The sequence below is a fragment of the Argentina silus genome, assembly GCF_951799395.1.
Source record: "Argentina silus genome assembly, chromosome: 13".
In the NCBI taxonomy this organism is placed as follows: Eukaryota; Metazoa; Chordata; class Actinopteri; order Argentiniformes; family Argentinidae; genus Argentina; species Argentina silus.
The window spans coordinates 20,723,735-20,795,823 of NC_139667.1; the positions used below are offsets into that span (position 1 = coordinate 20,723,735).

Here is a 72,089-nt window from a genome sequence, read left to right on the forward strand (position 1 = left end):
TTTATTGTCATAAGGTTGGCCATGTCATTGCTGATTGTTTAGCTCTTAAGAATAAACAGCCAACGCCCTTTAAGCAACCCAAAGGGGTTGGATTGATTCGAGCAGTGTCTCCCCCTGTGACAGTCGTCCCTAGTAGGCCTACTGTGGGTGATTTTGACTCTCCCGATCCCTGCTACCACCCATTCCTTCTTAATGGTCTAGTGTCACTAACCGGCGGCGATCTGAAGGACCAGCGAGAAATTAAGATTCTTAGAGACACTGGTGCGGCGCAGTCATTTATCCTATCTGACGTGCTACCATGGTCAAATGATTCGTTCTGTGGTACTAGCGTCTTGGTTCAGGGCATAGAAATGGGGTTTGTGCCAGTCCCATTACATCAAATACATTTACAATGTGACTTGGTCAGTGGAGTTTTTAGAGTTGGTGTACGTCCTACCCTACCGGTGAAAGGCATTCATTTTATTCTGGGTAATGATATTGCTGGGGGTAAAGTGCTGCCTGTTTTAGAGCTGTTGGAATGCCCAGCAGAAGCTCAGACCGATGACTTAGCCGTGGGTTTCCTGGAGGTTTTCCCAACGTGCGCTGTCACGCGAGCTCAGTCCCGAAAGTTGAGTGACGCGGTTGACTTATCTGACTCCGTTCTTGGCACAGAATTGGCAACGGATGAATTTGTTAGTTCTACCCTTGAACCTCCTCCACACCCTGATAAAGACCCCGCCAGAGAGTGCGCTGGCCCCAGTTCTGACACATTGAAATTGCCTATCACTCGTGATAAGCTGGTAGCTGCACAGAAGATAGATGCTACTCTTAGGAAGTGCTATGTGAACGCTGTTTCTCCGGAGGGAGTTAACAAAACGAATGTAGCGCACTTCATAGTCAAGGACCTTCTCATGCGAAAGTGGACTTCCCGTCGTGATTCAGAACAGGACTGGAGTATCATTTATCAGATTGTTGTACCCATGGCATACCGACAGCATGTTTTATCTCTGGCTCATGATCACCTATGGTCTGGCCATTTAGGTATCACGAAGACCTACGATAGAATTCTTAGGCATTTCTTTTGGCCAGGTCTAAAACAAGATGTAGCTCAGTTCTGTCGTACCTGCCACACCTGTCAGATCACAGGGAAACCAAATCAAGTCATCCCTCCTGCTCCCCTCTGTCCAATACCTGTGCTGGGTGAGCCTTTTGAGCATGTGCTGGTAGATTGTGTTGGCCCGTTACCTAAGTCTAAGACTGGTAACCAGTTTTTATTGACAATTATGTGCGTGGCTACGCGCTATCCAGAAGCTATTCCTCTAAGGAAAATCACTGCTCAGTCAGTGGTCAAGGCCTTGATTAAGTTTTTTTCGACATTTGGACTCCCGAAAGTTGTACAAACGGATCAGGGTTCCAATTTTCTTTCAAATGTTTTTAAGCAAGTGTTAACGTCGTTATCGATTACACACCGAGTTTCTAGTACCTACCATCCTGAGTCGCAGGGTGCACTCGAACGATGGCATCAAACTTTTAAATCCATGCTGCGGAAATACTGTTTTGAAACTGGAAACGACTGGGATGAGGGTGTTCCTTTTGCTTTGTTTGCAGTTCGTGAGATTGTTCAGGAGTCTCTAGGATTTAGTCCAGCTGACCTTGTCTTCGGACATACGGTACGCGGACCTCTCGGAGTTCTAAAAGATCAGCTATGCTCGGGTAGTGCTTCATCACAAAGCGTGTTGGCTTATGTGAGCAGGTTTCGTGAGCGGTTACACAGTGCCTGCGCTCTAGCTAAAGACGCTCTCTCCTCCTCCCAGAAACGGATGAAGCGTCGCTTTGATGAGAAGGCAGTCCCACGTTCGTTGCAACCAGGTGACCAGGTTTTAGTTCTGTTACCTATTCCAGGTTCCTCTCTCTCTGCCCGTTTCTCAGGTCCATACTCTGTAGAACGGAAGTTGAGTAACACCGATTACGTAATCCAGACTCCCGATCGGAGACGCAAGTCTCGAGTTTGCCACATTAACATGCTAAAATTATATCATGCCAGAGGCCAAACTCAGAAGGAAACCCCAGATGAGACTGCAGGGCCCGCCGTCAAGTCTGCTGTTCCTGCTGTATTGGTTCCAGGTAATGTTCTTGTGGGTGACGAGGATGGCTTGGAGGTGCGTAATGCTCCCCAACAGACCCCTCGGTTACTAAACTCTGAAATGCTGTTAGCTCTTGACTTGCACTTGTCTTATCTGGATAGTGATCAGAAAGTCAGCATCATAACCTTGATACAAGCGTTCCCTTGTCTGTTCGGTGATGTTCCTACTCGGACCACCGTTCTTGAACATGATATAGATGTGGGAGATGCCCGTCCTATTAAGCAGCATCCATACCGTGCTAATTCGACAAAAAGATCAGTCATGAAACAGGAAGTTGCTTATTTAGTTGGTAATAATCTGGCTACCTCCAGCTCTAGTCCTTGGAGTTCACCCTGCCTCTTGGTTCCTAAACCAGATGGCACGTTTCGTTTTTGCACCGATTACCGGAAGGTGAACAATGTTACAGTTTCAGACTCATATCCATTACCACGTCTGGATGATTGTGTAGACACCATCGGGTCTGCCCGTTTTGTATCCAAGTTGGATTTATTAAAGGGCTACTGGCAAGTCCCTCTTACCGCTCGTGCTTCAATTATTTCTGCATTTGTTACCCCTGATCATTTTAAGCAATATTCTGTTATGGCGTTTGGAATGCGCAACGCACCTGCCACATTCCAGCGCTTGGTGAATATTGTTTTAGCAGATGTCCCACACTGTACTGCATACCTGGATGATGTGGTGGTGTATTCCCCAGATTGGGCTGCCCATGTCACCACGTTAAGAACTGTGTTTCAGCGTTTAGCGGAGGCTTCCCTAACGCTGAATTTAGCTAAATGTGAGTTCGGTAAGGCTACTGTAACTTACCTTGGTAAACAGGTTGGGGGAGGTGAAGTGCGACCCGTGGAAGCTAAAGTGGCCGCTATCACTACCTTCCCAGTGCCAACCACCCGCCGTGAGCTGCGTCGCTTTTTAGGTATGGCAGGTTATTATCGTGGATTTTGCCGGAACTTTTCCTCTGTTGTTGCCCCACTGACTAACCTGCTGAGCCCCCATGTCTCATTTGCGTGGTCTAAGGACTGCCAGCATGCTTTTGATTGTGCGAAAGCTTTGCTGTGCAGTACCCCTGTTCTTACGGCCCCGGATTTTGAGAAACCGTTCAAAATGGAGGTCGACGCAAGTGGAGTAGGTGCTGGAGCTGTTCTGATACAGGAAGATTCAAATGGTCTGGACCATCCAGTTTGTTACTTCTCGCGGAAGTTTAACAAGTGCCAGGCTCGTTACTCGACCATAGAGCAAGAAACATTAGCTTTATTATTTGCTCTTCAGTTCTTTGAGGTTTATCTCGGCTCCAGTGCTAACCCCATCATCGTTTTTACGGATCACAATCCATTAGTATTCCTCAGTAGGATGTACAATCAGAACCAACGGCTCATGCGTTGGGCGCTAACTGTACAAGCTTATAATTTAGAAATTCATCATAAGAAAGGCTCCGAAAATGTTTGTGCTGATGCCCTTTCGCGTGTGTACTGTTGAGCTCACCTCTGTGTTTGCACCGACTTTGTGTTATATATATATATATATATGTTTTTTTTTTTTTCATTATGCGAATTATTAGCCGAGTTGTCACAAGCCGATAGATGCTTGTTCTTTTATGTGTGGGGGTGTTACGTTCCCACTCCTACATGTGCGTTTCCTTGTTGTGTTTTGTGTTTCCTTCTGTTTTTTCCCTTGACCTGTCATTCTACATTCAGGTGTCCGTCAGCAATTGGCCATTCGTCCCCATCAGTCATCACCATTCCTGACCAATCAGAGGGCTGTCCGTGTCATTTAAAAGCTCCGCTGGACTTCCCCTCGGGAGTCGACCCAGTTGTACCGTAGCTTATGTTTGCTGTCGATTCGCTGTTGCTTAGTTGTTCCAAACCTCCGACGTACTTATTTACATTTAGTTTTATTTTGGTATACTTACGTCATTGTTTACGTATAGTTTTTTTCTCAATATTTGTCTGTCTATTAAATGTACGCTATAGGGGTAAGGTGAATAGGTAAGAGACCCATGGGTTTACTTTTCCAACACGTAGGCTCATCTCTGTTACAATTCACCAGGTTAGGAGTGGGTGCCGCCCCATGTATGTTCTAGCCTAGTGTAGCATAGCCCTTTAGCATAGCCCCGGTAGTATAGCTTACTATTGCACTAGTTTAGGATATCACCTTTGTTTATGATTTCTTTGCTTTGGCACCGCTCATAGTTCCCTTTTCTCCTTGGCGTGTGTCTTGTGTTGTGTTTTCCCAGAGGAAATAAATAATTGTATATAGTTTACATTGTGGTTTGTGCCTGTTTAATTCCTACAATAAGTCCGATGCCCTACCTTTTTGTTGCGACTCCTCTACCGCCCCTAGACGTAGACGAGTTGTCATCTGGAGTCGTAACAGGCATTATGATTGTTTTCTACTCTGTAAAAGCCAAAAATGTTCAGAAAAAGAAAAGAAGAAACTAAAGTTTTGATGATGATTTGATGATTCACATTCTCCTGTCGAATATGGATCTCACCAAGAGGAAGATGGTGCATGAGGGACCTCTCTCCTGGAAGGTCAACAAAGACAAGACAATCGGTACGTTGACATGAATGAAATGTGTTTTAGCGCAGAGAGAAAATACTGCATTTGAATTAATTCATTGTACTGTACACAGATTTTTACATTTTACAATGTTTTAAAGTTGTGAACGCCTCTCTGAAGGTATGAGCTTTAATTCTGACTTCTGAAAGAACATAGATTCCACCAACAACTTTGTGTCCCTTAGAAAAAGAAGTCACTTCCTCTCTGGGTCTGCAAGCCCCGCCCACAGGGTCCAATCCATTCCAAAATCAGAGGAGGAGGAAGAGTTGCCATTGCCAGATAGGGGAGAGGAGGAAGATTTGAAGGAGGTGGTGGTGGAGGAAAAGGAGGAGGAGGAGGTGGAAGAAGGAGCCTTCCTAGAGGGCGAGCTGGTAGACAGACTACCCTTCTTCCAGGAGAGGTCACACCAGGGCATCGCCGTCAACCACCAGGAACCTGACGCAGAGGAGGCCCTGAGGACCTGTGAGTTCACTGCCCTGGCCTACCCCAGTAGACTAACAAAGCACGGTGCTATACTGTACCATAACCATGTCTTACAGTCAAACTCTTCATGTACGGTCTACTACTCTACATCTATGCTTTTGTTCTGTCAAGAACCTGTGAATTATTTTTTCTATTCTTTTTTTTCTTTTTTTTCTTTGATTCTGGGTCCGCTATGGGAGGTGTCTATTTAATTGGTGGAAAGCCGCGGCACCTGTTTTTGGAGAGAATCCGAGTTAGACGGGGAAGTGGAACAGCCTTTTGACCACAAACAATCACCACAAGCTACTGCAAACTAACAAAAGTTATTGTCACAAATTGAAAGAAACAATTCGGGATCAATATATTTTGTTTATGGCATTGAAGAGCCACAGAGAATATTTTTGTTGAACGTTAATGCATAATAAATGCTATTTTGGTTTGAATTCTAACTTTTGATCTCCGCTTTTTTCTCTATCTTGGATTGTGTGTTATTAACCCCGCTCCAGCTTCGACAGTGGCTATTTGAAAGGAGTGTTTTTGTTATTTCGTTATGTTGTTAAAAGAAGCCACAATAGAAATTGTAACACTCCAATCTAGAAATCAAGTTATGTGCAATTCTCAGGAAGGAGAAGGACTGGGGAGGAGGGGGAGCCCAACAGGCCTGCCGAGACAGAGAAGAGCCATTCCAACAGCAGCACGCTGTCCAACTGGCGGGACAACATCATCTTCATCAACAAGGTCTTCCACCAGATACAGATGTGCAGAAGTACCATGGGCTCGGTGTTGTTATTGTTTAATATTGTCTAAAAGTATGAAGAGTAATGTTTTTACACGATAAGGACCCGGACCAGATTAAACAAACGAAACGAACCTACAAACCTAGTATTTTCACTGTAGCAAGATATGATAGAAATACATATACATACTGTAATAATGTTTGTTCGTACGGAGGCAGACGCAGTATGGTAGTGAGGGAATGTAGCTCCCGTTTATTAGCACAGTGGTCAATTTGGCTTTTCAGCCCGTTTCAAAGTTCAGCGACTTTCCAGTCGTCTCTCTCTCTCGGAACCTGCTCCTTCGTTCCCAGCCCACCTCCTGAAAAAGCAGAGGCACACACATCTTAAGCATCTAGTCAACGAGGCTTCATTTGCAACAGGTGTGCAACGGAGCCTCGCCGACATAACCCTGGCCACGGTCCTGTAGCTCCCTCTACAGGCCGAACGCTGCATGTCCCCCCACACATACATAGTGTAATGCTTATTTGATTTCCTCCACTTGCTTTTGAATGGAGTGTTGATCTGAATGACCCTATGAGATGAGATGAGTTGCATTGGACTGCCCTCTAGTGGACGGACAGTATCACTCCATCGAAGACACATTCTTAGAAATTTGACTCGAACACACTCATTCTCAGGATGAAAATAGAGATTGTGTGTGTGCAGTCAGGAGAAGGAGAGGGACAATCTCCTGGAATTATATTATATAATTATAATTCTATAATAATGATAATTATGATGTATTATCTTAATATATTATAATACATAACACATATTCTCGTAAATCTCCTGATGTCTTTATCTTCCCCCTGCAGTCCTTCCTGTTGCCGTCCTGCGAGGCGTCAACCTCGGGCCTCTGTAGCAGCCATCTCTATCCCTTTAACAACCATGTGCACCCTTCAGCTACACAGTCACATCTCCATACACGCTGATGATGTCATCTCACCTTTCCTCCTTTCATCAACAGGTGACGCCAGTGTGAAGGAAAAATCGAAAACTCCCTGGTAACACAAAGCCAGACTACAACATAAGGTGACAGATTGGAATTTTGAAGGCCACAAACCGACACTGATATTGGGGGATTGTAACCTGAACAAAATTCCTCCTTTCACCAACCCCAACATATAAATTGACAGTTACCCTGGGGCCTGCTTCTACCATTTCACCAATGTTTTGGAAAAGGGTGGACTGTGTGTGCTGCTGCCAAAAAATGGACACTAGAGGGAAGTCAAGAAGAATTTGTTGGAGTGCTATTGAACCATCAGGGTGTGAATGCTTTAGGAGAAGAAGTGCTACGTGGGCGAAAGTGCAAAGTAAGGTGTTGATTTTAAAATCATAGCAGGCCTGCCTATATAAATAGATAATAACAATTACAAGATAAAAAGAAAATGCTGGGGACATGTAATAAATTAGTAATAAGAATAATGATAAGACAATTATAGATGACAGGACGTATAACCCCCATAATAATGTGGCCATGTGTAAGTGCTTCAGTTTTCTTCAGTGGCCTTCCCAGTCACTGGATCTGAATCCAATAGAACACCTTTGGGAAGTGGTAGAACGGGAGATTCACAGCTTGAAAGTGCACCTGAAAAATCTATAGGTATTGCGTGATGCAATCATGTCATCATGGACCAGAATCTCAAAGGAATGTTTCAAACATCTTGTGGAATCAATGCCACGAAGAATTGAGGCTGTTTTAAGAGCAAAGGGAGGCCCTACCCAGTATTAATATAGTGTTCCTAATGAAGAGCCCAGTGAGTGTATATGTGGTTGTTAATGGCGGCAGCTAATGGGGATCGATCCTAAAGATAGTGAGAAAGAAAGGAAGACAGGAGTGCTGGATCAGAGACCTTGAGTGGATGAGTGCTGAGACCTGTCCTGCTCAACACCTTCAGACAGGCCATGAGTGAATGACAACTACTACATAGTAGTAAATGATGCATCTGCATGTAGAAGATTATTTTCAAATACATCAAAGTAATTCTTCACATTGAGAGAGAGTCTGTCGAGGGAGAACCCTTCAACTTTAACAATAGATATTAATATGATTTATTTAAACTGTTGGGCCCCTTCATTGATCGCAGATCTGAAATGATGATATGCTGCCCTCTTGTAGACAAACAAGATTACTTGAAGTACACATATTTTAGTGTATGTGAAACCAACCTATTCACTTCCTAAAAGGCTGCAGTCACAGTGCAGATCAGCATTACCACACACAGACAGACTTCTATGAGAAACTCCTACCCTAACCCTCACCCTATGACTGAAAGGAGAGATGGAATTGAGATGGTTAACAGGTGTGCTTCTCCTAGGACTATTGACTACCCCAAATGTGTAGGACGTGGCATAAAATGATATTTACCTGTGTATTGTTGCATCATACAACATCTGTAGCTATATGTCGCTATTTCTTTGTTAGGTCATCTCTGTGATGTATGGCATGTGGATGTGAAACCATATCATTGATTATTGTTTCTCTTTCTCAGTTTCACTCTTTCTAAATCAATAAACCTGAAGTCAGACTGACATTCTGTCTCCAGACTCTTGGGAGGTGTTTAGAGGTGTTCAGCTATGTATGAGGACAGAGCAGGTGTCTATAAGTATTAACAGATGTTTGTTTCTTTGTCGCCACAGCCTACCTGAGTATTGCTGCTGACCATGTCCATCCCTTTATGACCACAGTGTACCCATCTTCTGATGGCTACTTCCAGCAGGATGTGGTGGAACGGGGGATTCACATCATGGAGATGCAGCCTACAAATCTGCAGCAACTGCGTGATGCCATCATGTCAATATGGACCAAAGTCTCTGAGGAATGTTTTCCAGCACCTTGGTGAATCTATGCCACAAAGAATGAAGGCAGTTCTGAAGGCAAAAGGGGGTCCAACCCGGTACTAGCAAGGTGTACCTAATAAAGTGGCCGGTGAGTGTATGTGTGTGCTCTACAAACATTCTAAACCATAACTCGTCTTACTGAATGAATACTTTATTCAGGTTTGGCCATTCAAAATAAATCTGGCTTCAGCCCCGCAGCCACGCTGGTGACTTGGTTTTTTACCTTTTGAATTCTCCTGACTGTTAATACACAGTTCATTTCAGCAAATTACCATTGCCCAGCTGTGGATAGACATCTGAGGAAGGAACATAAAGGGAGAGGTCCTGCTCAATGAAAATCAATCAACCAACCTATCAATGAATCTACAATCTAAACTGTTGAATCTATCAAAACAGTTTTCCATTAGCTCACCTTTGCATTGTGTTCGCTGTCTACTCTGCCAAGTGTGGCTGTTGGGTATTGAACTCGGGTCTGTTTACCCTTGGAAAAGACGGGAAAACTGTAGATAGATACAGAGGTAAGAAAGTGAACCAGATGAACAAAAAAGAAACACTAGAATTGTAACTCAAAATGATCAAAAAATCTCAAGTAAGTTTGATGGCACTTCTCTCCTGTTCACTAATTACCTTTTCACTGTGACTAAAGCTTTGTTCCCTTGTTTTCTCCACTCCCGTTATTACTTTCACCTGATCCTCCCCTTCACAGTATATTAAACAAAATGTCTCATTTCTATTTTTGGCATCTGTCCATTATTCTTCATCAGTCTGGGGAATCTCTTACTTTTCATCATACAATATTTTGGTTGTTTTCTGGGTCTTTTAAAGCCATAGTCCACCCATTCAATCATTATTGTATGTTTTTCTTATTTTGGTTCAAGACTATGCATCTGTAACCTTTGATAAGCCTTCATCACTTTGTTACAGTACTTGGTTTTGTAATGGCAAAAAATATTTGTACTATTTTGTTTTAGTTTTATATTAAATGTATTGACCTTTCTGTGACCCAATGTACTTTGTTATTTTTAATTATGTGACTGAGGAAGAACCAAAACCGACTGCTCCTTCTCTTGTATCAAAGATGTTATGTGACCTTGGAACACTCCTAACTGCAGGCTGAGGTTTGAGATAGTGGCTCACAACGCCTACGCTTCTTTCCCAGCTTCTTGGTCAGCAAACAGGTGCAAGATATGTTTACCCCTAGACCTATGACGTATGAGCATTGGAGTTAAGGATGGTCTTCTCCTCAGCCACAGCATCAGTATCTGAATCCACACTGTTGGTGAAGGAATGCTGATCCAGCTGACCAACATTGTATAATACTTTCTATATGCATTAAAACTCTCAACTGAGACCAAACATCGTTTGTTGTTGTTCACTGAAAGATTTCCATAACAATCTGAGGTTACTTTTGATTGACGTTGGCATGAAATATAATGTGGGAAACATTGATTTCCGTTGATGGCAGTGAATGACAATGTCGGCCAGCGATGGCTGTAGCAAAGTAAAGAAGGCTTATTATAGGTTGCAGTCACTCCTGGCCCACACCACGACTAGACTATTTCCATTATTAGACCAAGATGAACGAAAGTTCATCCAAATGTTGTCATTCTCTTTAATAGCTGCCTTATACTCCACAGACAGTTTTTCCTCTCCATGTTTTTGTTTTCTTTCGCTAGTATCTTCTTCATCTGCCCATGTTTCATCAGTGTGGAGATCCGCTTTCTTCTCCTCATCCCCCTTTTGATATTTTTTCAGGTCACCTGTTTGGACACTTTCACTGTCATGATTATGATGCTGGCTGGAAATCGAGTGCAGATTCTTCAAGAAAATGGAAAAACAGACAAAGTGGTACTGTTGAACAAAAAAACAACTATTTTATCAGAAAAAAGTCTGATCATATTTATACTTTTTTTTTCAAAGATATCTTATCTTCATCTGACCTCTTCGCAACAATGTTACTGTGCTAACTGCTAAACTCTGACCTTCTAGAATATCACAGAGCTGGCTTGGATTAGAAGAAGTTTATTTTTCCAGAAGGTACTTTGTTTATGGTGTCAGGTGCATAAAGGCATTTTTTTTTTTATTCCTCTGGGAACCTTGTCATTTTTCGCCTCAAACAGCGGAGCTCCACCCAACCCACACCCTTGTGCCGCCAGTCAGCGAAAACATTTTTTTTAGATTAGATTCAACTTTATTGTCATTGTGCAGAGTACAAGTACAGAGACAACGAAATGCAGTTAGCGTCTAACCAGAAGTGCAAAATAGCAGAAAGTGCAATGAACAGTATATACAGGTAGTGCAATATATGAGCAGTAAGTAGTGCAGTATAACATAAGTAGTGCAGTGTAAGCAGTATATGAGTAAGCAGTAGCATTATAAGCAGAATAAATAAGTTACAGTATGAACAGTGTAGCAGCATATGAGCTGTATAGGTAATGCAGTATATATGTATTAACAGTAACATAAGGTAGATAGCAGAATAAATATAAATATGGAATGCCATATGAACAGTATAAACAGGTATGCACAGTATGTACAGATATGTGCAGTGTACTAACAGTAGTATTAAGAAAATATGAACAGTATGGACATATGTACAGAAGAGCAGTGGTATTGAGTAAGAGCAGGGGAGGGGAGTAATAGTGCAATTGTCCGGGGGGGGGGGGGTGCAGGGGTTGCAGGGGTTGGTAGGTTGTCACGTAGGTGCAGTGTTCGAGTTCAGTAGGTACACTACTTTACGTTCCACAAACAGTCTACGTTCCAAGGTAAAGTCCGATCGTTTCCATTGAAATGGTTTTGGGTTCTTTGTTTTGTTAGGAACAATGGGATATTTCATTTTTATTTCGTTTTTATTCCTCTGGGAACGTTGTATTTTTTCGCATCAAACAGTGGACCTCTACCGCGTATTCTCTTTGATCGTGTTAGAGCGGGCGCTGTTTTGAATAATTCCAAAGCCGCGCTCATACATCCGCTACGTTCCAAGGTAAAGTCCGATCGTTTCCATTGAAATGGTTTTGGGTTCCTTGTTTTGTGAGGAACTCATTTTTATTCATTTTTCCTCTGGGAACCCTGTCTTTTTTCGCCTCAAACAGTGGACCTCTCCCGCGTATTTTCTTTGATCGTGTTAACACATCTCCAAATGTTACGTACAGTGGGGGAAATAATTATTTGATCCCCTGCTGATTTTGTTAGTTTGCCCGATTACAAAGAAATGAGCGGTCTATAATTTTTATGGTACTTTTATTTTAACAAATAGACACAGAATATCAAAAAAAAAAGTCCAGAAAAACATATTATATAAAGTTATAAATTAATTTGCATTTGATCGAAGGAAATAAGTATTTGATCCCCAAGCAAAACATGACTTAGTACTTGGTGGAGAAACCCTTGTTGGCAAGCACAGAAGTCAGACGTTTCTTGTAGTTGGTCACCAGTTTTGCACACATCTCAGGAGGGATTTTGGTCCACTCCTCTTTACAGATCCTCTCCAAATCCTGAAGGTTTCAAGGCTTTTGCTTGGCAACTCGAAGCTTCAGCTCCCTCCGCAAATTTTCTATAGGATTAAGGTCTGGAGACTAGCTAGGCCACTCCATGACCTTAGTGTGCTTCTTCTTGAGCCATTCCTTTGTTGTCTTGGCCGTATGTTTTGGGTCATTGTCATGCTGGAAGACCCATCCACGACCCATCCTCAGTGCTCTGGCTGAGGGAAGGAGGTTCTTGTCCAAGATCTTACGGTACATGGCCCCGTCCATTGGCCCCTCAATGGACGCTGTGCAGCTGACTAAGGTTTGGACTGACATATTCAACCTGTCCCTAGCCCAAGCAGCTGTCCCCGCGTGCTTCAAAACCACCTCCATCGTGCCGGTGCCAAAACACTCCACTGCAACGAGCTTAAATGACTTCCGACCAGTGGCACTCACGCCCATCATCATGAAGTGCTTCGAGAGGCTGGTCTTAGCTCAACTCAAGACCTGCCTACCACCCACACTGGACCCCTTTCAATTCGCCTACCGGCAGAACAGGAGTACAGAGGATGCCATTTCAACGGCACTTCACTCCGCCCTGTCCCACCACGACAAGACTAACTCTCATGTGAGAATGCTGTTTATTGACTTCAGCTCAGCATTCAACACCATCATCCCCTCCAAACTGATCTCCAAACTCAGGCAACTGGGCATCAACCCCTCCCTCTGCAACTGGATTCTAGACTTCCTGACCAACAGGCCGCAGTCTGTTAGGCTTCACAACCACACCTCCTCAACCCTCACCCTGAACACCGGCGTTCCACAAGGCTGTGTGCTGAGCCCCCTCCTTTACTCCCTCTTCACCTACGACTGCACACCTGTACATGGCTCAAACACCATTGTTAAGTTTGCAGACGACACAACGGTGATCGGTCTCATCAGCAACAACGATGAGTCGGCCTACAGGGAGGAGGTCCAGCACCTAACAGTGTGGTGCAACGACAATAACCTGGCTCTCAACACCAAGAAGACCAAAGAACTCATTGTGGACTTCAGGAAGTCTAAAGCTGGCGCACACACCCCCATCCTCATCAACGGGACTGAGGTGGAGCGAGTCACCAGCTTCAAGTTTCTGGGTGTCCACATCTCTGAGGACCTCTCCTGGACCCTCAACACCTCCACCCTGATAAAGAAGGCTCACCAGCGTCTCTTCTTCCTGAGGAGACTAAAGAAGGTCCATCTATCTCCTCAGATCCTGGTGAACTTCTACCGCTGCACCATCGAGAGTATCCTTACCAACTGTGTCACAGTATGGTATGGCAACTGCTCGGCATCGGACCGGAAAGCACTGCAGAGGGTGGTGAAAACTGCCCAACGCATCACCGGTTCCTCACTCCCCTCCATCGAGGCTGTCCAGGGCAAACGATGCTTGCGTAAGGCACGCAGCATCGTCAAGGACATCTCTCACCCCAACCATAGACTTTTCACCCCACTCCCCTCCGGGAGGCGCTACAGGTCTCTCCGCACCCGAACCAGTAGGTTCAGAGGCAGCTTCTTCCCTGCGGCTGTCACCCTGCTGAACACGAACACTACACCTACCTGACAACCTACTACCCCCGCAACCCCCCCCCCCCCACCCGGACAATTGCACTATTACTCCCCTCCCCTGCTCTTACTCAATACCACTGCTCTTCTGTACATACCTGTCCATACTGTTCATACTGTTCATAATGCACATAATGCACATATCCTATATTTTCTTTAATACTACTGCACATACTGTACATACTTGTTTATACTGTTTATACGGCATTCCATATTTATATTTATTCTGCATCTACCTCATGTTACTGTTAATACATATATACTGCTAGACTGCATTACCCATACAGCTCATATGCTGCTACACTGCTCATACTGTAACTATTTATTCTGCTATAATGCTACTGCTACTCACATACTGCTATACTGCACTGCTATATTATACTGCTTATATTATACTATATTATACTGCACTACTACTGATCATATATTGCACTACCTGTAAATACTGTTCATTGCACTTTCTGCTATTTTGCACTTCTGGTTAGACGCTAACTGCATTTCGTTGTCTCTGTACTTGTACTCTGCACAATGACAATAAAGTTGAATCTAATCTAATCTAATCTAATCTAATGCAGTGAAGTCGTCCTGTACCCTTAGCAGAGAAACAACCCCAAAGCATAATGTTTCCACTTCTGTGTTTGACAGTGGGGATGGTGTTCTTGGGATTGTAGCATTCAGCATTTCTCTCCCTCCAAACACGAAGAGTCGAATTTATGCCAAAGAGTTCAATTTTGGTCTCATCTGACCACATCACCTTCTCCCAAGCCTTCTCTGAATCATTTAAGTGTTCATTGGCAAACTTCAGATGGGTCCACTGCTTCACATGTGCCTTCTTGAGCAGGGGGACCTTGCGGGCACTGCAGGATTTCAATCCGTTACGGTGTAGTGTGTTACCAATGGTTTTCTTGGTGACTGTGGTCCCAGCTGCCTTGAGATCATTACCAAGCTCCTCCCGCGTAGTTCTGGGCTGATCCTCACCCTTCTCATGATCATCCTTACCCCACGAGGCGAGATCTTGCATGGAGCTCCAGGCCGAGGGCGATTGATGGTTATTTTGTATTTCTTCCATTTTCTAATAATTGCACCAACAGTTGTCTCCTTCTCACCAAGCTTTTTGCTGATGGTCTTGTAGCCCATTCCAGCCTTGTGCAGGTCTACAACTCTTACCCTGATGTCCTTTGAATGTTCTTTGGTCTTGCCCATGGTGGTGGAGAGGTTGGAATGGAAGAGATTGATTCTATTGACAGGTGTCTTTTATACCCATAACAAGCAGAGATTAGGAGTACTTTCTTAAAGTGACAGGAGTAATCTGTGTGCCTCATGGGCATATAACCGGTCTGTATGAGCCAGAATTCTTGCTGGTTTGTAGGGGATCAAATTCAAATCAATTCATAACTTTATATAATGTGTTTTTTCTGGACTTCTTTGTTGATATTCTGTCTCTATTTGTTAAAATAAAAGTACCATAATCATACCATAAAGTACCATCAAATAATTATTTCCCCCACTGTATAGGCCTAATATCTAGACCGTTGATGGGCACACTTGTTACTTGTCGCTTTCAGAACCCTGGACTGGGCTCGGGCTGTATATTCATATAGTTCCGTTAATTAGCCTAGCCTACTTTCCGTGATTTAATGTGACTTTTGTAGTGTGTTATAGCCTCTGCACTGATGATATTTATTTCACATTTAAAGAAATACAATTGATAAAACCTGATTAAACTTTCCTACAAGTTAACAATGTGCCGAATGCTTGTATTTTGATAAAACATGCAAGTTATTGAAGACACGTGTCTGTCTCATTTTTTTTACTTTGTTGCAGTATAGGCCACCTCAATGTAGCGTTCTGTGTCGCGCTGAAGCGTATGAAGTGTATTCAGTTATGGGGTTTACTGTACATACTTTTTCTCTGCACTGTTCCTGCTGCAGAGGATGCGTAAACGATTTTCCCATGTTGTTTTTTGGTTGTGGTCTGTGTTTATACATTTAGGCTATTAGTTGTATCCTACTTTTCAGTTTTACAAGTCAAATCTTATGACAGATGAGATGGCACTTCAACCGATAAAATGCAGGTACATTTTGATTACTGCTGCACTACGATACCCATAGATAGACCCAATACATTGGTAACTGCACTACTTATACAGCTCATATACTGCTTATACTGTTCATACTGCATTCTATATTTATTCTGCTTATAATGTTACTGTTAATACATATATTGCTTATACTGCACTACTTATACTGCTCATATACTGCTTATACTGCTCATATACTGCTTATACTGCACTACTTATACTGCTCATATATTGCTTATACTGCTCTACCTGTATATATTGTTCACATTGCACTCCTTTTGCACTTCTGGTTAGACGCTAACTACATTTCGTTGTCTCTGTACTTGTACTCTGCACAATGACAATAAAGTTGAATCTAATCTAACACCTATTCATTGTCATGTTTTGATGGCATATTGTTCATTCTCATGTTATGATTTAGTTTGTGATTATACACACGTTTTTAGCGTGATGATAGAGACCCACTACCAGACGAGTACAAAACATACACAAGTCACATGCAAATCCCTGCACTGCAGACGACAGACAACAACTGTCTCTGTACAACTAGTCCTGGACCTCCACTAATAGACAGATACAAAGAGAGCAGCATACAGTAGCAGCAGAGCCCAGAGGCGAGGCGAGGCAAGGCAAGTTTATTTATATAGCACATTTCATACACAGAGGCAATTCAAAGTGCTTTACGTAAAATAGATAAAAAGGAAAGAGCATGAAAAAAAAATTAGAATAAAAACGCATAAAAGACATAAAAAAAGAATAAAAGTCACAGTGCATTTTAGGGTCACAGTGCAATTATTAGCGCCAATTTAGTTTAAATTTAAGGCAAAAGCGAAGCCCTTTTTTTTTTTAAGCCCATTTTTGAAAGTAGCCAGTGTTGGGGCTTATCCTAGATCTATGTGTAACATAATAACTGAGAGACCTGCAGCAGGGCAGGTCCTCATCACTGGCTGTCTGCTTTGAGCTGGTTGTCGTTGGACTCCTGGCAGCGGGACAGCAGCTTGAGTTTGATGGGCCGTATGGGCATCAGAGTGTTCTGTAGGTCCATCTCAATGGGGATCTGGTGAGAGTTGACACACAGTTAAAGTATTGTAGCGAACGGCGGGGCAGAGCAGCTTGCCTTAAGCGGGTATCGAACTCGCAACCTTCCGCTTACAAACCGGCCGCGCTAGCCACAACACCAAGAGAGTTAACTCCCTTGGCGGAGCTGCTAACGGGCCTTACACAGGGTCGTTACAGTATGAAGGAACGAGTAAAACAGATGTCAGCGTTACACTATGAATGTTACCTAATACAGTGTCACTGTTACGTTCGGGTAGCATTGCACTATAAATTCAAATAAACTCAAACTCCTGGACAACGTCTCTTGGGTCGACATACATTAAAATGGCCCTATGAAGTCTCGAGGGAGTTTTGCAGAAATACAAATAGCTTTTTTTAAATCTCACACTTCCATCATTTAGTTACTAAATTTTAGGAGGTAGCCTATACTGAGGATGATTGGCGCCTAGTACTGAAAAATGCAATCTGGGAAATACATACTCATGCAGTACGCAAGTACAGAATTGTAGTATGGGGGTTCAAACCCGGGTCTCCCATGTGGAAGACACAAACGCTACTATTAAGCCAAGAGGACATCCTCAAGGTCTGAGGGCGACACTTCAGTTTACATGTCTCAGGCAGGGCTACCTCATCACGCGAGTGTGATTCCAAAATCACCTCGGCTACATATAGAAACGCAACAAAGTCATAGGTACAAAATTATATTTACAATCATTGTATCATTATTTTGTCTCACCTCTGTCTCTTTGCAGACGGTGAAGTTGAACCTCTGTAGAATCTCCACCATCGCCAGTTTCATCAATACCAGAGCGAATCGCATCCCGATACAGTTCCGTGGGCCCAACCCGAACGGCATGTAGGTGTATGGGTCGATGCTCTCCTTGTTCTCCTTACTGAACCTACACACGGAGAGTTCAGAGGAGGAGGGGTTAAAGAACATATCAATTAAATCACAGTAATATGATGGTTATACATGGTTGAAGAAACCTGTTTGTGTTTGGTCGTCGCATTTAGGTTTGTTTTATGGTTGTTTGTGGAACACTGCTCTTATCGTTGCTGTTGTGATTGATATTGTGGTTGTGGTTAAGATGTGGCCCATTACCTCTCTGGTTTGAACTCCTCTGGGTCTTCCCACACATCGGGGTCACGGTGCAAGGTCCAGATGGGTAACATGACAACCATACCCTTGGGGATGGTGATGCCGCTGATCTCAACAGATTTCTTGGCGACTCTTTCAAGTCGATGGGGTACAACCTGAGAGACTCGTTGATCACGCTGTCTAGATAGTCCATCTGCATCAGAGCCTCGTACTGGATAGGAGCCTGAACAGGGATATTACACTCACATGAGCACTAGTGATTGGTCGTTCACGTAGCCGTAGCCCAGAACTAACTCTTTTTCGTCGCAAATCTGAAGAGCTGTTAGTTTTTTGTGTTCTTTTTTTGGGAAATGAACACAGTACTGTACTTATTCTAATCTGCATAGCCTAATTTCATGACACCCGCATACAGAACGCCATTACTTTCAATGTACGTGTGTAATAGAGACTTGCTTTTTTGTTGTACATGAATAAACAAAAAAATCGCTAAATAATGTTATCTTGATAGTTAGAAGAAAATACATTTAGATTCCACTGAACAATGTAAATGATAGATGTACACAAGGATCAATCAGAAGTCAAAATGCCACTAAACTGGGCTGCTTTTAGTGGATTGACTGCTTGGAATACTGAATGTGCTATAGTCTATTATTTCCTATCACAGTTGACAGACTACAAGAAAACTGTCAGGTGGTTCAAATGTGAATAACTTGGTATCCATTCCATTAACTGTGGCCGGGCAGCACCGAACAGCCCAGAGAACATTACCATGGTGCTTTTGAATATTAGGTCCCTATCTGGCAAAACCTTTATTGATCTTATCTCAGAGCGAAAGCTGCACTGTAATGTTTTTATCTGAAACCTGGCTAATCGCTGAGCAGATGAGAATTTCATGATGAATATGAATATGAATAGTACACCATCAACAGCTTCCTCCTGTGATAATGATTTAGCAACCAGCTTCAACACCAAACTAAGGGCAACTATCGACTCTGTAGCACCAGTCAAACTGAAAAAGGCTGTGGCCAAATTTAAAAGAATTTGCAGAAAGTCTGAGCGGACAAAAACTGCAGGTCCACCTTGATATTCTTCGAGAGCATCTTTCTGCTTTTAATAAGGCAATAAAAAAACGCAGAGACAGACGGGATCATTTCTCAAAATTGATAATGAATCATAACAACTCAAACAGTGCTCTTTTCAACGATTGACAGCCTTATAAATCCCGCCCACAAGACACCTGGTGATCTGCTCTCCACCTACAAATGTGAGGAATTTGCAACATACTTCTGAGATAAGAGAACCAATATTAGGTGAGGAGGATCACTCAGGCAAGACCTGAAGATGTGTTTGATGACTTGTTACCCCACCTTCCACCACATGGAAGCACTATGAACTCTTTTGCAGTGGTCATACAGAAATGCTCAGCAAAGTGGGGGTCTGTTCATCTGCACCTAAAACTACCATGGTGAAACCCCTCCTGAAGAAAAGTAACTTAGACTCTTCAGTCCTTTGCGATTTTAGGCCAATCTCCAACCTTCCCTTTTTAAGCAAAAAAATAATAATTCTTGAAAAAAAGGTGTTCAAACTGTTAAATAATCTCCTTCTTCCCAACTGTACCTTTGACATGTTCCAATCTGGCTTTTGTGCCGAGAGATAGCACTATGTTGTTAAGTTATTAACTAGGTTCTTAATGACCTTAGAATTAATTAATTAATGCTGATGCCAAAATGCTCTTTGTCCTTGTCCTGGTCAAACTGTCTGCACACTTAAAGACACTACTTACAGTAACACTAAGCACCAGGCAAAAAAACAAGGTGTTACCATTGACTCAGATCTTAATTTTGAAACCCATATCAAGAATGTGACTAAAACATATTTGTATCACTTAAAGAAGAGTAAGTAAGTTTGCCGGAAATCTGCCATCGTGGAGAAATTCTGTCTGAAGTTGTCCAAACAACAACATCCTCCCTAATAATAATATATCCCCCCGAAATGAACTTGCAGTGTTGGACATTAGCTGTTGTGTTTCTACATGCGCACACGATTGGGAGAGGCAGCCACCAGAGAAAGGTCAGTCTACTCCCCTAGAACACCCCTGGCACTCACAACATGTTTATATGCAAACCGAATGTCAGGTAGGACACTACATTTTAAAAAGCGTGTTTTCCGAACCAAAACAGCGTTCGTGAATGAAATATTTATTCATAAGGGATTTATTATAAGGGATCTTGTTCCCTGATCGCTACCGATTAAAGATAGTCATTACAACCGTTAGGAAGCTTTTAGAACGCTTGAATATTACATGGACCTTTACAGAACACAGCTGTAAAGGTGCAACCTTTCCTCTCCCAGGCTGACACTGAGAGACGAATGCATGCTTGTATTACTAGCAACCTTGATTACTGTAACACTCTCCTGTCTGGTCGACCAAAGAAAGCTCTTGGCAAATGATACAAAATGCAGCAGCACGAGTCAGATGGAGAGCACATATCACACAAGTCTCTGCACTGATTACCTGTTAGTTTTATAATTTATTTTAAGATAATTGTATTAGTTTAGAAATCACTCTATGGTCATGCACACCACTGCATGTCTGACATGCTTTTAAGGTATATACCCTGTAGATCCCTCAGGTCCTCAGGTACTGGCCTTTTAACTATTCTGAAGATTCCGACAACACCTATCTACTTCCTGTTTCAAATGAATAATACTGGGCAGAAGTCTGCACAGGGATGCTACAGACACATTAGCACACTGCAAAATACTGTCACCTATCTAACCATCTGTAGGAGTCTGCAGTGCACAGGGGTTACACACTCATCAGTACCCTCTAAAACACTGTCACTATCATATTTCCTGTTCCACATGAATAGTACTATATAGGAGTCTGCAGAGGGGTTACCTTGTTGGGAAACACAGTGTGTATCTCCTCCTGCAGCTTGGTCATGATGTGAGGGTTGGTTGCCAGATTGTAGGCCAGGAAGGACAGAGAGCTACTGGTGGTCTCATAGCCAGCAAAGATGAACATCATTGCCTGGGACAAGATCTCATGGTCACTCAATCCTATGATGATGGGAGAAATGGGGTGGTAGGTGTGAGAAAGGGACGAAGTAGAGTATTTCCACGGTGTGTTTGTAGGTATAGGTGTTTGAGGCAGGTACTGTATGTGTGTGTGTTAGATGCTAGTATACAGTGTGTGTGTGTGTGTGTGTGTGTGTGTGTGTGTGTGTGTGTGTGTGTGTGTGTGTGTGTGTGTGTGTGTGTGTGTGTTAAGGCAGGCACCTTTACTCTGCTCCTCTCCCTTTGAGTTGCTGTCTTTCTGCGAGTCTATCATCAGCTGCAGGAAATCTACCCGACTCTGGAAGCAGGCTTACGTCAGATCAAAATCACATGAGAACTACCAGATGCTACCAAATCTCTACAATTGTATTACACAATACTGGCTGAAGATCGTATATTTGATCAGTTATATTTACATACCTTCCTGGTGCTAGCCACGCGATTGGACTTGATCTTCTGAAAGACAGCGTAGAAGAAATCTGTGACCGAGGCAGGGAATAGGGATACCTCCATGTTTGCCATAACAGGACCCATGAAGGGGAAGAATGCTGGACGGACAGGAAATGCCACGGTTACAAACAGGAACAGGAAATACCATGATACGTGACTCCAATCCTATTCAATGCACAGCCCTGTCCAGAAACAACTCCTAGGCTCTATCCCTAGACACTTCTGTATCCAATCCACTCAGATCTCCAAATGTCCAGCATTTAGGAACTAGAGGTTGGTTCTTGACAGGGCCCATGTGTTTGTCAAATGAGTAGAGCGCAAACCATTGGCAGTGTGGTTTATGTCAGTCTAATCAATGAAATCGATAGCTTCATTTGTACCGACTGTTGCAGTTGTACCGACTGTGAGGAACAGTGGGCTGAAGATGTCAAACTTGAGCATTTTCTTGATGTTGGTCACAAAGGGGTCGGAGGGGTTGTGGAGGGAGTCGATGTCGACACTGAATGAAGTACTGATGACCACATCCATACTGTATGGTCCAAAGAACCTGGAACACAACCACACAATCTCTGACCACCAGAACCACAACCACAAAATTAAAGGGGGAGTTCACTGAAATTACAAATTCACCTTATCGTCTCGGAGATAAATACTCACTCCTTTAGTTCAATGGGCTCATCGTTATCAGCCGTCTTCTTCAGATTGCTGACCAAGTTACCAGAGTGCTGCTTCATGATCCTGAGCATCTGAGTTGGGAAGGATACATGGAAAAATATCATGATTGATACGTGGATTAACATGTGCAAAACATATATTAACATCATGTTTGAAACAGGAATTATTTTAATGTTTATATAGCCTGAGAATATACATCCATACAGGATACATTATGTATATAGTCAAAGAATAAGTGACTCCAAAGATGAACTATTATTCTATACTCTGTCATCTGACCACTGAACTTATCGAAGATAAGATCAAATATACTTTATTGTCCTGGATGAAAATTTGTCTTGGATTAATTCATTAAAGTTGCTGCTTCACACAACAACAAACAACAATGAATACACACTATACACATAGTACAAATCACACACACACTCTCACACTCTCACACACACACACACACACACACACATACACACGTCAGAGTTGTTAGTCATTCATTTATTTGTGTTGTATAAAGGAATGAATGAAAGAAGGAGAGGAGAGATGGGACTGTACCTCTTTGATCTGCCCACTGGTGAAGGAGGGAGACAGGACACTGCGGATCCGTCTCCATGCATCATCCTCAGCGATAAACACGGCGTCATACAGAGGCCCGTTGAGATAGATATTCTAGAAAAATAATAATAATTATATACTGCAAGATTAACCTAATATTAATAATGCTATCATAACAATGATATTATCTATTTAAGGAGCCCTTATGTTTTTTTCCCCATACAACCACTTCAATGTAGCGTATTACCCTCCTGTTAGTGAAAAGGGAGTAGCATTCCTTGATGAGGATGGTTTTGATCATGGCTGTGTCCATGATACACAGGATGGGCTGACGGCCATCATAGATCCTACAGACCAGCAAAAACAAAGATAGTTAGATATACACTCACAGAGCACTTTATGAGGAACACTATACTAATACTGGGTAGGGCCTCCATTTGCTCTCAAAACAGCCTCAATTCTTCGTGGCATTGATTCCACAAGATTTTGGAAACATTCCTTTGAGATTCTGGTCCATGATGACGTGATTGCATCACTCAATTCCTGCAGATTTTTCAGGTTCACTTTCAAGATGTGAATCTCCCGTTCTACCACATCCTAAAGGTGTTCTATTGGATTCAGATCCTGGGAAGGCCACTGAAGAACACTGAACTCATTGTCATGTTCATGAAACCAGTTTAAGACAACTTTTGCTTTGTGACATGGTGCATTATCATGCTGGAAGTAACCATTAGAAGATGGGTCAATTGTGGCCATGAAGGGATGCACATGGTCAGCAACAATACTCAAATAGGCTGTGGCATTCAAGCGAATATACCGTAGATAGAGACAGACAGACCCATCACAGATCCTGCACTCTTAGAAAAAAAGTGCTACCTAGAACCAAAAAGGGTTCTTCTTCCACTCTCCCTTTGAAGAAACCTTTTGGGTTCCATGTAGAACCCTTTTCCACAGAAGGTTATACAGTACCGTGCGAAAGTAATGGGACAGTGAAGCATTTTTTCTTCTTTTTGGAGTTGAAATGAGAACGTAGAGATTCTCATCTTTTATTTGATGTTATTTGTGTACATATTGGTTTATCATTCAGAAATTACAACACTTTTATGCATAATCCCCCTATTTCAGGCTACACAAAAGTGATGGGACAATTGGCTTGACAGGTGTGTTCGTCAGGTGTGTTCCGTCACATAATTTGTGCAGTCTGCTATTGGTGTCTTGTCAACATGAGGACCAAAGAGATGTTATTGAAAGTCAGGGAAGCCATTATGATGCTGAAATATCAGAAAAAAATGAAACATAGCCAAAACCTTAAACCTACCAACATCAACAGTTTGGAACTTCATTAAAAGGAAAGAAAGCACTGGTGAGCTAAGAAATCGCAAATGGCAAGGAAGACTTCCAGTGGATAACCAAAGAATGCTCACCATAATAAAAAAAAAACAAAAAAACAACAACTGCCCCATAGATTAGGAACACTCTCCAGGAGGTAGGCGTCAATGAGTCAGAGACTACCATCCGCAGAAGACTTCACCAGCAGAACTACAGAGGCTACACTGCAAGGTGCAAACCACTACTCAGCCACAAAAACAGGCTGGCCAGGTTACGGTTTGCTAAAAAGTACCAAAAAGAGCCTGCAGAGTTCTGGAAAAACATGTACCGGAGAAAGTGTGGAGAAAAAAAGGAACTGCCCAATATTCACAGCATACCACATCATCTGTGAAATATGGGGGAGGGGGTGTTATGCCTTGGGCATGTATGGCTTCCACTGGAACTGGCTCACGTCTCCTTTGATGAGGATGAATTCGGAAGTGTTCAGAAACATCTTGTCAGTCCAAGTACAAGTTAATTGCTCCAAACTCATTGGACGGCATTTCACCATACAGCAGGACAATGACCCAAAACATACTGCCATAGCAACTAGGAAATTATTCAGGGCCAAAAAGTGAATCCTATAGAATCCTATAGAACATGCATTTAATTTGCTGAAGAGGAGGACAAAACATCCTAAAAAAACAAACAACAATCGCTACAATATAGGTCTGGCAGAGCATTACCAGAGAAGATACCCAGCGTCTGGTTGGGTCAATGGGTCACAGACTTTTGCACTTTTGCATACAAAGGATTGGGGACCAAATACTAAACATGAGTGCTTAATTTGGACATTTGCATAATGCAAAAGAAGAAAAAATGCTTGGCCCATTACTTACGCAGGGCACTGCAAATGGAACCCATAAGAGTTATTCAACCAAAGAATCCTTTTAGAACCCTTTTTTTCTTTATTTTTTTAATTACATTTTTTCCCTTTCAATGACATGGAGGGAAGACACAATCACTTCCGATTTGAATTCTGACGTGTCGTGGCTCCTCTTTATTCATGCAGTTTGAGACGTGCTCAGAGGCAATATAGGAGCCTCAACCAATGAGAATCCAGGATGTTGTCAAACATTGGCAACGCACAAGTTGTGTTTGGGACTGTAACAAGTCCGTGACACAGAGGCGGAGTCGAGGTACTGTTTTCTGGGAGTATCCCGTTTATTTTCATAAAATGTTAGTAATAATTCCAATGTTCGTAATAATTTCAATGTTCGTAACACAACGCCACTCGGCGACTTTCCAGTCGCCCTCCTTCTCCCTCGAATGCCGAGGCACACACATCTTAAACCATCTAGTCAACGAGGCTTCATTTGCAACAGGTGTGCAACGGAGCCTCGCCGACGTCACCCTGGCCACGGTCCTGTAGCTCCCTCTACAGGCCGAACGCTGCATGTCCCCCCACATACCCCCACCACCCGACACAGGCCGGGGACACGACGGCTGACAACCTACTCCCCCCCCCCCTGCACGGGAGAGGAAGTCTGCCACGACTATCTGCGCCCCCGGTCTGTGCACGACCGAAAAGTTGAAGGGCTGCAACGCGAGATACCACCGGTGGAGCCACTGGAGGGGAGCATGGTCGGAGTAGAGGGTGAAAGCGCGACACAGCAGATAGTAGCGGAGGGCGCCGACCGCCCACTTGATGGCCAGGCACTCCTTCTCCACCGTGCTGTACCGGCCCTCCCTCTCCGATAGTTTGTGGCTCAGGTACAGCACCGGCCGGTCAGCCCCCTCCACCCGCTGGGTCAGCACTGCTCCCAGGCCTCTATCCGACGCGTCCGTCTGTAGGGAGAAAGGGAGGTTAAAATCAGGCGCATACAGGACCGTTTCTCCACAAAGAGCTCCCTTAAGGGCCTCGAACGACCCCTGGCACTGGCCCGACCATTGGACCGGATCCGGGGCACCCTTCCGGGTGAGGTCCGTCAAGGGACTGGCCAGCTCTGAAAACCCCGGCACGAACTGCCGGTAATAGCCAGCCGACCCCAGGAAGGCCCTCACCTCCTTCTTTGTCTTGGGCCGCGGAGTGGCTGTGATGGCCGCAGTCTTTTCAATCTGTGGCCGCACCTCCCCCCGACCCAAGTGGTACCCCAGATACCGGATCTCCCTCCGCCCGATCACGCACTTCTTCGGGTTGGCCGTCAGCCCCGCCTGCCTCAGGGACCTCAGGGTCCATGAGGCGCTGAAAAGTGGCTGGGGCTCCGAACAACCCGAAAGGGAGCACCGTGAACTGGAATAGCCCGAGCGGAGTGGAGAATGCAGTTTTCTCCCGGGATACCGGCGAGAGTGGAATCTGCCAGTATCCCTTCGTGAAATCCAACGTCGTGAAATACTTGGCCGTGCCAAGCCGGTCCAAGAGCTCATCAACCCGGGGCATCGGGTAGGCATCGAACTTGGAGACCGCATTAACCCGTCTATAATCCACACAGAACCGTATAGCCCCATCCGGCTTGTTGACAAGCACGATGGGGCTACACCAGTCACTGCGGGACTCCTCGACCACACCCAGCTCCAGCATGGCTTCCAATTCCCTGCACACAATGTCTCGTTTGTGTACCGGCAACCTATAGGGACGCGTGCGCACCGTTAAACCCGGCTGCATTTCTATGTGGTGGTCGATAAGCGTAGTCCGACCGGGCAGGGGAGAGAACACGTCCGCGAACTTAGCTTGCAAATCTGCAACGTCCGTGGCCTGGCTAGCAGAGAGATGGTTATCAATACCGACCGGAGTGCTAACTTTTGATTTTGGGACTTCCGGACCGAACTCATCTCTCTCTGGAATTATTGTAGCCAGAGCAACAGTGACCACGTCGTTCCATTTTTTTAGGAGATTTACGTGATACACCTGCAAGCTATCCCCCCGGTCCGAGCGTACTACCTCGTAATCCACGTCCCCCATGCGACGTGTGACCACAAACGGCCCTTGCCACTTCGCTAGTAATTTCGTGCTGGAGGTGGGTAACAGTACGAGCACCTTATCTCCCGGTGTAAATTCTCGCAGGTTAGTTCCCCTGTCGTACAGTCACTTTTGACGCTCCTGGGCTTGCAGCAAATGCTCGCGTGAGATAACCCCTAGGGCGTGGAGCTTTGTGCGCAAGTCCAGGACGTATTGAATCTCATTTTTACTGTCGCTAGACCCTTCCTCCCAATTTTCTTTAAGAAGGTCTAGGACACCCGAGGCTTACGCCCGTAGAGTAATTCAAATGGGGAAAACCCGGTGGAAGCTTGGGGGACTTCCCGTACCGCAAACAACAGGGGATCTAGCCATTTATGCCAATTCCGACTATCTTCGTGTACGAATTTCCGGATCATTGACTTCAAGGTCCGATTGAACCGCTCACAAAGGCCATCAGTGGCCGGGTGGTAAACACTGGTGCGAATCGCCTTGATGTTCAACAAGCCATACAGTTCCTTGAGGGTGCGTGACATAAAATTAGTGCCCTGATCGGTGAGAATCTCTTTCGGGATTCCCACGTGGGAGATTACTTGAAACAATGCCTGCGCTACACTCCTGGCAGAGATATTGCGCAGCGGTATTGCCACGGGGTATTGGGTTGCGTAATCTATCAAGACCAACACAAATCGATATCCCTGTGTACACCGATCAAATGGCCCGATAATATCCATCGCAATGCGGTCGAATGGGTTCTCGACCAATGGTAAGGGCCGCAAGGGGGCCCGTGGAATGGGATTTACCAACTGACAATCGCACACCACCTACGCACCTCTGCCCGAATTTCCGGCCAATAAAATCGAGCCATTATACGGTTTAGTGTCTTATCATAACCTAAATGGCCCGCCATGGGGTTGAAATGAGCCGCCTGGAAGACCATTTCCCGGCTGCTACGGGGAACCAACAACTGGGTTACTTCCTCCTGGCTATGTGAGCCACGACTTACTCGGTACAACCTGTCGCTGATAATCGCAAAATAGGGGTGGGCGCGTACTGCGTCTGGCCGTACCAAAGTACCATCAATCGCTATCACTTGGTCATAGGCCGATCGTAGGGTCTCGTCACGAGACTGCTCGAGGGGGAAGTCACCTAGCAACGGATAGTTCGGCGGGGGAATTTCGGGTTGAGACCCCCCCGCCGGCTCCGGCTCCTCGGCAGTGTCGCGAGGCGCCGCCTCAGCACAGAACACATTACCCGCCTCACACCTCCCTCTCTGTCGTGCACGCACCCCGGTAGCCCTGCTTACCGCTTGAGGAAACCCCTCCCAATCTACACCCAGAATAAGGGGATGCGTGAGGCGCGGGCTAACCGCCGCCTGTACACTATGCTTTTTCCCTTCAAAATGAATCTTGATCGTGACCACGGGATATTCGTGAATGTCCCCATGCACACACTTCACCAACACCCTCGATGCCTTTAACAATGCCCCTGGTCGAACCAGGCGCTCCTGGATCATGGACTGCATGCAGCCCGAATCCAAGAAGGCCTGGTGCATATCATGTTGTATCCTTACCGGAACACGATACGCCGCTCCTGGTCCGGGGGGAGGGCCCGGTATGTCGCCGATGCGGACGACCTGCCCCACCTCCCTCACTGGGCACTCCGCCTGTACATGGCCCGGCCGTCCGCATCGCCAACACACCCCCCCTGTCGCTCGGGGTGCTTCCTGTGGGGCCAGGGCTGGTTCTCGACATGCCTGCCCCTGCCATCTCGTCCTCGGGGCGGGCGCCGGTCTCTCCTCCTCCGTCACCATGGCTCCTTCCGGGCGCCGGACCCCCGCCCCCTGGCGCGGGGCCGGGGTTGGTCATCGGGGCTCCTGCGGCGGGAAGGAGAGATGGTCCTCCACCAAGGTAACGGCGGCCGCGAGATCCTGGGGCCGGTGGTACTGGACCCAGGCGGCGGTCCGGGCCGGGAGCCCCGTGGGGAATTGCTCCAACACCACCCGGTCCCCGACCTCCTCCGACGAGCTGTTCCCTGGGTCCAGCCACCGCCGCGCGCTGTCCCGCAGCTGCTGGGCGTAGGCAAAGGGCCGGCTCCCCTCCTCCATCATCAGGGCCCTGACAAGCTCCAGGAGGAGGGTACGGTCCTCAGCCCTTGCCGTCACCATCTCCCTCACCGCGGTCTGGTGCTCCTGCTGGAGGTGGGCCTGCTGCTCCAGTATAAGGGCCATCCTTCCGATAGCCGCGCTTAACGCCTCCATTCCCTTTTTTTCTCCGCCTTCGCTGTGCCCCACGTTGGGCGCCACTGTAACAAGTCTGTGACACAGAGGCGGAGTCGAGGTACTGTTTTCTGGGAGTATCCCGTTTATTTTCATAAAATGTTAGTAATAATTCCAATGTTCGTAATAATTTCAATGTTCGTAACACGCCACTCGGCGACTTTCCAGTCGCCCTCCTTCTCCCTCGAACGCCGAGGCACACACATCTTAAACCATCTAGTCAACGAGGCTTCATTTGCAACAGGTGTGCAACGGAGCCTCGTCGACGTCACCCTGGCCACGGTCCTGTAGCTCCCTCTACAGGCCGAACGCTGCATGTCCCCCCACAGGGACCATACTACAGAATACTTAAAAGCTTAAAACTTAAATCGCTCAATAACAGATTCAAATTATTAATGTGGAAGCATGAAATTGTTGCTTGGGCAGTGTACATTGCATCAAGACAGATTCAAGACTCCTCTCTTTTCGTTTTCGTTCAAAAGCTTTATTGCCCATTTTTCTGGGTAAAACAATTCATATTCAGCTCCCATGGCTTTCACCACAACAACACACATCATGGATGAGTCTACAATGTTGTTGTTTATGGGCTTAATCTCTACAAACCTTCTTATATCCCATTATCGTCCCGAGGAAAGGGATGGGTTTGAGACAAGGAATGCCTAGTTTTTTTAATATTCCATATGGCCAGTATCCATACCTGGTCAGAACAAATATAAATCAACAATCTGACTTGAAACAAAAGCAAAACGATCAAGTCATAGGTATCATTGAAACTGTTAGATAACTGTAATTATCAATACTATCATTTGTATGTATTATTACAACTAACTAACTAACAAATAATATTTTTTATTAAAACTTCTTACACTACGATCAGAGTGATGAGTAAGGCAAGGAGAGTCCATGTCTCGGTGGAGAAGTACGGAAGGTAACCCATCTTTACAGGTTCAATCGCTTCTTCTGAGTAACCCCGGACACGTCTGCTGAAGTGATTATTTTATCCCATCATGACACCTGTGTTTCAGATCATGAAACACAGGCGAAAGAGTATGTGAGAGGTGAAGTTGAAGCCATGGCTAGTGAATGATTGAAAGGGGATCCCTGCGCAGAGGGCAACACTCAGTGATGTTATTGTCGGCCTTTATCTTAACATCCTGCTAATAGTTGCTGCCTGTTTGATCCCTATCGGGTTTTAATAGTTTGCAGACCCATTGATTCAAGAAGGACTATGGGGCAAATATTTTTGGGCAAATATTTTCTTTCGAGTAATACTGAATTTTACATATTTGAACTCCTCTAAAAATGTGTTATGTTCTTTACATGTTTTATATCATTGGCTCCTAAAAACAGTATTTCAAAATACTAGTTCAAAACACATCACATATTACAGTAATGAAGCAACTGATTAACATGAATACAGTGCTCTTCATAAGTATTGGAAAGAGGAAGCATTTTCTGTTCTTTTAGCTCTACACTTGGATTTGAAATCAAACAAATATTATGGGGTCAAAGTAGAGATTCTCAACTTTAATTCAATGGGTTTTTAAAAAAACATTTGTAAACATACTCCCACTATTTCAGGGCTTCAAAAGTATCATATAATGTCCAAATAAAGTACTAATGTTTCGTATTAGGTCAACAATCTGCCTGAAGTCTGCGACCCCACCAGGCACTATCCACTATCCACTATCCACTATCCACTATCCACTCATCTTTAGAAAATCATTGACATTTCCACATGGTATTGTGTCATAGAGTAGCTTCCCTACAGCAATATTATCTTGACATTGGGATCCTTTGTCCAAACCATATTTCAGGGTGTATGTTTGGTTGCAGGGGCCCAGGCTGTGCTCTCTGACTGCTCCAACTGTAGTAGACCCTGCAGTGAGGAAGAGGTCAACATGCTGTAGTACCGTCAGCCAATCACACACAAGAACCAACAGATCGCCAAGACCTCCATTGCACCATGCACGCACGCACACACACACACACACACACACACACACCCACACACACACACACACACAAACACTGTCTCAACAGCCCCTTCCTTCACTCTCACTCTCTCTCTCTGTAGGTGGGTCAGGCTGCGTATTCAGCCTCTAAGGGGGGTATTGTTGGGATGACTCTACCCATCGCAAGAGACCTGGCACCCATGGACATCTGTGTGGTCACCATCGCACCCAGTCAGTAAACACACACACATACATACGCACTCTTTCACACACTCCTCCCCCCCCCCTTCCTCTCCATATCAGACAACCTCTCTCTCCCTCTCCTTAGGTTCTGTTCTCCACTCCTCTTCTGGCGGGTTAACCTGAGAAGGTGCGTTCATTTCTGGCCCGCCAAGTGCTCTTCCCCTCGCGCCTGGGAGACCCTGCAGAGTTTGCCCACCTGGTGACATCACTGGCTGAGAACCCCATGATCAATGGAGAGGTCATCAAACTGGATGGAGCTATCCGCATGCAGCCCTGAGAGAGAGTGAGTGTGTGTGTGTGTGTGTGTGTGTGTGTGTGTGTGTGTGTGTGTGTGTGTGTGTGTGTGTGTGTGTGTGTGTGTGTGTCTGTGTGTGATCCAAGGTATACCACTGTGACAGCTCCGATGTGTGTGTGCATGTGAGGTGTGTGTTCATGTCTGGTACTCCAAGCTCTGCTGTACTGTACGCTCCATGCAGTTTTGTTTTGTTTTGTAAACTGATCCAGTAATAAACTTCTAATGAGTCTGAGTCTCTCCTCCTCTGTGTCTGTGTAAAGTGAGGTCAGTAGGAGCTAATAGGACAAATGAAACAAGAATGAGCCTTATGAGGCAAGTGTACCTTCATTTGTCCTATTAGAAGTGAATAGAACGCCTGGACACAGGAAATGCTAAATGCTAAAGCTCTCATAACATCACACCTGCACCAGTGTGTAGCTTTATGTACATGTCATCCACAACATTTGAGTGAAGGGAAAGGGACACATTTCTTTTGGAATGGAAAGGAGTCGAGGTACAGTATCTTGGTATACACACGTTTGCTCCAGTTTTGTACCCATTGACTGTGACCCTGTTTGTGTAAGAGGCTAGGGCTGACCCATTCTGATTCAAGATGTTTGTGTAAAAAAGGTATTTATTGCATATATTGTCCACTAAAAAGCAGATGATGGTACAAGTGTAAGGGACCAAGTGCTCCAACCTCAGTCTAGCCTGAAGATCATTCCATATCTGAGGAGCACAGCAGCTAAAAAGTTCTTCTCAATTCTGTAATCACTTGTAGCACATTAAATAGTAACAAGCTGCAAGTTTGATCGCCACTAAGTCGCCATAAAAGCAATGATGTGAGGTAAAATGGGAGTTTTAAAAGAACTGCTTCATATACAGATGAAATCCAATGATAAGCCCTTCTCAACGTCAAAGAATCCCAACCCACAGACTGATACAAAAGACAATGGTGGGTACAGAAAACATGCCTACAAATGAACTGCAGAGCAGAGTGATAAATCGGGTCTAGTGGTTTAAGAATTGAGGCTGTCGTGTGATTTTAAATTGTGTCACCATAATCACGGACAGGGAGGAGCGTTGCCAAGACAATCTTCTTCCTATTATCAAAGGTGAAGCAAGACATTTCTTTACAAAACAAGTACAAGTCTAACTCACAAACTCTTGATCACTTTTTCAACATGTATTTTAAAAGTGTATAATCTATGTAAATGCCCAGGTACTTATAATGGGGAACTTGTTCAGTTTGGGTTCTTTTCAGGGTACAAATATGTTGATCATTGTAATGCATACCTCTTCAAATTAAGGTTTACCCAGATTGTTTCTAATCTAACCCATGTGCATACATGTGCCATGTTTTTTCTTCCTCAACTTGTAAATGTAAAAAACACAAACACCACCACTTTGTCTTTTTGTGGTGTTAGGAATACAGACCTCACAGATAAAAATGTTTTGATAAAGGTCATAAACCGAAACGTCGACACAATAAATAAGCAGAGGTAACAATCGTGTGTGCAGGAGTATTCATTTTTTACATACCTTTTCTTCCTAAACTCATCATCACTCAACATAGTTTACAGCTATGCAACTTGTAAAATACAGCATTTCAAACATGACACACAGTTTGCCTTTGAATATGACTTTAATGAAAGAGAATTGAAACGGCAAGTGTAGTTATAGTGGTAGTATGCAGGGTAGTTATTGTGGTAGTAAGTTTGGGATAGTTGTGGATTTCCAGAATTGTCTCTGTGTTGAAATATCTGTAAGAGAAAAACTGTCTTATCATTTGTATAGATAAAATCTAAATTATTTTGAGGTGATTTGAGAAGCCAAAAGGATCATGACGCCATTACTCTTTTCTTTTCAGTCTTCTCCTTCTCTCTCTCCATTTCTGTCTTCATCCTCTTCACGACATCTTCTGTAATCTTTGTCATCAACTCTTTCACTTCCCTCTCCCTCCTTTCCACCATATTATTTATCATCCCATCCATCTCTTCTCTCATGCGTTTAACGTCATCTTCTTTCTCCTTCAGGATTTTCTCCATCTCTTTCTCGGCCTCCTCTACTCTCTTCATCGCCTCCAACTCCTTTCTCATCCATTCAAAATCCTTTTCTTTCTCCTTCTCACTCCTGTCTCTCTCTCTCTCCTCCTCTGCCCATTTCATCACCTCAATCCTCTCTTTCACTTGTTTCACCTCCATTTCTTTCTCCTCCAGGATTCTCTCCATCTCTTCTACTGTCTTCATACCCGCCTCCGTCTCCTTTCTCATCCATTCAATATCGTTTTCTTTCTCCTTCTCAATCTTCTCCTTCTCCCTTATATTATTTATCATCCCATCCATCTCTTCTCTCATGCGTTTAACGTCATCTTCTTTCTCCTCCAGGATTCTCTCCATCTCTCTCTCCATCTCTTCGACTCTCTTCATCGCCTCCAACTCCTTTCTCATCCATTCAAAATCCTTTTCTTTCTCCTTCTCACTCCTGTCTCTCTCTCTCTCCTCCTCTGCCCATTTCATCACCTCCATCCTCTCTTTCACTTGTTTCACCTCCATTTCTTTCTCCTCCAGAATTCTCTCCATCTCTTCTACTGTCTTCATACCCGCCTCCATCTCCTTTCTCATCCATTCAATATCGTTTTCTTTCTCCTTCTCAATCTTCTCCTTCTCCCTCTCCATCTCTGTCTTCATCCACTTCACGACATCTTCTGTAATCTTTCTCATCTCCTCTTCCACTTCACTCTCCCTCCTTTCCAACATATTCTTTATCACATCCATCTCTTCTCTCACGTGTTTAACGTCACATTCTTTCTCCTCCAGGATTCTCTCCATCTCTCTCTCCATATCTTCGACTCTCTTCATCGCCTCCAACTCCTTTCTCATCCATTCAAAATCCTTTTCTTTCTCCTTCTCACTCCTGTTTCTCTGTCTCTCCTCCTCTGCCCATTTCATCACCTCCATCCTCTCTTTCACTTGTTTCACCTCCATTTCTTTCTCCTCCAGGATTCTCTCCATCTCTCTCTCCATCTCTGTCTTCATCCTCATCTCCTCTTTCACTTCCTTCTCCCTCCTTTCCACCATATTCTTTATCATCACATCCATCTCTTCTCTCACACGTTTAACGTCGCATTCTTTCTCCTCCAGGATTTTCTCCTTCTCTCTCTCCACCTCCTCTACTCTCTTCATCGCCTCCAACTCCTTTCTCATCCATTCAATATCCTTTTCTTTCTTCTTCTCATTCCTGTCTTTTTCTCTCTCCTCCTCTGCCCATTTCATCACCTCCATCCTCTCTGTCACTTGTTTCACCTCCATTTCTTTCTCCTCTAGGATTCTCTCCATCTCTCTGTCGACCTCTTCTACCCTTCTCTTCATCACCTCCATTGTTTCGGTCTCCTTCTCACTCATCTTTAATCTCTCTTTGCTCTTCTTTACCTCCTTCTCTCTCTCCTGCACCACCCTCTCTCTCTCCTCCACCTCGTTCTCTCTCCTCTTCATCTCATTTCTTGTTTTTTCCATCTCCCTCTGGAAAGTCTCCTCCATCTCCTTTGTCACTTTCTCCACCTCCTCCACCTCTTTCGCCTTTATTTCCAACTGGACAATCCTCTCCTCCAAATCCTTTTTGTTATTTTCCTGCGTCTTTTGAATGCGACTGAGTATTGCATTGCATTCATTCACTTTCTCAGTGTCTCTATCCAACACTTTCCTCTTCCTCTCCATATTATCTTTAAGATGGTTGACTATCTTCCTCTTCCTCTCCACCATTTCTCTGTCCTTGTCCACCATTTCTCTGTCCTTGTCCACCCTCTCTCTCTCCTCCATCAGCCTCTCCTTCTCTGCATCGGTGTGCTCCTTCACCTTATGCAGAAGGTTTTGGGCTCCCTCCACCTCTTCCGCTCTCACCTCTTCCTTTCTTTCTTTAGCCACTCTGGCCCTCTCTCTCGTGTGCCTGGCCCGTCTTGATGTCCTCTGTGGGAGTGGGGTGTAGGCTGCGAAAGCTGCCGGTCCTGCTGCCTCCATCATCAGGGCAGCCTGATCCTCTTTACACTCCTGTGGACATACAGTGAACACACTACAGGTGCAGTCTCGAGAATGTCTCTATGAATGTATTTGTCTTTTCTGAGTATAAAACCATTCAGTTGTCTCCAGTGATCTTTACATATTGTCTATGTTTAGCCATCCTGAATGGGGTGAGTGGGTAGTTATCAAATACAGTAGCATAGGGCTTTGAAACTTCCTGATGGAGATGACAGACACAATGACAGGGAAACGTCAAGAAATATGATTGTGTTAGATAACAGGCTTCCCTCGCAAAGAGATTGCGGTACCTCACAATGTTCTCAAGAATAGGCTGTTGCGTTCCCAATTTCCCAAAAGGGGCTTTAAAAAAGGCCTACATCTACCTTTTATTCAACATATCCGACACAATTTATATTGCAAATTATGTAGGCCTGTACAGTAAGTAATTGTAGGCCCTTTGCAAAGTCAATTTACGGCTTACTTAAGGAAAGGTCCTGTCGATTAAGACCTATTAGTGCCAACTATGTGTGGTTATATTTTAGATAGGGCCTACCTGAAAACATCAAATTAACCATTTTAATATTGTTCTGTCAATCATCGTTCTTCGATAGTCCCTCCTCTATAGGTTATTTGCGTTTGTCAAGCTAAAAAGAGAATCTGTCTCGTTTTAATGTTGATTGAGCCATTTCTCTCTGTAACAACGATTGAGCTCGTCCCGTTTCACTTTTTAGGCTGTTACGCTGCTCTTTCACTGACAAACAGCTGTTTTTGGAATTGCGCGCTCACCGAAATTACCGCGATTTGACTTGATGTTGGGATCAAACTGTCTGCCGAGTCGGATGAATTACTTCACAGCGATCTAACAACAAAGTGTAGCCAATTAAGAGTATTTCTTTGCAGTAGGTCTAGGTCCTGATTGTGGGGGAAATGTTGCTTTGAATTGTAGGCTACTTTGACTGGACGATAACATACGAATACAAACAAGTGTACAGTAACATGTTGTCACCACGGATGATAGAGCTTGATTTGATTAAATTTGATTAATTTTCAGCCCTGCTTCTTACAGCTTTGCGTTTACTTGAAGGCAGTTCACGGACTTGAGGTAGGCTGAAAATATACAGGAGCTTGTAGGCCTAGTGCTTATTCGATGAAGGTAGGGTGGATCTGCGCGAAGCCCACACATCGTGTCGCTCACCGGCCCCGCAGCCCACAGATCGACCGGCCCACCAGCAGCCATGGCACAGCCCTTTACACAACATTTAGGCAGCACCCCCTCTCGAAAGATACATCCTACGTCCTTGGACATTTGGCCCAAGTATTGGGGCAATTTAATATAAAGTATTCCCGTTTATTTAAACTAAAATAGAGCAAGGCAAACTTACCTGCGGCGGGTCCCACCAGTTTTTCTCCATTGTGTTGAAATGTAATTGAATCTATTTCCACTAATGAGCGTACCACATTACAAATGACAACCAGCAAAGGCTATTTGACAACAACTGGAGGTTCAAGTGACCAAAGTGACTTTTACATAAATTTACGTCATTGCTAGCAGCGTCATCAAGACAACAGCATTATGACGCAGGAGATATTTATTTGATTACAGATATGCTCATGTTGTTTCTTGGAAAATATACGTCGTTGGGATTAATCATCATCATATTATTAATTAATAGACAAAACACAGACATATATATAGGTATATAGATCAGTGGTAGGGGCTCGGGGTCGTTTCTGGACATGGCCCTCCATTGTAATTTACATTTACATTCATGGCATTTAGCAGACGCCTTTATCCAAAGCGACTTTCAACAATACATTTGTTTAAGTAATTGAATCATCTATCCAACAGTCATCATAAGACAAAGTAATCAATGCTCACACCAGGGGCCATAGGCAGTCGGCTATTGTAGTGTATTTTACTCTGACCAGAAGAAGGCCTGATGTGTCATGCACTTGGAATGTTGCAGCATGCAGTTGACCTCTGTAGGTTGAAGAGACGGTACGGGATGGTACCGGAGAGATAGTGTTGGGAGTAGCCTTATTTGGTTAAGGCTATAAACATCACCATCGTATAGGTTGAAAATGTTTAGAGTAACGTGGACCTGGGAATTCCATGCCCAAATCTGGAAGACAAAGCATGCTGTTTTGTATAAAAGACTGAACGGCTAGACTAGACAGGGGGGGACATCATTGACTGTATAGGAGCCCCCACATCTGGCCGTGGATTGTAACGATGAAGTTATGATTAATAAAAGACGATTAAACTGACTCATCCGGACCTCTGCAGCTTCCTTTCTTCATCTAAGTTTATTTACTACAGACGCATTGTCGTTATTCGTGACGCATCAATGACCAATTGATTATATGGCAATGCAATGAAAAAAGCGTGTGGAAAACAGTGTTAATGACAGATTTGAGAAGCACATTTCTTCAATGTTGGACGCATGGCATTCCTGTGCAGGTGACAATGGTAATTTTTCAAAACGACAAGGATATTTAAACACATGATTATTTGTTTGCTGTGCTCTATGGCCTCTGCTACAGACCTCATCGAAATGACACTTAGATATTTTAGGGTGTACATATCAAGTCTTCCCAAATGGTCTAGCGGATAGGCATCTGCCTTGTAACGCAGGGCAGCCCGGGTTCGATTCCCGTCATGGCAAATAATTTTTGTAGAAAAATAAAATGAGTCCCAACGTGTGCAACAGAACAGTTCGAAATCTCGTTACATTTGCATCGTCATGAACATGACTTATATCAGGCTAGCTCATTTTTTCTTTGTTCATTTTAAGTGTAGAAACAATATTTCGTTTGTGAACATTTTTTTCTGCCGTTTTGACAACAGGCTCATGACTAAAGAACACACGGCTGTCTGCTGATTGGCGCTTGACTGTAGATTTTCGCTTTGTGTCAAAAGGACTCCCTAACGCACACTTTTTCAAAGTAGGTGAATTCATCAGATCTGTTTGAAACATTGCATTTTATCCATGCACGACGACTGCTTAGATACTCGCAGCACAGTTGCCCCACATAAATTGCCCATGAGCGCGGAGCTTGTCTTTGTCACTGTAGCAACTTTGCTCCATCAGCAGGAGAAGCCGGTTCGACGCCCCTGTAAGCACATGTTTCTCTAATTCCTTTGTTTCAGGCAAGCCACCGTGACGTCAGACGCCTTTACGCATACAGCTTTGCTATGCTTAGACAGTAATAACATAATTCATGTTTACATTTCTTTAATTTTCGACGCATTGTCGTTATTCGTGACGCATCAATGACCAATTGATTATATGGCAATGCAATGAAAAAAGCGTGTGGAAAACAGTGTTAATAACAGATTTGAGAAGCACATTTCTTCAATGTTGGACGCATGGCATTCCTGTGCAGGTGACAATGGTAATTTTTCAAAACGACAAGGATATTTAAACACATGATTATTTGTTTGCTGTGCTCGATGGCCTCTGCTACAGACCTCATCGAAATGACACTTAGATATCTTAGGGTGTACATATCAAGTCTTCCCAAATGGTCTAGCGGATAGGCATCTGCCTTGTAACGCAGGGCGGCCCGTGTTCGATTCCCGTCATGGCAAATGATTTTTGTAGAAAAATAAAATGAGTCCCAACGTGTGCAAAAGAACAGTTCGAAATCTCGTTACATTTGCATCGTCATGAACATGACTTATATCAGGCTAGCTCATTTTTTCTTTGTTCATTTTAAGTGTAGAAACAATATTTCGTTTGTGACCATTTTTTTCTGCCGTTTTGACAACAGGCTCATGACTAAAGAACACACGGCTGTCTGCTGATTGACGCTTGACTGGAGATCTTCGCTTTGTGTCAAAAGGACTCCCTTAACGCACACTTTTTCAAAGTAGGTGAATTCATCAGATCTGTTTGAAACATTGCATTTTATCCATGCACGACGACTGCTTAGATACTCGCAGCACAGTTGCCCCATATAAATTGCCCATGAGCGCGGAGCTTGTCTTTGTCACTGTAGCAACTTTGCTCCATCAGCGGGAGAAGCCGGTTCGAAGCCCCTGTCAGCACATGTTTCTCTAATTCCTTTGTTTCAGGCAAGCCACTGTGACGTCAGACGCCTTTACGCATACAGCTTTGCGATGCTTAGACAGTAATAACATAATTCATGTTTACATTTCTTTAATTTTCGACGCATTGTCGTTATTCGTGACGCATCAATGACCAATTGATTATATGGCAATGCAATGAAAAAAGCGTGTGGAAAACAGTGTTAATGACAGATTTGAGAAGCACATTTCTTCAATGTTGGCCGCATGGCATTCCTGTGCAGGTGACAATGGTAATTTTTCAAAACGACAAGGATATTTAAACACATGATTATTTGTTTGCTGTGCTCTATGGCCTCTGCTACAGACCTCATCGAAATGACACTTAGATATCTTAGGGTGTACATATCAAGTCTTCCCAAATGGTCTAGCGGATAGGCATCTGCCTTGTAACGCAGGGCGGCCCGGGTTCGATTCCCGTCATGGCAAATGATTTTTGTAGAAAAATAAAATGAGTCCCAACGTGTGCAACAGAACAGTTCGAAATCTCGTTACATTTGCGTCGTCATGAACATGACTTATATCAGGCTAGCTCATTTTTTCTTTGTTCATTTTAAGTGTAGAAACAATATTTCGTTTGTGACCATTTTTTTCTGCCGTTTTGTAGTAAATATACTTAGATGAAGAAAGGAAGCTGCAGAGGTCCGGATGAGTCAGTTTAATCGTCTTTAATTAATCGTAACTTCATCATTACATACCACGGCCAGATGTGGGGGCTCCTGTTCAGTCAATAATGTCCCCTCTCTATCTAGTCCAGCCGTTCAGTCTTTTATACAAAACAGCCTGCTTTGTCTTCCAGATTTAGGCATGGAATTCCCAGGTTCACATTACCCTAAACATTTTTAACCTATACGATGGTGACATTTATAGTTTCCACCAAATAAGGGTATGCCTTTTGGTGCTATTCACAGCCTTAACTGACTAAGACTACCCCCACCTCTATCTCTCCTTTACCATCCCCCCAACCTACAAAGGTCAACTGCATGCTGCAACAGTCCAAGGGCATAACCCACTAGGCCTTCTTCTGGTCAGAGCAAAATATACTACATATTCCCCCCTTTGGGACTTATTAAAGTCCCAACACAGAGAAATTGTACAACACGTACTCTAACCATATTGCATGCAGTTGTGTGTAACATGGTTCAAAGGGATATAAAAATAACAAGTAAACCACAAAAATTATTGTGAACTTAAGCCGTGGAAATTATCAACTAACAGTGTCTAAACAATAGACAGTCTATTCAATGTCCTATCAAAAGCCTATGCGTACATTAAGTCAAGCCTTGCTTATATGATTAAAATAAATTGCTACGGACATAAACATGCATAAGTATAGACTATTCTATGATACATACATAGTCCCATATACGTTCAACAAAGAATAATAAAGAGTGATAACAATACTTCAGAGTAATAAATGAAAATACTTCTCTTCAGGTCTTCGTTGCTTGATTTACCTTTACCTGGGGGTCAGAGGTTACTAGCACATAACCCCTCATATGAGGACAGTCTTTACCACTGCCTCGTTTGTGTAACAGACAGAGAATAGAAGGATAGAGAAAGACAGAGATTTGCTGAACACGAAGCCTCTAACTTCGAACTTCACCTCATCCAAAATGAGGATTTTCCTTCGGATCGTTCAACTTAATCTTCAGAATCCCTTCCATCTTCCTCATCGCTGTCATCGTCATCCAGATACCCAGGTTTTGGATATAAGTCAGGACTATCATAGTCATCAGGCATTCCTGAATCTTTACGGTCTTCTCTTCTTCCCTTCATAACTGCCATTTGAAGTGCCTGAGTATTCATTGCCTTGTCAATTCCTCGTGTTATCAGTCCTCTTATGATTGGAATGCAACAACAGATTATGAGGGCTAAGACAATCACACAGCCCAGCATGATGGCTCCTATTCTGGCGAAATAGGCTCCCCGTTGTCCCATCATGTTCTCCATCCAGGAGGTCCATTTGCTTCCAAATCCAGCATTCTCTTTAACTTCCTCCCTCAGGCGTTTGAGCTTCTTCATGGCTATAGTGAATTGTCCATCGGCTGCTGTGTTGTTAGGGATGAACGTGCAGCACTGTTCTCCAAACATGTGGCATACTCCTCCTTTTTCTGCCAATAGAAAATCCAGTGCTTGTCTGTTTTGCCAAGCCATTTCACTCGTTGCTGCAAGCTGCCTTCCTAGAGACCCTAAAGCATCATGCGTGTAGTTTATGAATCTTTGCTGGTTATAGTAGATGTAGTTTATCCAGTCAGTATTGACATTTATTCCAGCTGAAGGAAGAAAGAAAGATGCAAATCCCATTGCTACGGAATTTATAGCCCTGTATTCACTGGGTATACCTCTAGGAATTCCCAAACTGTCTAAGCGTCTGTCCTCCTTGTATTCCCTCCGAGGTCTCATAGATTTGGATTGTTCTTGGACTTCCAAGTCCTTTGTTGGGATGACAATGATAGGCTGGATCGCCTGCACCCGAACACATCTCCCATTCCATCCTATCTGCAGGGTGTTCAGTAGATGTTCTCCATCACAGAGCCAATATTGATCTGCTACAGCTTTAATTTCCTATCTATTCCAATTGAATTTGGTATTCATGAACGAGCTTTCTTTTGCTTTGGAGCATATATAACAGTCTTTTTTGCTATGAGTCTCTCCAGTGTATTTCATCCATTGATACCAGAGGTTCCTTCTTGCTTGTATCATCAGTGGATCTCGAATGGAATTCTGTGCTATCCTTATTTTATTCTTATTTAATTCCTCTCCAGGTCCTGATCTGCTTGATCTCCTCTTTTCCATATCCTCTCTAGTTATCTGTTCATCAATTGGGAGGTTTTTCTCAATAGTGAGTTCTTGTGTCACATCTGACTCCATTGTGGTAGTTTCCATCATCTTCTGAGTTTTAATCTCCATTGTCTGAGTTGGTCCAATTTCATGTCCAACCATAAACATTGTAGGCTCATTCATGGTGGAAACAATTTCTTCTTGAACTAATGGGGTCACTATCTCAGCTTTGTCGACAGGCTCTGGCTCTGTGGTATATTCTTGTTCTGTCACTGTAGGTTCAAACTCTAAAGTTGTTTGCACTTGTCTGTTAGTTGTATACGCGGTTACAGATTCTGGCTCTGGCTTAGGACTCGTCAACTCTTCTTGATATTTTTCTGATTGTGTTTTATACGTTGTTAGCTCCATTGACATTTCCACTTCCGGTTAGCTTTGTTGTTGTCTCCAATTCCTATATTTCCTCAGTAACTGTATCTGTGAGGAATTCTAGTACTGACTACCAAAGCGTTGTTTAATCCCTAACTTTTGAGTTGTTAAGTTTCACCGTCTTATCTACAAATTCTTTGTCATTGTCTGATGAAATTCGATCAGGAATTCCCCAGCGTGATATCACCTCACGGCATAAGAATTTAGCAACTGACTGGGCATCTTTTCTTTTGGTTGGGCATGCTTCTACCCATCTGCTAAAGCTATCGACAACAAATCTATCGACAACAACAATATCTTTTGCCTCCTACAGGGCGAATCATATCCACGTAGTCGAGGACTAGTTCTTTCATTGGCCCATTTGGTGTTGGGATATGTCCTGGAGGAGTTAATACTCCTCTTCTAATATTGTTTTTCAAACAGATTGTACATCTACATGGTCAATTTGTTCTAGTAGGTATGGTGCCCAAAATCCGTATTCTTTTGTAATTTTCCTTCTCACTTCCCCCCTCGCTACATGGGCGAGCCCATGAGCGTCATGTATCAACAGTCCTAGCTAGTTAGGAGGTGCTACTATCAAACCCTCATTGTTCCTCCAGAGGCCTGTAGCATCCTGACTCGCTCCTCTGACAAGCCACAAGTTCTTATCTAGTGCACTTGCTTCCTCTTGCAACATGGTCAAGTCTTTGGGAGTAAGTGTCTCCTTTAACTCCACTTCGTGTGTCACCAAAAGAACTGCACCTGGTCTGTCTGCTCCAGTTGGCTGGGGGATGCTCAAAAATTGTTCCGTTCCCTCCTGACCTAAAGTTTTCAGGTGATGGGAATTCTCAAGTCTTGGTTCTGCCATCCTGGTAGGTTGGTGATGGGCTGTTACCTTACCACGTCTCAGTTGTGCTCCTGAGCGGATTCAGCTAAAAGTGAATCAAAATATGTTTAGCTAAGTTTCGCAAAGTATCCTCCTTCTATGTCTCAAGATGAGCAACATATAGCTTACTTAAAAAAGTTAGATTTAACTTTGAAACACTCACTATCGCAAAGTTCTGAATGGCAACACTTGTTACTCCTCAAATGATTCGTCAGAGCTATTGTAGCTAACTATCGTAAACTATTTCAGTGCTGCTAGCAATCGTCGCCTTTTCCAAGTTGGAACTTCGTCGCCACAACAGTGTCCAGTGTGCTATGGATTGTCCAAAATAAACTACACATTCCTGGCAATATTGCAACTTCTTCTGAGAGGCTTTGTGTCCTTTTTCATCATCTTGTTCTGCTTGTGGAAGAACTCCACATTGATGTCTCCACAGACAGGCAGTGGCTGGGGGAACTCAAAGTACATATGCTTGTCCCCTCGCCTTGTGTGCACTGTGTTGGACGTATGGATCTTGATTTTTAGTTGATAAACCACAAACTGCGGATTCCAATACCAATTCCCTTTCTTGAAGCCCTGAGGAATCGGGTCACTCCTGTTTTTAACGGTACTGTCCCTGCAGGTGCCTCCACTAAGCATGGGGAGCGTCTCAAACACCATTTTGTGGAAGAGCAGAGTGATGGGCTTGTACTCTAGCTGGTTCTTCAGAAAGTAGCTGTAGTAGTAGACATAGCGTCGCTGGCTAGGGATTGTGACTCCCTTCTTGTCTCTTGTCCGCACTTCCCTGTAGAAGTCGAGTGCTTCCTATGCCTCCAGGAACTTCCCTCGGTGGAGGAGATAAGTGCAGATCATGACACCGGTGAGGCCCTTCCCTGCCTTGCAGTGGATGGCCGCCACATGATGGTCATCCTCACTTAGCCACTGGTCCAGGTCTTCACAGAATGGCTTGATTAGCTCCAGCTGAGGCTGGTTGTGGTCTTCAAAGGGGTACTGTGCAACTCTGCAGTTAAACTTTGCGGTGTCGTAATGTCGCTCAGTGCAAAGATTATATATCTTATAATGATTTTTGTGTTTTGAGTCCAGAAACCGTACTACATCGTCTATGTTGTTTCTGTAGACACTCTCAAGTCTTTCTGCAGGAAAGCCCATAGCAATTATATTTGGATAAATATAGGTCAAGTCCAAGTCAAACCCATCTTCCTGGTATCTCCTTTTGTTTCGGCTGACAATTTCCTTTATTATTGCAGCCATATCTGTGACAGGAGTCCTTAAGGTATTGAGCTTAAGAGAGAGTATTGTTGTCTTTGTACGAAACGCTGCCAATATGTTTCTCCCTCGCAATCCCGTTGGTGTCACCACTAGCTAATGCTAGCTAGCTCTCTTTGTGGTTGTCTGGGATCTCAGGGTCAGACGACTGGGTGATGGAGGTCATGATAGGTGTCGTCTTAACTTTATTGGAGTGTATAGCGTCTCTATGTCTTCAAAATATACTTAGTAGTAAAATCTGTGTAAAAGCTTTGTTTCTATCTAACTATGTGTTTTTTCTTTGGCTGGTTTGCCTGTTATAGCTGAGAACTCAATCTACAGTTGAAATAAGATTGCAGGTTTAAGAGGACATTCAGTCTCTTCCTTTCTCGGTTGCAGACTTCTCTGTAGTTATAACTTTATTTTTTGGATCCTTCTTTGTCTGCTTAGACACTACCAGCTGACACCCCCTTTCAGATTCTCTGGGCACCCCTAAAACCCCCGTTCCGGGCCCCTGTTCGGGTTCACCGGTCCCTGTGATTTTTGTTGCTGTGGCCATTACATTCATCCCTGGGATGTATTCATTGGAGTTGGATATCGTCCCTTGTAGGCTTCTCTGCCGCATTCGCGGGCTCTTTTGTAACATTCCCGGATCATATGTCCTTTTTTCCCGCAATAGTGACACAGTCTTACTACTTGCTGGGGTTCTGGATTATAACCTTCTTGTCCAGTATGTCCTTGACCCCCCTTTTTCCATTTCTGAGGTTGTGGGTATGGAGGCTGAGGAGCAGCCTGTATTACTGGTGTCAATTGAGGTTGTGTCTGTGGTTGAGGCAGGTTTTGCAGAACCGCAGCCTGTGTTTTTATGACAATCGTGATTTTAGCTTCTCCTGTCTCGAGTATTTGTTTATCTTCATCTTCCATGAGGTATCTTCCTTCTGTGTTGAGGATTGGTAGTTGTGGATAGCTTCTGGTGGGCGTAGCCCTTCCCTCATATGGTGGTGGAGCCACAGTTGGGGTTTTGTGTGAGAAAGGAGTATTCGTCTCCTTCACTAATCTCCTGGTTTCCTCTTCCAGGCTCTTATCCACTGCTTTATCTCTTATTCCTTTTACCAATGGGTTGCTCTTTTCAACCTTTTGCACTGGAGTAGACGTCTTAGCTGAAGCCGCACCCATAATTGTTGTTCCTTCAACCGTTGACTTAGCTGAAGACACTTTTCCAGTAGGCACTTCCTTTGTTTACAGTTCAACTTCTTGGCTGAATGGTTGGTTACTTATTTTGTTGATTCTATATTAATGTCTTTAATCAACACATTCAGTCACCATACCAGTGTGAAACGTTCTTGCTCTGGCTATCTTCCTATCCAGAAGCTTACTTTCTAATCTCAACCCTAGTCTTCAGCACTTTGGCGGCGGGACAATTAAGCACTCCCTTGAGGGGACTCCACTGACCCAAGTAACTCAGGTTTGTGAAGGTGCGCCCGAGACAACTGCTCTAACCACCTCCGTGCCAAAAATAACAAATTAAAATAAAAAAGGTTCAGCAAAGACACCGAGATGCCTTTGTTGTTATGCCTGTCAGCAAGTCAGTTCCACACCCCACAATCATACACCTTTCAGACTCAGACGTCCCTCACAAGGATGTTTGTCCTGTTAATGCTAGCCAAATCAATCCTCCTGTAAATACTAAACAAACCACCAACCACGCTACAATTAGAATATTCAGTTTAAATTGTGATATGATTATATCGCAGTCATGCAAAAGCTTTATATCATTTCACAGGTGATGCACACATAGTATTGTTCAAGTCGGAGCATGCAAAAATTAGAAACAGATTAGATTGCCTGTATTATACATGTTCCATCAATGTCAACATGATTATTCTGTGCACTATAATTCACTACCATTATCTGTTAGTGGAAGAGACCGATCAATGAGAGAGAGAGAGAGAGAACGAGAGGATCGCCTTATCTTAATTAAGCAACTAGCCAAACAATCACTCAATGGTTAATTATATTATTTTCACAATCAATGAATTTATTTATTGATTCATTACAAATCAATCACAAATAATCAATCACTAATTCAATTCAATTAATTAATCCTTGATCACAATTGACAATTGTCAGTTATCTCCAATGGAACAGCCAATTAACCAATTTAACCATATAATCAATTAACCATGAATCAATCGATCAATTAATCAGACAATCAAATGGTCAATCAACAAGTCTATATAGCGAACTTCAAACATCAACCAAATAATAGTAGTCTTACTTTGACGTAGGCTATATGAGACGAGCTGTTCTGATGTCTCTCACAAATCTGTCTTTTTACTGCTATCTGGCGCTCTCTCTCTCAGAACCTCTGTCCCTCTCCTGTTTTGCTTGAAACAAAGCATTAATTTGATTAGTTCTCTTAAAATAATTAATCATTCAACACAAAACATACAGAAGATACTAGACTAAAATAAGATCAGAGATATGAAAAATAAACTTCATAAAATGGAACGTTACTTTTTCCCAATGTTTAAACAGTTTCCAACATCTCAACGCGCACTTGAAATGCTGGCAACAGGCCCATCACTTATTTTTAACGAACAATAAATTTACACTTTTTACAATATGCATATTCTATAGAGAAAGAACAGAAAGAAAGAGAGAGAAAGAAAGAACAGAAAGAGAGAGAGAGAATGAAAGAACAGAAAGGGAAGGTCTTTTAGATGAGATATTTACAGCTTGCACTGTGCACACCCAATCATATTGTTCAATTCAAATTTCTCTCTCTCAAATTTAAGAACACGTTCTCTGGAAGAAATTAGCTCAAATAGCCCAGAACAGGGGACCCGCCCCTGTCAGGGATCTGTAGCTTTTCAAGCAGGCAACTATTCTATTTTTAGAACGAGAGAGCAGCTTTGCGCCTCTGTCCCAGGATGCATACATATATTTTATCAGGCCTTTGTTATCAGGAATTCAACCTGCATATGTACTATTTTGTTGATTTATCAGGACTTAAACCTGAACGGGGCTTTAACCCAAACAATGTAGCCTGACTTTTAGACGAAATCACTGCACGGCGTCCCCCACAGTATCTATCTAGTCTCTACATCATTTAGTGTCTTCCTAAATTTAAGTGCACGACAACCAGCTGATCAGACCAGTTCACGACAACCAATTGATCAGACCAGTTCCGCAATGTTAAGTGACGTAACTCCAAATAATTCAAACTAATTACCGAGTTTTTTTAGGGTTACATTGAAGGATCGTATCTCCAACAGTTAGGTCAACATAACATTTCACAGACACTTTGTTGTTTGTTTAAATTTAGCAGACATGCAACCACCTTCAATTCATCTACCTGGTTCTTTTAAAATTTGGTCGATAGCCCACAGTCAACTTGATACTTATCTTTTTGAGGCACACACCCAGCTGGTGGCCTGTTCTTCTGCACGGCTATCGGTTGGCCAAATCCTGTTCGTGACGCCAATTTGTAGTAAATATACTTAGATGAAGAAAGGAAGCTGCAGAGGTCCGGATGAGTCAGTTTAATCGTCTTTAATTAATCGTAACTTCATCATTACATACCACGGCCAGATGTGGGGGCTCCTGTTCAGTCAATAATGTCCCCTCTCTATCTAGTCCAGCCGTTCAGTCTTTTATACAAAACAGCCTGCTTTGTCTTCCAGATTTAGGCATGGAATTCCCAGGTTCACATTACCCTAAACATTTTTAACCTATACGATGGTGACATTTATAGTTTCCACCAAATAAGGGTATGCCTTTTGGTGCTATTCACAGCCTTAACTGACTAAGACTACCCCCACCTCTATCTCTCCTTTACCATCCCCCCAACCTACAAAGGTCAACTGCATGCTGCAACAGTCCAAGGGCATAACCCACTAGGCCTTCTTCTGGTCAGAGCAAAATATAGTACAGTTTTGACAACAGGCTCATGACTAAAGAACACACGGCTGTCTGCTGATTGACGCTTGACTGTAGATTTTCGCTTTGTGTCAAAAGAACTCCCTAACGCACACTTTTTCAAAGTAGGTGAATTCATCAGATCTGTTTGAAACATTGCATTTTATCCATGCACGACGACTGCTTAGATACTCGCAGCACAGTTGCCCCATATAAATTGCCCATGAGCGCGGAGCTTGTCTTTGTCACTGCAGCAACTTTGCTCCATCAGCGGGAGAAGCCGGTTCGACGCCCCTGTAAGCACATGTTTCTCTAATTCCTTTGTTTCAGGCAAGCCACTGTGACGTCAGACGCCTTTACGCATACAGCTTTGCGATGCTTAGACAGTAATAACATAATTCATGTTTACATTTCTTTAATTTTCGACGCATTGTCGTTATTCGTGACGCATCAATGACCAATTGATTATATGGCAATGCAATGAAAAAAGCGTGTGGAAAACAGTGTTAATGACAGATTTGAGAAGCACATTTCTTCAATGTTGGCCGCATGGCATTCCTGTGCAGGTGACAATGGTAATTTTTCAAAACGACAAGGATATTTAAACACATGATTATTTGTTTGCTGTGCTCTATGGCCTCTGCTACAGACCTCATCGAAATGACACTTAGATATCTTAGGGTGTACATATCAAGTCTTCCCAAATGGTCTAGGGGATAGGCATCTGCCTTGTAACGCAGGGCGGCCCGGGTTCGATTCCCGTCATGGCAAATGATGTTTGTAGAAAAATAAAATGAGTCCCAACGTGTGCAACAGAACAGTTTGAAATCTCGTTACATTTGCATTGTCATGAACATGACTTATATCAGGCTAGCTCATTTTTTCTTTGTTCATTTTAAGTGTAGAAACAATATTTCGTTTGTGACCATTTGTTTCTGCTGTTTTGACAACATGCTCATGACTAAAGAACACACGGCTGTCTGCTGATTGACGCTTGACTGTAGATTTTCGCTTTGTGTCAAAAGAACTCCCTAACGCACACTTTTTCAAAGTAGGTGAATTCATCAGATCTGTTTGAAACATTGCATTTTATCCATGCACGACGACTGCTTAGATACTTGCAGCACAGTTGCCCCATATAAATTGCCCATGAGCGCGGAGCTTGTCTTTGTCACTGTAGCAACTTTGCTCCATCAGCGGGAGAAGCCGGTTCGACGCCCCTGTAAGCACATGTTTCTCTAATTCCTTTGTTTCAGGCAAGCCACTGTGACGTCAGACGCCTTTACGCATACAGCTTTGCGATGCTTAGACAGTTTTAACATAATTCATGTTTACATTTCTTTAATTTTCGACGCATTGTCGTTATTCGTGACGCATCAATGACCAATTGATTATATGGCAATGCATTGAAAAAAGCGTGTGGAAAACAGTGTTAATGACAGATTTGAGAAGCACATTTCTTCAATGTTGGCCGCATGGCATTCCTGTGCAGGTGACAATGGTAATTTTTCAAAACGATAAGAATATTTAAACACATGATTATTTGTTTGTTGTGCTCTATGGCCTCTGCTACAGACCTCATCGAAATGACACTTAGATATCTTAGGGTCTACATATGAAATCTTCCCAAATGGTCTAGCGGATAGGAATCTGCCTTGTAACGCAGGGCGGCCCGTGTTCGATTCCCGTCATGGCAAATGATTTTTGTAGAAAAATAAAATGAGTCCCAACGTGTGCAACAGAACAGTTTGAAATCTCGTTACATTTGCATTGTCATGAACATGACTTATATCAGGCTAGCTCATTTTTTCTTTGTTCATTTTAAGTGTAGAAACAATATTTCGTTTGTGACCATTTGTTTCTGCTGTTTTGACAACATGCTCATGACTAAAGAACACACGGCTGTCTGCTGATTGACGCTTGACTGTAGATTTTCGCTTTGTGTCAAAAGAACTCCCTAACGCACACTTTTTCAAAGTAGGTGAATTCATCAGATCTGTTTGAAACATTGCATTTTATCCATGCACGACGACTGCTTAGATACTTGCAGCACAGTTGCCCCATATAAATTGCCCATGAGCGCGGAGCTTGTCTTTGTCACTGTAGCAACTTTGCTCCATCAGCGGGAGAAGCCGGTTCGACGCCCCTGTAAGCACATGTTTCTCTAATTCCTTTGTTTCAGGCAAGCCACTGTGACGTCAGACGCCTTTACGCATACAGCTTTGCGATGCTTAGACAGTTTTAACATAATTCATGTTTACATTTCTTTAATTTTCGACGCATTGTCGTTATTCGTGACGCATCAATGACCAATTGATTATATGGCAATGCATTGAAAAAAGCGTGTGGAAAACAGTGTTAATGACAGATTTGAGAAGCACATTTCTTCAATGTTGGCCGCATGGCATTCCTGTGCAGGTGACAATGGTAATTTTTCAAAACGATAAGAATATTTAAACACATGATTATTTGTTTGTTGTGCTCTATGGCCTCTGCTACAGACCTCATCGAAATGACACTTAGATATCTTAGGGTCTACATATGAAATCTTCCCAAATGGTCTAGCGGATAGGAATCTGCCTTGTAACGCAGGGCGGCCCGTGTTCGATTCCCGTCATGGCAAATGATTTTTGTAGAAAAATAAAATGAGTCCCAACGTGTGCAACAGAACAGTTCGAAATCTCGTTACATTTGCATCGTCATGAACATGACTTATATCAGGCTAGCTCATTTTTTCTTTGTTCATTTTAAGTGTAGAAACAATATTTCGTTTGTGACCATTTTTTTTTGCCGTTTTGACAACAGGCTCATGACTAAAGAACACACGGCTGTCTGCTGATTGACGCTTGACTGTCGATTTTCGCTTTGTGTCAAAAGGACTCCCTTAACGCACACTTTTTCAAAGTCGGTGAATTCATCAGATCTGTTTGAAACATTGCATTTTATCCATGCACGACGACTGCTTAGATACTCGCAGCACAGTTGCCCCATATAAATTGCCCATGAGCGCGGAGTTTGTCTTTGTCACTGTAGCAACTTTGCTCCATCAGGGGGACAAGCCGGTTCGACGCCCCTGTAAGCACATGTTTCTCTAATTCCTTTGTTTCAGGCAAGCCACTGTGACGTCAGACGCCTTTGAGCATACAGCTTTGCGATGCTTAGACAGTAATAACATAATTCATGTTTACATTTCTTTAATTTTCGACGCATTGTCGTTATTCGCGACGCATCAATGACCAATTGATTATATGGCAATGCAATGAAAAAAGCGTGTGGAAAACAGTGTTAATGACAGATTTGAGAAGCACATTTCTTCAATGTTGGCCGCATGGCATTCCTGTGCAGGTGACAATGGTAATTTTTCAAAACGACAAGGATATTTAAACACATGATTATTTGTTTGCTGTGCTCTATGGCCTCTGCTACAGACCTCATCGAAATGACACTTAGATATCTTAGGGTGTACATATCAAGTCTTCCCAAATGGTCTAGCGGATAGGAATCTGCCTTGTCACGCAGGGCGGCCCGGGTTCGATTCCCGTCATGGCAAATGATTTTTGTAGAAAAATAAAATGAGTCCCAACGTGTGCAACAGAACAGTTCGAAATCTCGTTACATTTGCATCGTCATGAACATGACTTATATCAGGCTAGCTAATTTTTTCTTTGTTCATTTTAAGTGTAGAAACAATATTTCGTTTGTGACCATTTGTTTCTGCTGTTTTGACAACATGCTCATGACTAAAGAACACACGGCTGTCTGCTGATTGACGCTTGACTGTAGATTTTCGCTTTGTGTCAAAAGAACTCCCTAACGCACACTTTTTCAAAGTAGGTGAATTCATCAGATCTGTTTGAAACATTGCATTTTATCCATGCACGACGACTGCTTAGATACTTGCAGCACAGTTGCCCCATATAAATTGCCCATGAGCGCGGAGCTTGTCTTTGTCACTGTAGCAACTTTGCTCCATCAGCGGGAGAAGCCGGTTCGACGCCCCTGTAAGCACATGTTTCTCTAATTCCTTTGTTTCAGGCAAGCCACTGTGACGTCAGACGCCTTTACGCATACAGCTTTGCGATGCTTAGACAGTTTTAACATAATTCATGTTTACATTTCTTTAATTTTCGACGCATTGTCGTTATTCGTGACGCATCAATGACCAATTGATTATATGGCAATGCAATGAAAAAAGCGTGTGGAAAACAGTGTTAATGACAGATTTGAGAAGCACATTTCTTCAATGTTGGCCGCATGGCATTCCTGTGCAGGTGACAATGGTAATTTTTCAAAACGACAAGGATATTTAAACACATGATTATTTGTTTGCTGTGCTCTATGGCCTCTGCTACAGATCTCATCGAAATGACACTTAGATATCTTAGGGTGTACATATCAAGTCTTCCCAAATGGTCTAGCGGATTGGCATCTGCCTTGTAACGCAGGGCGGCCCGGGTTCGATTTCCGTCATGGCAAATGATTTTTGTAGAAAAATAAAATGAGTCCCAACGTGTGCAACAGAACAGTTCGAAATCTCGTTACATTTGCGTCGTCATGAACATGACTTATATCAGGCTAGCTCATTTTTTCTTTGTTCATTTTAAGTGTAGAAACAATATTTCGTTTGTGACCATTTTTTTCTGCCGTTTTGACAACAGGCTCATGACTAAAAAACACAAGGCTGTCTGCTGATTGACGCTTGACTGGAGATTTTCGCTTTGTGTCAAAAGGACTTCCTAACGCACACTTTTTCAAAGTAGGTGAATTCATCAGATCTGTTTGAAACATTGCATTTTATCCATGCACGACGACTGCTTAGATACTCGCAGCACAGTTGCCCCATATAAATTGCCCATGAGCGCGGAGCTTGTCTTTGTCACTGCAGCAACTTTGCTCCATCAGCGGGAGAAGCCGGTTCGACGCCCCTGTAAGCACATGTTTCTCTAATTCCTTTGTTTCAGGCAAGCCACTGTGACGTCAGACGCCTTTACGCATACAGCTTTGCGATGCTTAGACAGTTTTAACATAATTCATGTTTACATTTCTTTAATTTTCGACGCATTGTCGTTATTCGTGACGCATCAATGACCAATTGATTATATGGCAATGCAATGAAAAAAGCGTGTGGAAAACAGTGTTAATGACAGATTTGAGAAGCACATTTCTTCAATGTTGGCCGCATGGCATTCCTGTGCAGGTGACAATGGTAATTTTTCAAAACGACAAGGATATTTAAACACATGATTATTTGTTTGCTGTGCTCTATGGCCTCTGCTACAGACCTCATCGAAATGACACTTAGATATCTTAGGGTGTACATATCAAGTCTTCCCAAATGGTCTAGCGGATAGGAATCTGCCTTGTAACGCAGGGCGGCCCGGGTTCGATTCCCGTCATGGCAAATGATTTTTGTAGAAAAATAAAATGAGTCCCAACGTGTGCAACAGAACAGTTCGAAATCTCGTTCCATTTGCATCGTCATGAACATGACTTATATCAGGCTAGCTCATTTTGTCTTTGTTCATTTTAAGTGTAGAAACAATATTTCGTTTGTGAACATTTTTTTCTGCCGTTTTGACAACAGCCTCATGACTAAAGAACACACGGCTGTCTGCTGATTGACGCTTCACTGTAGATTTTCGCTTTGTGTCAAAAGAACTCCCTAACGCACACTTTTTCAAAGTAGGTGAATTCATCAGATCTGTTTGAAACATTGCATTTTATCCATGCACGACGACTGCTTAGATACTCGCAGCACAGTTGCCTCATATAAATTGCCCATGAGCGCGGAGCTTGTCTTTGTCACTGTAGCAACTTTGCTCCATCAGCGGGAGAAGCCGGTTCGACGCCCCTGTAAGCACATGTTTCTCTAATTCCTTTGTTTCAGGCAAGCCACTGTGACGTCAGACGCCTTTGAGCATACAGCTTTGCGATGCTTAGACAGTAATAACATAATTCATGTTTACATTTCTTTAATTTTCGACGCATTGTCGTTATTCGTGACGCATCAATGACCAATTGATTATATGGCAATGCAATGAAAAAAGCGTGTGGAAAACAGTGTTAATGACAGATTTGAGAAGCACATTTCTTCAATGTTGGCCGCATGGCATTCCTGTGCAGGTGACAATGGTAATTTTTCAAAACGACAAGGATATTTAAACACATGATTATTTGTTTGCTGTGCTCTATGGCCTCTGCTACAGACCTCATCGAAATGACACTTAGATATCTTAGGGTGTACATATCAAGTCTTCCCAAATGGTCTTGCAGATAGGAATCTGCCTTGTAACGCAGGGCGGCCCGGGTTCGATTCCCGTCATGGCAAATGATTCTTGTAGAAAAATAAAATGAGTCCCAACGTGTGCAACAGAACAGTTCGAAATCTCGTTACATTTGCATCGTCATGAACATGACTTATATCAGGCTAGCTCATTTTTTCTTTGTTCATTTTAAGTGTAGAAACAATATTTCGTTTGTGACCATTTTTTTCTGCCGTTTTGACAACAGCCTCATGACTAAAGAACACACGGCTGTCTGCTGATTGACGCTTGACTGTCCATTTTCGCTTTGTGTCAAAAGGACTCCCTAACGCACACTTTTTCAAAGTAGGTGAATTCATCAGATCTGTTTGAAACATTGCATTTTATCCATGCACGACGACTGCTTAGATACTCGCAGCACAGTTGCCCCATATAAATTGCCCATGAGCGCGGAGCTTGTCTTTGTCACTGTAGCAACTTTGCTCCATCAGCGGGAAAAGCCGGTTCGACGCCCCTGTAAGCACATGTTTCTCTAATTCCTTTGTTTCAGGCAAGCCACTGTGACGTCAGACGCCTTTACGCATACAGCTTTGCAATGCTTAGACAGTAATAACATAATTCATGTTTACATTTCTTTAATTTTCGACGCATTGTCGTTATTCGTGACGCATCAATGACCAATTGATTATATGGCAATGCAATGAAAAAAGCGTGTGGAAAACAGTGTTAATGACAGATTTGAGAAGCACATTTCTTCAATGTTGGCCGCATGGCATTCCTGTGCAGGTGACAATAGTAATTTTTCAAAACGACAAGGATATTTAAACACATGATTATTTGTTTGCTGTGCTCTATGGCCTCTGCTACAGACCTCATCGAAATGACACTTAGATATCTTAGGGTGTACATATCAAGTTTTCCCAAATGGTCTAGCGGATAGGCATCTACCTTGTAACGCAGGGCGGCCCGGGTTCGATTCCCGTCATGGCAAATGATTTTTGTAGAAAAATAAAATGAGTCCCAACGTGTGCAACAGAACAGTTCGAAATCTCGTTACATTTGCATCGTCATGAACATGACTTATATCAGGCTTGCTCATTTTTTCTTTGTTCATTTTAAGTGTAGAAACAATATTTCGTTTGTGAACATTTTTTTCTGCCGTTTTGACAACAGGCTCATGACTAAAGAACACACGGCTGTCTGCTGATTGACGCTTGACTGTAGATTTTCGCTTTGTGTCAAAAGAACTCCCTTAACGCACACTTTTTCAAAGTAGGTGAATTCATCAGATCTGTTTGAAACATTGCATTTTATCCATGCACGACGACTGCTTAGATACTCGCAGCACAGTTGCCCCATATAAATTGCCCATGACCGCGGAGCTTGTCTTTGTCACTGTAGCAACTTTGCTCCATCAGCGGGAGAAGGCGCTTCGACGCCCCTGTAAGCACATGTTTCTCTAATTCCTTTGTTTCAGGCAAGCCACTGTGACGTCAGACGCCTTTACGCATACAGCTTTGCGATGCTTAGACAGTAATAACATAATTCATGTTTACATTTCTTTAATTTTCGACGCATTGTCGTTATTCGTGACGCATCAATGACCAATTGATTATATGGCAATGCAATGAAAAAAGCGTGTGGAAAACAGTGTTAATGACAGATTTGAGAAGCACATTTCTTCAATGTTGGCCGCATGGCATTCCTGTGCAGGTGACAATGGTAATTTTTCAAAACGACAAGGATATTTAAACACATGATTATTTGTTTGCTGTGCTCTATGGCCTCTGCTACAGATCTCATCGAAATGACACTTAGATATCTTAGGGTGTACATATCAAGTTTTCCCAAATGGTCTAGCGGATAGGCATCTACCTTGTAACACAGGGCGGCCCGGGTTCGATTCCCGTCATGGCAAATGTTTTTTGTAGAAAAATAAAATGAGTCCCAACGTGTGCAACAGAACAGTTCGAAATCTCGTTACATTTGCATCGTCATGAACATGACTTATATCAGGCTAGCTAATTTTTTCTTTGTTCATTTTAAGTGTAGAAACAATATTTCGTTTGTGAACATTTTTTTCTGCCGTTTTGACAACAGGCTCATGACTAAAGAACACACGGCTGTCTGCTGATTGACGCTTGACTGTAGATTTTCGCTTTGTGTCAAAAGAACTTCCTAACGCACACTTTTTCAAAGTAGGTGAATTCATCAGATCTGTTTGAAACATTGCATTTTATCCATGCACGACGACTGCTTAGATACTCGCAGCACAGTTGCCTCATATAAATTGCCCATGAGCGCGGAGCTTGTCTTTGTCACTGTAGCAACTTTGCTCCATCAGCGGGAGAAGGCGGTTCGACGCCCCTGTAAGCACATGTTTCTCTAATTCCTTTGTTTCAGGCAAGCCACTGTGACGTCAGACGCCTTTACGCATACAGCTTTGCGATGCTTAGACAGTAATAACATAATTCATGTTTACATTTCTTTAATTTTCGACGCATTGTCGTTATTCGTGACGCATCAATGACCAATTGATTATATGGCAATGCAATGAAAAAAGCGTGTGGAAAACAGTGTTAATGACAGATTTGAGAAGCACATTTCTTCAATGTTGGCCGCATGGCATTCCTGTGCAGGTGACAATGGTAATTTTTCAAAACGACAAGGATATTTAAACACATGATTATTTGTATGCTGTGCTCTATGGCCTGTACTACAGACCTCATCGAAATGACACTTAGATATCTTAGGGTGTACATATCAAGTTTTCCCAAATGGTCTAGCGGATAGGCATCTACCTTGTAACGCAGGGCGGCCCGGGTTCGATTCCCGTCATGGCAAATGTTTTTTGTAGAAAAATAAAATGAGTCCCAACGTGTGCAACAGAACAGTTCGAAATCTCGTTACATTTGCATCGTCATGAACATGACTTATATCAGGCTAGCTAATTTTTTCTTTGTTCATTTTAAGTGTAGAAACAAGATTTCGTTTGTAACCATTTTTTTCTGCCGTTTTGACAACAGGCTCATGACTAAAGAACACACGGCTGTCTGCTGATTGACGCTTGACTGTAGATTTTCGCTTTGTGTCAAAAGAACTTCCTAACGCACACTTTTTCAAAGTAGGTGAATTCATCAGATCTGTTTGAAACATTGCATTTTATCCATGCACGACGACTGCTTAGATACTCGCAGCACAGTTGCCCCATATAAATTGCCCATGACCGCGGAGCTTGTCTTTGTCACTGTAGCAACTTTGCTCCATCAGCGGGAGAAGGCGCTTCGACGCCCCTGTAAGCACATGTTTCTCTAATTCCTTTGTTTCAGGCAAGCCACTGTGACGTCAGACGCCTTTACGCATACAGCTTTGCGATGCTTAGACAGTAATAACATAATTCATGTTTACATTTCTTTAATTTTCGACGCATTGTCGTTATTCGTGACGCATCAATGACCAATTGATTATATGGCAATGCAATGAAAAAAGCGTGTGGAAAACAGTGTTAATGACAGATTTGAGAAGCACATTTCTTCAATGTTGGCCGCATTGCATTCCTGTGCAGGTGACAATGGTAATTTTTCAAAACGACAAGGATATTTAAACACATGATTATTTGTTTGCTGTGCTCTATGGCCTCTGCTACAGATCTCATCGAAATGACACTTAGATATCTTAGGGTGTACATATCAAGTTTTCCCAAATGGTCTAGCGGATAGGCATCTACCTTGTAACACAGGGCGGCCCGGGTTCGATTCCCGTCATGGCAAATGTTTTTTGTAGAAAAATAAAATGAGTCCCAACGTGTGCAACAGAACAGTTCGAAATCTCGTTACATTTGCATCGTCATGAACATGACTTATATCAGGCTAGCTAATTTTTTCTTTGTTCATTTTAAGTGTAGAAACAATATTTCGTTTGTGAACATTTTTTTCTGCCGTTTTGACAACAGGCTCATTACTAAAGAACACACGGCTGTCTGCTGATTGACGCTTGACTGTAGATTTTCGCTTTGTGTCAAAAGAACTCCCTAACGCACACTTTTTCAAAGTAGGTGAATTCATCAGATCTGTTTGAAACATAGCATTTTATCCATGCACGACGACTACTTAGATACTCGCAGCACAGTTGCCTCATATAAATTGCCCATGAGCGCGGAGCTTGTCTTTGTCACTGTAGCAACTTTGCTCCATCAGCGGGAGAAGGCGGTTCGACGCCCCTGTAAGCACATGTTTCTCTAATTCCTTTGTTTCAGGCAAGCCACTGTGACGTCAGACGCCTTTACGCATACAGCTTTGCGATGCTTAGACAGTAATAACATAATTCATGTTTACATTTCTTTAATTTTCGACGCATTGTCGTTATTCGTGACGCATCAATGACCAATTGATTATATGGCAATGCAATGAAAAAAGCGTGTGGAAAACAGTGTTAATGACAGATTTGAGAAGCACATTTCTTCAATGTTGGCCGCATGGCATTCCTGTGCAGGTGACAATGGTAATTTTTCAAAACGACAAGGATATTTAAACACATGATTATTTGTTTGCTGTGCTCTATGGCCTCTGCTACAAACCTCATCGAAATGACACTTAGATATCTTAGGGTGTACATATCAAGTCTTCCCAAATGGTCTAGCGGATAGGAATCTGTCTTGTCATGCAGGGCGGCCCGGGTTCGATTCCCGTCATGGCAAATGATTTTTGTAGAAAAATAAAATGAGTCCCAACGTGTGCAACAGAACAGTTCGAAATCTCGTTACATTTGCATCGTCATGAACATGACTTATATCAGGCTAGCTAATTTTTTCTTTGTTCATTTTAAGTGTAGAAACAATATTTTGTTTGTGAACATTTTTTTCTGCCGTTTTGACAACAGGCTCATGACGAAAGAACACACGGCTGTCTGCTGATTGACGCTTGACTGTAGATTTTCGCTTTGTGTCAAAAGAACTTCCTAACGCACACTTTTTCAAAGTAGGTGAATTCATCAGATCTGTTTGAAACATTGCATTTTATCCATGCACGACGACTGCTTAGATACTCGCAGCACAGTTGCCCCATATAAATTGCCCATGAGCGCGGAGCTTGTCTTTGTCACTGTAGCAACTTTGCTCCATCAGCGGGAGAAGGCGGTTCGACGCCCCTGTAAGCACATGTTTCTCTAATTCCTTTGTTTCAGGCAAGCCACTGTGACGTCAGACGCCTTTACGCATACAGCTTTGCGATGCTTAGACAGTAATAACATAATTCATGTTTACATTTCTTTAATTTTCGACGCATTGTGTTATTCGTGACGCATCAATGACCAATTGATTATATGGCAATGCAATGAAAAAAGCGTGTGGAAAACAGTGTTAATGACAGATTTGAGAAGCACATTTCTTCAATGTTGGCCGCATTGCATTCCTGTGCAGGTGACAATGGTAATTTTTCAAAACGACAAGGATATTTAAACACATGATTATTTGTTTGCTGTGCTCTATGGCCTCTGCTACAGATCTCATCGAAATGACACTTAGATATCTTAGGGTGTACATATCAAGTTTTCCCAAATGGTCTAGCGGATAGGCATCTACCTTGTAACGCAGGGCGGCCCGGGTTCGATTCCCGTCATGGCAAATGTTTTTTGTAGAAAAATAAAATGAGTCCCAACATGTGCAACAGAACAGTTCGAAATCTCGTTACATTTGCATCGTCATGAACATGACTTATATCAGGCTTGCTCATTTTTTCTTTGTTCATTTTAAGTGTAGAAACAATATTTCGTTTGTGAACATTTTTTTCTGCCGTTTTGACAACAGGCTCATGACTAAAGAACACACGGCTGTCTGCTGATTGACGCTTGACTGTAGATTTTCGCTTTGTGTCAAAAGAACTCCCTAACGCACACTTTTTCAAAGTAGGTGAATTCATCAGATCTGTTTGAAACATTGCATTTTATCCATGCACGACGACTACTTAGATACTCGCAGCACAGTTGCCTCATATAAATTGCCCATGAGCGCGGAGCTTGTCTTTGTCACTGTAGCAACTTTGCTCCATCAGCGGGAGAAGGCGGTTCGACGCCCCTGTAAGCACATGTTTCTCTAATTCCTTTGTTTCAGGCAAGCCACTGTGACGTCAGACGCCTTTACGCATACAGCTTTGCGATGCTTAGACAGTAATAACATAATTCATGTTTACATTTCTTTAATTTTCGACGCATTGTCGTTATTCGTGACGCATCAATGACCAATTGATTATATGGCAATGCAATGAAAAAAGCGTGTGGAAAACAGTGTTAATGACAGATTTGAGAAGCACATTTCTTCAATGTTGGCCGCATGGCATTCCTGTGCAGGTGACAATGGTAATTTTTCAAAACGACAAGGATATTTAAACACATGATTATTTGTTTGCTGTGCTCTATGGCCTCTGCTACAGACCTCATCGAAATGACACTTAGATATCTTAGGGTGTACATATCAAGTTTTCCCAAATGGTCTAGCGGATAGGCATCTACCTTGTAACGCAGGGCGGCCCGGGTTCGATTCCCGTCATGGCAAATGTTTTTTGTAGAAAAATAAAATGAGTCCCAACATGTGCAACAGAACAGTTCGAAATCTCGTTACATTTGCATCGTCATGAACATGACTTATATCAGGCTAGCTCATTTTTTCTTTGTTCATTTTAAGTGTAGAAACAATATTTCGTTTGTGAACATTTTTTTCTGCCGTTTTGACAACAGGCTCATGACTAAAGAACACACGGCTGTCTGCTGATTGACGCTTGACTGTAGATTTTCGCTTTGTGTCAAAAGAACTCCCTAACGCACACTTTTTCAAAGTAGGTGAATTCATCAGATCTGTTTGAAACATTGCATTTTATCCATGCACGACGACTACTTAGATACTCGCAGCATAGTTGCCTCATATAAATTGCCCATGAGCGCGGAGCTTGTCTTTGTCACTGTAGCAACTTTGCTCCATCAGCGGGAGAAGGCGGTTCGACGCCCCTGTAAGCACATGTTTCTCTAATTCCTTTGTTTCAGGCAAGCCACTGTGACGTCAGACGCCTTTACGCATACAGCTTTGCGATGCTTAGACAGTAATAACATAATTCATGTTTACATTTCTTTAATTTTCGACGCATTGTCGTTATTCGTGACGCATCAATGACCAATTGATTATATGGCAATGCAATGAAAAAAGCGTGTGGAAAACAGTGTTAATGACAGATTTGAGAAGCACATTTCTTCAATGTTGGCCGCATGGCATTCCTGTGCAGGTGACAATGGTAATTTTTCAAAACGACAAGGATATTTAAACACATGATTATTTGTTTGCTGTGTTCTATGGCCTCTGCTACAGACCTCATCGAAATGACACTTAGATATCTTAGGGTGTACATATCAAGTCTTCCCAAATGGTCTAGCGGATAGGCATCTACCTTGTAACGCAGGGCGGCCCGGGTTCGATTCCCGTCATGGCAAATGTTTTTTGTAGAAAAATAAAATGAGTCCCAACGTGTGCAACAGAACAGTTCGAAATCTCGTTACATTTGCATCGTCATGAACATGACTTATATCAGGCTAGCTAATTTTTTCTTTGTTCATTTTAAGTGTAGAAACAATATTTCGTTTGTGAACATTTTTTTCTGCCGTTTTGACAACAGGTTCATGACGAAAGAACACACGGCTGTCTGCTGATTGACGCTTGACTGTAGATTTTCGCTTTGTGTCAAAAGAACTTCCTAACGCACACTTTTTCAAAGTAGGTGAATTCATCAGATCTGTTTGAAACATTGCATTTTATCCATGCACGACGACTGCTTAGATACTCGCAGCACAGTTGCCCCATATACATTGCCCATGAGCGCGGAGCTTGTCTTTGTCACTGTAGCAACTTTGCTCCATCAGCGGGAGAAGGCGGTTCGACGCCCCTGTAAGCACATGTTTCTCTAATTCCTTTGTTTCAGGCAAGCCACTGTGACGTCAGACGCCTTTACGCATACAGCTTTGCGATGCTTAGACAGTAATAACATAATTCATGTTTACATTTCTTTAATTTTCGACGCATTGTCGTTATTCGTGACGCATCAATGACCAATTGATTATATGGCAATGCAATGAAAAAAGCGTGTGGAAAACAGTGTTAATGACAGATTTGAGAAGCACATTTCTTCAATGTTGGCCGCATGGCATTCCTTTGCAGGTGACAATGGTAATTTTTCAAAACGACAAGGATATTTAAACACATGATTATTTGTTTGCTGTGTTCTATGGCCTCTGCTACAGACCTCATCGAAATGACACTTAGATATCTTAGGGTGTACATATCAAGTCTTCCCAAATGGTCTAGCGGATAGGCATCTACCTTTTAACGCAGGGCGGCCCGGGTTCGATTCCCGTCATGGCAAATGTTTTTTGTAGAAAAATAAAATGAGTCCCAACGTGTGCAACAGAACAGTTCGAAATCTCGTTACATTTGCATCGTCATGAACATGACTTATATCAGGCTAGCTAATTTTTTCTTTGTTCATTTTAAGTGTAGAAACAATATTTCGTTTGTGAACATTTTTTTCTGCCGTTTTGACAACAGGCTCATGACGAAAGAACACACGGCTGTCTGCTGATTGACGCTTGACTGTAGATTTTCGCTTTGTGTCAAAAGAACTTCCTAACGCACACTTTTTCAAAGTAGGTGAATTCATCAGATCTGTTTGAAACATTGCATTTTATCCATGCACGACGACTGCTTAGATACTCGCAGCACAGTTGCCCCATATAAATTGCCCATGAGCGCGGAGCTTGTCTTTGTCACTGTAGCAACTTTGCTCCATCAGCGGGAGAAGGCGGTTCGACGCCCCTGTAAGCACATGTTTCTCTAATTCCTTTGTTTCAGGCAAGCCACTGTGACGTCAGACGCCTTTACGCATACAGCTTTGCGATGCTTAGACAGTAATAACATAATTCATGTTTACATTTCTTTAATTTTCGACGCATTGTCGTTATTCGTGACGCATCAATGACCAATTGATTATATGGCAATGCAATGAAAAAAGCGTGTGGAAAACAGTGTTAATGACAGATTTGAGAAGCACATTTCTTCAATGTTGGCCGCATGGCATTCCTGTGCAGGTGACAATGGTAATTTTTCAAAACGACAAGGATATTTAAACACATGATTATTTGTTTGCTGTGCTCTATGGCCTCTGCTACAGACCTCATCGAAATGACACTTAGATATCTTAGGGTGTACATATCAAGTCTTCCCAAATGGTCTAGCGGATAGGCATCTACCTTGTAACGCAGGGCGGCCCGGGTTCGATTCCCGTCATGGCAAATGTTTTTTGTAGAAAAATAAAATGAGTCCCAACGTGTGCAACAGAACAGTTCGAAATCTCGTTACATTTGCATCGTCATGAACATGACTTATATCAGGCTAGCTCATTTTTTCTTTGTTCATTTTAAGTGTAGAAACAATATTTCGTTTGTGAACATTTTTTTCTGCCGTTTTGACAACAGGCTCATGACGAAAGAACACACGGCTGTCTGCTGATTGACGCTTGACTGTAGATTTTCGCTTTGTGTCAAAAGAACTTCCTAACGCACACTTTTTCAAAGTAGGTGAATTCATCAGATCTGTTTGAAACATTGCATTTTATCCATGCACGACGACTGCTTAGATACTCGCAGCACAGTTGCCCCATATAAATTGCCCATGAGCGCGGAGCTTGTCTTTGTCACTGTAGCAACTTTGCTCCATCAGCGGGAGAAGGCGGTTCGACGCCCCTGTAAGCACATGTTTCTCTGATTCCTTTGTTTCAGGCAAGCCACTGTGACGTCAGACGCCTTTACGCATACAGCTTTGCGATGCTTAGACAGTAATAACATAATTCATGTTTACATTTCTTTAATTTTCGACGCATTGTCGTTATTCGTGACGCATCAATGACCAATTGATTATATGGCAATGCAATGAAAAAAGCGTGTGGAAAACAGTGTTAATGACAGATTTGAGAAGCACATTTCTTCAATGTTGGCCGCATGGCATTCCTTTGCAGGTGACAATGGTAATTTTTCAAAACGACAAGGATATTTAAACACATGATTATTTGTTTGCTGTGCTCTATGGCCTCTGCTACAGACCTCATCGAAATGACACTTAGATATCTTAGGGTGTACATATCAAGTCTTCCCAAATGGTCTAGCGGATAGGCATCTATCTTGTAACGCAGGGCGGCCCGGGTTCGATTCCCGTCATGGCAAATGTTTTTTGTAGAAAAATAAAATGAGTCCCAACGTGTGCAACAGAACAGTTCGAAATCTCGTTACATTTGCATCGTCATGAACATGACTTATATCAGGCTAGCTAATTTTTTCTTTGTTCATTTTAAGTGTAGAAACAATATTTCGTTTGTGAACATTTTTTTCTGCCGTTTTGACAACAGGCTCATGACGAAAGAACACACGGCTGTCTGCTGATTGACGCTTGACTGTAGATTTTCGCTTTGTGTCAAAAGAACTTCCTAACGCACACTTTTTCAAAGTAGGTGAATTCATCAGATCTGTTTGAAACATTGCATTTTATCCATGCACGACGACTGCTTAGATACTCGCAGCACAGTTGCCCCATATAAATTGCCCATGAGCGCGGAGCTTGTCTTTGTCACTGTAGCAACTTTGCTCCATCAGCGGGAGAAGGCGGTTCGACGCCCCTGTAAGCACATGTTTCTCTGATTCCTTTGTTTCAGGCAAGCCACTGTGACGTCAGACGCCTTTACGCATACAGCTTTGCGATGCTTAGACAGTAATAACATAATTCATGTTTACATTTCTTTAATTTTCGACGCATTGTCGTTATTCGTGACGCATCAATGACCAATTGATTATATGGCAATGCAATGAAAAAAGCGTGTGGAAAACAGTGTTAATGACAGATTTGAGAAGCACATTTCTTCAATGTTGGCCGCATGGCATTCCTTTGCAGGTGACAATGGTAATTTTTCAAAACGACAAGGATATTTAAACACATGATTATTTGTTTGCTGTGCTCTATGGCCTCTGCTACAGACCTCATCGAAATGACACTTAGATATCTTAGGGTGTACATATCAAGTCTTCCCAAATGGTCTAGCGGATAGGCATCTATCTTGTAACGCAGGGCGGCCCGGGTTCGATTCCCGTCATGGCAAATGTTTTTTGTAGAAAAATAAAATGAGTCCCAACGTGTGCAACAGAACAGTTCGAAATCTCGTTACATTTGCATCGTCATGAACATGACTTATATCAGGCTAGCTAATTTTTTCTTTGTTCATTTTAAGTGTAGAAACAATATTTCGTTTGTGAACATTTTTTTCTGCCGTTTTGACAACAGGCTCATGACGAAAGAACACACGGCTGTCTGCTGATTGACGCTTGACTGTAGATTTTCGCTTTGTGTCAAAAGAACTTCCTAACGCACACTTTTTCAAAGTAGGTGAATTCATCAGATCTGTTTGAAACATTGCATTTTATCCATGCACGACGACTGCTTAGATACTCGCAGCACAGTTGCCCCATATAAATTGCCCATGAGCGCGGAGCTTGTCTTTGTCACTGTAGCAACTTTGCTCCATCAGCGGGAGAAGGCGGTTCGACGCCCGTGTAAGCACATGTTTCTCTAATTCCTTTGTTTCAGGCAAGCCACTGTGACGTCAGACGCCTTTACGCATACAGCTTTGCGATGCTTAGACAGTAATAACATAATTCATGTTTACATTTCTTTAATTTTCGACGCATTGTCGTTATTCGTGACGCATCAATGACCAATTGATTATATGGCAATGCAATGAAAAAAGCGTGTGGAAAACAGTGTTAATGACAGATTTGAGAAGCACATTTCTTCAATGTTGGCCGCATGGCATTCCTTTGCAGGTGACAATGGTAATTTTTCAAAACGACAAGGATATTTAAACACATGATTATTTGTTTGCTGTGTTCTATGGCCTCTGCTACAGACCTCATCGAAATGACACTTAGATATCTTAGGGTGTACATATCAAGTCTTCCCAAATGGTCTAGCGGATAGGCATCTACCTTGTAACGCAGGGCGGCCCGGGTTCGATTCCCGTCATGGCAAATGTTTTTTGTAGAAAAATAAAATGAGTCCCAACGTGTGCAACAGAACAGTTCGAAATCTCGTTACATTTGCATCGTCATGAACATGACTTATATCAGGCTAGCTCATTTTTTCTTTGTTCATTTTAAGTGTAGAAACAATATTTCGTTTGTGACCATTTTTTTCTGCCGTTTTGACAACAGGCTCATGACTAAAGAACACACGGCTGTCTGCTGATTGACGCTTGACTGTAGATTTTCGCTTTGTGTCAAAAGAACTTCCTAACGCACACTTTTTCAAAGTAGGTGAATTCATCAGATCTGTTTGAAACATTGCATTTTATCCATGCACGACGACTGCTTAGATACTCGCAGCACAGTTGCCCCATATACATTGCCCATGAGCGCGGAGCTTGTCTTTGTCACTGTAGCAACTTTGCTCCATCAGCGGGAGAAGGCGGTTCGACGCCCCTGTAAGCACATGTTTCTCTAATTCCTTTGTTTCAGGCAAGCCACTGTGACGTCAGACGCCTTTACGCATACAGCTTTGCGATGCTTAGACAGTAATAACATAATTCATGTTTACATTTCTTTAATTTTCGACGCATTGTCGTTATTCGTGACGCATCAATGACCAATTGATTATATGGCAATGCAATGAAAAAAGCGTGTGGAAAACAGTGTTAATGACAGATTTGAGAAGCACATTTCTTCAATGTTGGCCGCATGGCATTCCTGTGCAGGTGACAATGGTAATTTTTCAAAACGACAAGGATATTTAAACACATGATTATTTGTTTGCTGTGCTCTATGGCCTCTGCTACAGACCTCATCGAAATGACACTTAGATATCTTAGGGTGTACATATCAAGTCTTCCCAAATGGTCTAGCGGATAGGCATCTACCTTGTAACGCAGGGCGGCCCGGGTTCGATTCCCGTCATGGCAAATGTTTTTTGTAGAAAAATAAAATGAGTCCCAACGTGTGCAACAGAACAGTTCGAAATCTCGTTACATTTGCATCGTCATGAACATGACTTATATCAGGCTAGCTCATTTTTTCTTTGTTCATTTTAAGTGTAGAAACAATATTTCGTTTGTGACCATTTTTTTCTGCCGTTTTGACAACAGGCTCATGACTAAAGAACACACGGCTGTCTGCTGATTGACGCTTGACTGTAGATTTTCGCTTTGTGTCAAAAGAACTTCCTTACGCACACTTTTTCAAAGTAGGTGAATTCATCAGATCTGTTTGAAACATTGCATTTTATCCATGCACGACGACTGCTTAGATACTCGCAGCACAGTTGCCCCATATACATTGCCCATGAGCGCGGAGCTTGTCTTTGTCACTGTAGCAACTTTGCTCCATCAGCGGGAGAAGGCGGTTCGACGCCCCTGTAAGCACATGTTTCTCTAATTCCTTTGTTTCAGGCAAGCCACTTTGACGTCAGACGCCTTTACGCATACAGCTTTGCGATGCTTAGACAGTTATAACATAATTCATGTTTACATTTCTTTAATTTTCGACGCATTGTCGTTATTCGTGACGCATCAATGACCAATTGATTATATGGCAATGCAATGAAAAAAGCGTGTGGAAAATAGTGTTAATGACAGATTTGAGAAGCACATTTCTTCAATGTTGGCCGCATGGCATTCCTGTGCAGGTGACAATGGTAATTTTTCAAAACGACAAGGATATTTAAACACATGATTATTTGTTTGCTGTGCTCTATGGCCTCTGCTACAGACCTCATCGAAATGACACTTAGATATCTTAGGGTGTACATATCAAGTCTTCCCAAATGGTCTAGCGGATAGGCATCTATCTTGTAACGCAGGGCGGCCCTGGTTCGATTCCCGTCATGGCAAATGTTTTTTGTAGAAAAATAAAATGAGTCCCAACGTGTGCAACAGAACAGTTCGAAATCTCGTTACATTTGCATCGTCATGAACATGACTTATATCAGGCTAGCTAATTTTTTCTTTGTTCATTTTAAGTGTAGAAACAATATTTCGTTTGTGAACATTTTTTTCTGCCGTTTTGACAACAGGCTCATGACGAAAGAACACACGGCTGTCTGCTGATTGACGCTTGACTGTAGATTTTCGCTTTGTGTCAAAAGAACTTCCTAACGCACACTTTTTCAAAGTAGGTGAATTCATCAGATCTGTTTGAAACATTGCATTTTATCCATGCACGACGACTGCTTAGATACTCGCAGCACAGTTGCCCCATATAAATTGCCCATGAGCGCGGAGCTTGTCTTTGTCACTGTAGCAACTTTGCTCCATCAGCGGGAGAAGGCGGTTCGACGCCCCTGTAAGCACATGTTTCTCTAATTCCTTTGTTTCAGGCAAGCCACTGTGACGTCAGACGCCTTTACGCATACAGCTTTGCGATGCTTAGACAGTAATAACATAATTCATGTTTACATTTCTTTAATTTTCGACGCATTGTCGTTATTCGTGACGCATCAATGACCAATTGATTATATGGCAATGCAATGAAAAAAGCGTGTGGAAAACAGTGTTAATGACAGATTTGAGAAGCACATTTCTTCAATGTTGGCCGCATTGCATTCCTGTGCAGGTGACAATGGTAATTTTTCAAAACGACAAGGATATTTAAACACATGATTATTTGTTTGCTGTGCTCTATGGCCTCTGCTACAGATCTCATCGAAATGACACTTAGATATCTTAGGGTGTACATATCAAGTTTTCCCAAATGGTCTAGCGGATAGGCATCTACCTTGTAACGCAGGGCGGCCCGGGTTCGATTCCCGTCATGGCAAATGTTTTTTGTAGAAAAATAAAATGAGTCCCAACGTGTGCAACAGAACAGTTCGAAATCTCGTTACATTTGCATCGTCATGAACATGACTTATATCAGGCTAGCTCATTTTTTCTTTGTTCATTTTAAGTGTAGAAACAATATTTCGTTTGTGAACATTTTTTTCTGCCGTTTTGACAACAGGCTCATGACTAAAGAACACACGGCTGTCTGCTGATTGACGCTTGACTGTAGATTTTCGCTTTGTGTCAAAAGAACTCCCTAACGCACACTTTTTCAAAGTAGGTGAATTCATCAGATCTGTTTGAAACATTGCATTTTATCCATGCACGACGACTACTTAGATACTCGCAGCACAGTTGCCTCATATAAATTGCCCATGAGCGCGGAGCTTGTCTTTGTCACTGTAGCAACTTTGCTCCATCAGCGGGAGAAGGCGGTTCGACGCCCCTGTAAGCACATGTTTCTCTAATTCCTTTGTTTCAGGCAAGCCACTGTGACGTCAGACGCCTTTACGCATACAGCTTTGCGATGCTTAGACAGTAATAACATAATTCATGTTTACATTTCTTTAATTTTCGACGCATTGTCGTTATTCGTGACGCATCAATGACCAATTGATTATATGGCAATGCAATGAAAAAAGCGTGTGGAAAACAGTGTTAATGACAGATTTGAGAAGCACATTTCTTCAATGTTGGCCGCATGGCATTCCTGTGCAGGTGACAATGGTAATTTTTCAAAACGACAAGGATATTTAAACACATGATTATTTGTTTGCTGTGCTCTATGGCCTCTGCTACAGACCTCATCGAAATGACACTTAGATATCTTAGGGTGTACATATCAAGTCTTCCCAAATGGTCTAGCGGATAGGCATCTATCTTGTAACGCAGGGCGGCCCGGGTTCGATTCCCGTCATGGCAAATGTTTTTTGTAGAAAAATAAAATGAGTCCCAACGTGTGCAACAGAACAGTTCGAAATCTCGTTACATTTGCATCGTCATGAACATGACTTATATCAGGCTAGCTAATTTTTTCTTTGTTCATTTTAAGTGTAGAAACAATATTTCGTTTGTGAACATTTTTTTCTGCCGTTTTGACAACAGGCTCATGACGAAAGAACACACGGCTGTCTGCTGATTGACGCTTGACTGTAGATTTTCGCTTTGTGTCAAAAGAACTTCCTAACGCACACTTTTTCAAAGTAGGTGAATTCATCAGATCTGTTTGAAACATTGCATTTTATCCATGCACGACGACTGCTTAGATACTCGCAGCACAGTTGCCCCATATAAATTGCCCATGAGCGCGGAGCTTGTCTTTGTCACTGTAGCAACTTTGCTCCATCAGCGGGAGAAGGCGGTTCGACGCCCCTGTAAGCACATGTTTCTCTAATTCCTTTGTTTCAGGCAAGCTACTGTGACGTCAGACGCCTTTACGCATACAGCTTTGCGATGCTTAGACAGTAATAACATAATTCATGTTTACATTTCTTTAATTTTCGACGCATTGTCGTTATTCGTGACGCATCAATGACCAATTGATTATATGGCAATGCAATGAAAAAAGCGTGTGGAAAACAGTGTTAATGACAGATTTGAGAAGCACATTTCTTCAATGTTGGCCGCATGGCATTCCTGTGCAGGTGACAATGGTAATTTTTCAAAACGACAAGGATATTTAAACACATGATTATTTGTTTGCTGTGCTCTATGGCCTCTGCTACAGACCTCATCGAAATGACACTTAGATATCTTAGGGTGTACATATCAAGTCTTCCCAA

The 72,089-nt window shown here is 42.8% G+C and overlaps 1 pseudogene across 1 annotated transcript; it reads right to left on the minus strand.

Annotated features, from left to right (window-relative positions):
- Window positions 1-1,720: 1,720 nt before the first annotated feature.
- On the minus strand, window positions 1,721-42,013 carry LOC310814642 (cytochrome P450 3A27-like; annotated as a pseudogene). Its single transcript has 11 exons — window positions 41,619-42,013; window positions 23,047-23,146; window positions 22,800-22,913; window positions 22,233-22,321; window positions 22,008-22,122; window positions 20,968-21,120; window positions 18,069-18,288; window positions 17,703-17,865; window positions 2,928-3,028; window positions 2,249-2,361; window positions 1,721-1,917 (listed from the first exon to the last, which is right to left on the minus strand). The product of its transcript is annotated as a cytochrome P450 3A27-like (transcript).
- Between the last annotated feature and the right edge of the window lie 30,076 nt (window positions 42,014-72,089).